The 72,089-nt window shown below is 37.0% G+C and overlaps 1 long non-coding RNA gene across 1 annotated transcript; it reads right to left on the bottom strand.

Annotated features, from left to right (window-relative positions):
* Positions 1-24,192: 24,192 nt before the first annotated feature.
* On the bottom strand, positions 24,193-58,876 carry LOC120504100. Its single transcript, XR_005627943.1, has 3 exons — positions 58,780-58,876; positions 29,672-29,761; positions 24,193-25,060 (listed from the first exon to the last, which is right to left on the bottom strand). It is a non-coding gene; the product is annotated as an uncharacterized LOC120504100 (long non-coding RNA).
* Between the last annotated feature and the right edge of the window lie 13,213 nt (positions 58,877-72,089).

The raw sequence follows: 72,089 nt of genomic DNA, 5'->3' as shown, positions 1-72,089 counted from the left end.
CAAAGTTGCATGCACATTGCAACCAACAAATATAAAGACCTCATTTTCTACAAATACATGCCAAAAATACTCCCCCAGAATCAGTCAATAGGTGCCAGAACACACTAACATTAAATTATGTCATATTACCAACGTGCTATAGAGTCTAAAAAGTTAATTAATATGGTATTAAAAAAAATCCCATGTTTTCATTTTCCCCTTTTCCTTGTTCTTATAAGATAGTATTCCACATGAAAGGCATAATTTAAGTTTAGATATAGTCAAAACATTTATGACAGTTTTAAAAAGCCAGTAGGGACTAAATGATTTTTCTGTGAGAAGAATCTGTACAGTGAACTGGAAAATCCACAAGCTTTTAACACAAGGTTTTTGCCATTTGGTTTGAGAAACATTTAACTATTTATGGCACCATGTGACTCTACCTAAGAGAGCAGAGTGCAATCACCTCAGCTTTCCCACTACTATTATCAAAGTAACAGCAGAAAGGATTTTGTATTTTTATGCTTCTTTCAGTTAGGGAAAACAACACGCCTAAACATTTTGTGAGGAATAGGACTTGATTATTCATGTGGACATACACTTTGCAGAACCTGGTGAAAAAAGATAAAACCACAGAAATACCATTTCTCTGCCTTGTTTCTCTGCCAGGAGTATGGCTTCTTGATATGCCTGGGAATGTTTACCAAACCAGAGCATCACATTCTAAAGGTTTCTAATAAATCATTGAACCTTAATGGTTTACAACCTGAACATGTAATTATTTAGGCAGAGGTGATTTATTCAGTACATTTTAAAGGATGTTCTGGTGGGTAGGGAACAGATTATGTTTGTGAGTGCAGGTAAATGATGGCAGTCAGTCATACGCTCTTCTGTTATTGCAGACAAGAAATTTAAGATTATATTCTCAGAAGTGTTTAGGAACCCAAACATGCAGTTAAGCACAGAGGTGAATTGTCTACATTTAATGGAATAGTGCTGAAGCAAGTCCCATGGATTTCAGCAGATGATGCAGAAAACATCATCTGAGAATAATTTCAGTGAATAGAAAGTTTAAACACTTTTGAAAAATCTTGAACTATGAACATGTCAAAATAGTAATCATTAATGATATTCATCAAATAGTTTGGGTTGGACTAAAAATCACTTTGTTCCAGGCACCCTGCCATGGATAGGAACATCTTCAATTAGATCTTATTGCTCAAAGCCCCATCCATCCAGGCCTTGACCACTTCCAGGGATGGAGCATCCACAACCTCTCTGGGCAGCCCATGCCAGTCTCTCACCACCATTGCAAAAAAGAATTCCCTCCTAATATCTAATCTAAATCTACCCTCTTTCTGTTTAAAGCCATTCACCTTGTTCTGTCCTTGCTTCACAACGTGCCATGGCCTTGTGAAAACTCCTCTCCAGCATTCTTGTAGGACCCCTTTAGGCACAGGAGAGCCAGTTTTTCAGGCTGAACACCCCAAGTCTCTTCACTCCCACATTTATGACAGCAGCCACTGCATTCTTTGGCAAATCCTGATGCCTTTGGAGGCTGTCGGGAGGGAGGGGAATGAAGGTGAGGTAAAGAATAGTTCTTCCTTTAATTAAAAAATTGCTTTGCTGCTTTTCTCAGCACCACTTAGGAGCCTCCTCTGGCCCTGCCACTTCCCAGTTCCACACTGAATAGAGCCAGGAGCAGGAGATGGTACACAGTCAATACGTCTCTCTGTCCTCTGAGTCCTTCTTTGCACTGATGGAAATTTGTTCAATGAAGAAAACTTTGAGGTTTTCATTTTTTTAAGAGGGAAAAATTAATAACTAGGATCTGATTACTGAACTGTAACTGCTTTTTTTGACTGACAGAGAAACAGCTAAATTATGATTTCTGGAGTTTATCTCTGCCACAGCATTATAAATTTGAAAACTTTACGGCTTTTCTTTTAGCCTAGTAGGATAAAAATGTGAACCTCTTCATGTGTTAAATGCTCTCTCGGAGTGCATTATTGCTTAATATATCCTCGTTCTTCATAAATTAAAGGAAAAAAAAGTTAAAGTTAACTTCTTTTTCCTGAAACAAAGCTATCAGTGGTCTTGATTAATACACAGATGCTGCACGCTGCTGGGACTACACTTCCATTTTCACAGAGTGCTATGTTCTGCTTATGCTCTTGCAGCCATGTAGATTTATAAATTTTGCATTTTAAGATAATATATGGAACTTAATATTGTTATGCAAAATGTGTGTTTAAAGTAAAGCGTAGCACTTCTATTCCAGACTGTGAAAGTTAAAATGCACTGAATTTGCATAACATTTAGCGAAGTTAAATTTCAGAGTATCTCTTCGTAGCGTAGGTATATGCGGGGAAAGAACATTCATCTCCAAGTACCATTTTAAGTATAAGTAGGTCACAAACCAGGAGCTGAAATTCTCCAAGTTATTCTGCACAGAATATGTTGGCTGTCCCTGGTTGTGCAGGCTGCTGGAACAGAAATCTCAGAGTCATTTGGCAGGAAATGCACACAAAGCCTGAAGAACATTTAAAGCAGGTTAGAGTCTCCCATGCCCAGTGTTTTGCTTTACATGCCTGCAAACAGATCCCATATTTACTGGGCTGACTACACAGCCTCCAGCACACCACGGGCACTCAGAAACCTTATTCATTACACAACAAATTATTGCTTAGACTTGCCAAAGGCAATGGAGGATATACTCAGAAAATTAAAAAAGTAAGGAGCAAGCCCCAAAATATGCAGGGAATCCCTGTAAATTCACTATTACCTTCTTCCTTTGTGCTCATCTTCACTTAATTGGCTCTGTATAGTTCTGGCCCTCATTAAGTAGATGCACTTTTCTCTTCATATACTGAAAATTGCCTTGCTACTTTGCCAGCAGTGCCATCCAAGTTGATGCCTGTTCATCTGTTTCTACTATTTCTTTTCCATTACTTCTGTAATTATCACCCGTGAAAGAAGAGGCCAGATATAGATATTGGTGAGATTATCATTAAGATTCTTGCAGATGCCTTTGCAAGAAGAGTGAAAAGGGAAAAGTCTGAGCTACTAACTTGTTTTTATTCTGCAGCAGCTCAAATTGAATCCCTAAATATCTTAAAGAAAAAAAAAAAAAACAAAAACAACTGATCTTAATTTTTAATATATACAAGTCCCTGATGCATTCAAAATGTTAATAAAAAATAATGAAAAAAAAAAAAAAACCAAAACCAACTGATCTTAATTTTTAATACTTACAAGTCCCTGATGCATTCAAAATGTTAATAAAAAATAATGAAAAAAAAAAAAAGTGAAATTCAGTAATTATTTTTAACAACCAAATTGGAACTATTGCTGGAATGAAGCCTGTCCATAAAGCCATAAAGTCAGGAAATACAATGTTACAAAACACACGGTAGCCTCCCCCAAGACCTGTGGGTTTTCTTCACAGCTAAAAACACACCACAATTTTAGAAGCACATCTGAGCAAGGGCTGCTCAGCAGGAGGGCTGCATGAGCAGAACACTTAACCCAGCACAACATTAAAATGTGCTTGACATTGGCAGAGACCCGACGAAACCCTGAAGCAACTGAGCATCTGCTTGAGAAGCCTGTTCTTGGGCTTAAACAATGAAAAGTGGATAATAAACAGCTTTTTGAGCACCTGAGTTCCTGATTCCTACAGGCCTATCCCCTAGCTCTTTGACTACTTATCTGAATTATCCTAAGGCTTTCTGTTACCTTTATATGTATATAAACTTCTCCCATGCAGCATTTTAGCAGCAATTTGCAGAAAACCATGCTTAAAAAAAATCAACCAAAAAGAATCCAAAGTGAATATTTAAAACTCACTTTCTTACCTTATTTATTTAAAGGGTGTGAAAATTGAGTTATCCTGTAGACATTTAATCTCCTGTCAAATCTTTTCAAGGTAGTAAAAAACATCATCTTTTGTGTTTTGTGGATAGGGGAGACAGAGGTTAGAGCAAGAAGCAGTGAAAAAGGGTCAAATTATAAATAACAATAACTTCTACAGGCTTGTATTCAGCACAGTAATTAACTTCTAAAGGGCATTTAAAAGCACTGAACAACCTAACTTCCTCCCTGGACAGGCTTTATCAAACCTAAACCAACATGTGATTTCTGTACAGACACAGCATCACAGGAGAACCTCTGGTTTATCTTCCTGAAAAACAGGCTCCTTACTTGTAGTTGGAACATACATATATATATATATATTTCTCCAGCTATTCTGCAATGAATTCTTCAGGAAATCATATTATCAGACTATTTAGGTGACAGGTTTTACAGTTGTCATATTCAAGGAGGAATGATTATTCCATTTATATTAGAGTAACCCCATGGGACAAAGGGATTTACAGCAGCAAAACTACCCAATATACACTCAAGTGGATAAATTGTGTTTTCCTACAGTGCCAGTATTTCAGTCTGATCAGTCAGGTTTTTTTGTACACCCATTAGAACCGAAGAAATGTGTGAATTAAGGTTTTGGTATCCGTATAACAAAGCCCACATATCAGTGTTCAAATGAACATTTATGAGCATGTACAAATGAAACTTCTATATAATTTTCTGTATGTAGCTCAGATAAATAGTAATCGTGCAATGAAAAACACAAAAGTAGGAGCAAAGAATTTAATAATTCTCATTCCTCAACTGATTCCTGAACTTGGGGATTGGGGTTCTTGTTTTCTGGAATGATTAATAAAAATCATCAGTTCATTGCTAAACAGAGTTAGAAAACTTATCACAACACTTCCAGATAATGCTAGGAAACTTTGAGAACACATGCAAAATTCTGCACCAAAATAAATTAAAGAGAAATTGATAGGTTATCTTGACTGAATTTATAAATTCTTCTTCATGAATTCAGATCTCTGAGTTTAAGACAATACCTTAAGTGCTGTCTTTGTTGTGACTGATCCTACTATCCCCTTTATAATTTTTTATTCATGAATGAGGGCTGAATTTAGACATAAGACTTTCTTCATAACCTCTGTCCAGGTAGTGGAATTTAGATATATGTTTGTCTGCTGAGCAAAGATACATGAGAAATGTGGTCTAAAATGAATTATGAATTAATTGAAGCATGGAGTTTAAAATGGAACAAAAAAATTACAAATCTTCCTAACTTATCCTGAGGACAAAAATTAAAAAGGAAAAAAAAAAAAAAAAAACAAACCCATGATAGTTTACAAAGAAATCTAAAACAATCCCCTGTCACAACCTTGGACTGAAAATTTACATTGCTCCAGTTATCAGTTCTATATCTCCAGCCCCAACATAGTATCTCCAAGTACAGCATGACTACTACAGCCATCTGACAGAGAAGGATTAGTGAGAAAAAGATTGGATAAGGCATGGTACATTCAGAGTTACAGGTCCTAGAGGGGGTTCAGGCATCCCCAGTGACCCAGGAATGGGAGGACGTCCCACTGCCACAGGAAAAATAGCTTGGGCTCACAGTCAGAGTGGGGAACAAATGTCATTACATCTCGGGAGCAGCAGGACAGTCCTGCCTGCCTCCTCTGAAAGCAAACAAACCAACCCAAACAACTTTAACACCTTAAAAAAGTTAATTTTAGAAAAAGGTATGGAAAAATCCAGATAGTTAATGTGTTGCTTGAACTGTTTCACCTTATTCTATGAAAATGTGGGACATTGCTGTGGGTTTAATGATAGGGAAAAGATAAAAAACAAAACCAAAAATCCCAAACTTTTTATATACAGAAGTTTTAACATCTAGCTACTCTTTTCCAATAAAATACCTATAAGATCTTCTATGTAGTTCATATTGCATATTCATGGTTGTAAAAATACTGAACAATAAGTCCATAAGTACTCATTAGTGTTTAGGAAGTCAAAGTCTGCTTTTGCAAAATATAAAATAATATTCAAATATAAATAATATAAAATAATATTCTCTAACTTATTATATTCATTTTACATTGATATTAGTTATGCAATCTGGATGTCTTCACTTACTATTTAATGGTTTAGCACCTGCCTGTGTTTGGGGTTTTTTAAAAAACATTAGCAAGTGACATAGAGAATAAACTCCAAGGGAATAGTTATGGTCTAGTAGCACAATGTAGAAGTGAAAACAGAGATTCTCTTTTTTTTTTCCTAGTAGAGTGAATTTAGTCCATTAAATAAAAAGCATCATTCTTTAAATGTTTAGTTTTTTGGAGGGTTTTTTAAATTATTTTTTGTTGCTGTTGTTGTTTTCTTTTTTTTTTTTCTTTTCTTTTAAATAAAGCACTGCAGGCTTAGCCGTATACTGGATTTTAGCCAAAGATTCTATTTGAGGGTAATGTTCCTTGCCTCATATCTTCTGAATTGTGACCATACCTCTCCTTTGTGCATGGCTGCTGCTAAGGAAAATACTCCTCAGTGGTGGCATAATGCAAGTGCAGATGAGTGAGTCAGAGAAAAACAGACCTAGATTATCACAAAATTGCAAAAAAATAAAACCCTCACGAATGAGCAGATTGCTTATGTAAGGACAGTCTGTATTATTAGCATTGAAAGTATTCTGAAGTGCAGTTAATCTTAGCTAAACCCAAAAATTTTACAGTAGGCAAAATTACCAATGCAATGCATATCATAAAATCAAGAATGACAGACAGAGGATGGGTTATTTGCACAGTTTTGCTTATTTTTAACTAGATAACTGAAGTAAAAAAGAAGAAGGTTGCTCCAGTTAAGAACAAAAGGGAAAGAAAGGGAGTTACACAATGAGAAACAATTGCTTTTAAACCTTGGCACAGTGCAAAGGACAATATTTGTTTGGTTTTTTTTCCAAAGATAAACCTTTAAGCATTTTTGCTATTTTCAGTGCATCATTTTATAAAGAAATTTTCTTTGACACACAGAGACAAACCCAATCAACCAAGCAAATTCACTTTTCCTTCTCCTCTCTAATTTGATGTTTAAATACAGCAGCACATACTTAAAATAATAAGTTGAATCCAGCAGAGTTAGGCTCCTGGACATTGTGCTGTAGATTTGAACACGGTACAGTGGCATAACTGTTTTGACATGGCCCACTGGGGCAACAGTCAAGAGGGAGAGAACTTGAAGCATTGAAAGTTTAAAACAGCAAGCCTTCAAAATATGTTGTTTCTACTCTTCATTTCAGCAAATGATACTGTTTAGGGGCTTTCAATCACATTCTGTTACCTTCTTTTTTAAAACTGATTAAAGACAAGAGCAGTCTCAAGCAGGAATCATGGCATCTCAAAGGTGAGCTCCATAGTCTCACCACCCTGCAATGAGCAGGGATATCTTCAGTAAAATCAGCTTGTTCAAAGCCCAGCCCAGCCTGCCTTTGAGTGCTTCGAGGGGTGAGGCATCCACAGCCTCTCTGTGCCAGTGTTTCACCACCCTCACAGTGAAGAATTTCTTTCTTCTAGTTTGAACTGCAATGTTATGGTACCATATGCTAATATGGTAACTTTGTGTTGAAAACAGCATAATGGAAAAATGAACTTGCTAAATTCATGCTTGATTACTGCGTGGTTTAGGCTGTGATTGGGAGACATTGCAATTTTAATTCTACTACACTACAGATGAACATTAATAATATACTTATGTAATTGGATGTGTTCCCTTAATCAGAGCTGGGAAAATGGATAGTTCAGTAAATCAGTTTTGGTTTTAGATCTTTTAGAATTGAGCATTTCTACACATCATTACTGAACTACCCTGACTTAGAAGGTGCTAAAATATAAAAGAAAATACATTCTACTAAAAATTTCACTCACTAGGAGACAGATTCTGACAACTCCAATTCAGATTCAATAGACTTAGAGCAATTAACTGGTATCCCATCAGAGTCACAACAACCATACTATCCATGTCCCTGGGGAAAGGCCAATGCAGTCTCTAAGTCAATTCCTATTTCCCTGTGTTCATGGATTCTGGAGAAACCACCAGACTTGGATCAGACAAGGGAGATCTCGGTCACCTGACAGATCCCAAGCTCTCAGAGGATGAAGTGACAAAAATCCTGAGGTTACCCAAATGTAGCAATTTGCTTGGACACTGGAAACATGGAGCAGCAAGATCTACCAGGCGAACAAAACTGCATCTCCCCACTGTTGATACCAAGCACTGTTGTTCAGGCAGAAGAGGAGCCAGCATTTATGTGAAACAATAAGAATTAAGCTCTAACAAAGATTCCGGAGTCATACAGTAAGGTTTGTTCTATGACTGTTTGGGGTTTTTTTTAACTGTGGAGACCCTTTCTCAAATAGAACAAAATTAGGTTATATCATTAAGATCTCCCAGCTGCCTTTTTTGATCAGCAGAATTGTATTTTCCCAGTATGACAATATAGGGTTTGGGATCTTTAGTTATTGTTATTAAACAAACATTATTGAACAGGCAGTATCTCCTTAAGCCTAGATAACATAGGCAAACCTTGGTATTTGTTGACAGATATCACTGGATGTAAAATTGGGTTATTTTCAAAATGTGTTTTAATTAATTTTTAATTTAAATATGTGTGAAATTTCTTTTTTATGTCAGCTATATTTCAGCTGACCACTAGAAAGATAATTATTGTTAATTACCCATGGCATACAAACTGGTACTTTTTAATAACGTTCTCACACATTTCACAATAAATATGTTTCAAAAACCCAGTTATATTTAATAAGCACAGAGTAGCTCTCTTTAGCCTGCATTTTAACGTGCTCTGCATTTCAATATGCAGAGCTATATCTCTACTCCCCTTAATGCTGCAAATGAAATAATGGCAACATGCCATAAATGTAAGTAATATGATGTTACCTTTGTCCTTGGCAATGCCTATCCTGCTTTTTAGTCACTTGATTTTGACACCCAGGGAAAATGTTATTGTGCACTAAAGCACTTTGCAGCTGCTACACTTAAAATATGTTTTAAAGGTGAACACACTTCACCTGGGGGCTAGGCTCACTATCGATTCCCTCAGTGGCTATCTGAACAAAGATTGGGAATGAAGCAATTACCTACCATGTGTGGAGATGAACTGAAAAGCCCCACAGTTCACCATCTACCCGAATTACTACAGCTCACTATATCTCCAGCTGCAACACATCCATCTAGCAGTTTATTTCAGTGCTCATTTTATCAAGATAACGTTGGTTGCCACATTCACCCATCTCAGGTATTACTGATCGTGGATCTTTCTTTCCTCCTCTGGAACTGGAGGATATTGCAGGCATTGCCAAGCTTGAAAGTGAATGCTGCCTTACCCAGAGCTGCAAGAACATTTTGTGCCAACTGGTAGGAAATAAAGGAACCCATCTGCTTAGCAACTCAGGTGGTGAGTACGCTGTCCTCGAGCTCGGCTCCCTGCAGGCACTGCCCACGGACAGCAGGGTTCAAGGCACGGCCTCCGGAGGTGTTAAGGATGGGAGCTGGGTGGGATTGCTCTGCTAAAGGGTGGCATATGCAAAGATGTGCTGAGGCCACACCTCTAAGGGAAAAATCTTTGAGGCATTCATCGTGAACCAAAGTTTCTTGCAGCTTTTGTGCTCCTCCGATTACTTCCCTAGCCTGAGGTCAGGGGTGAAATGATGAAGCTGCCCAGTAAAGGCACTAATATCTATTTTCTGCTGAACTTCTGCTCAGAGTTTTTAAAATGGTGATGATTAGTGGAAGCTGCCTAATGGAGAGCTCTGAATTCTCATGATGATCTACTAAGCATACTGGATTTTTCTCTCCTTCAAAATACCAGTTTTACTGGAAGCTGATTTCTCTCTGTTCATTTGCACCTGTTTTTTTCCAGTGGGAAAAGAGCCAACAACTTAGCATTTGCACCAAAATTAGAATGAAATTAAGTCCACTGGATATAGGGCATTAAAAACACTCTTTCCACACAATCTCTTTTTGATTAGTACTGAATGAAATCTGGCTATAAAGAGGTTTTACATTACAGCCCCATAATCTATTTGTAATGTCTGCTTTACGGAGACACCTTTCTTTTTCTCTGCACTGAAGTACAAAATAATTAAGTGGAACAAATCCCAGCAGAAGAAAAATGCTAGTTAGACTTTCTTATGGCCATAGCTATGTAACAGCACAAGTGTTAAATAAGTTGAATCAGACTGATAAAACTAGCATTATATACATGCAAATCCTCACAAATATACATTTACATACATATAAATCCTCACAAATTATTTTCTCTTATGTAGAAAATTATAATATTAGGAAAAAAACCCCCATGATGTCATGTAAAAATATTTATGGGAGACTAACACAGTCACTTGTCTTCTAAACATTCTTAAAATACTAAAGCTTTTGCTGTATCCAACTCCTAATGATATTAAATGCCTGGAATTTCTTAATTATTAACACAAATCTATGACTGGATTGGGATTTAGCCTTACTAAGTTAAAACATTTCTATACGTCAAATTTTAATATTTTGAGTTAAGGAAAGCATCTCACTTGCTTACATATGATAATGTGGTTTGCATAAGTAAAATGTAAAAATGATGTTTAATTAGGAAAAAATGTAGCAGCTTATTTCTCTGTTAAGTTAGAATCTCAAGTAAAGTTTAATTAACTTGTAGACTCTGGGTCTTTTTCATGTACATTTCTAAGAGGCTTGTTATAAAGCTGCTAGAAATCATATAACAAGACAAACCCTCATCCTGTTAATTTTAATTCTAGCTGTTACCAGGTTCTTAAAGTACATCCAATTTCTCTCTTTTTTTTTTTTTTTTTTTTTTTTTTAAACCAAAGGGCTCCTTTTAGCGAGAGCATTTGTTTCTTTTCACCTGAAATGTAGGGGATGCTGCTGGGTTTTGGGAGCCTCTTTTACCTCTGCTGTCTACGAATGGTGGGAATAGAGCTGTTGTCTCCAGCTTCTCCTGCCAGGGAGGCCACAATGGCTCTAAGACGCAAGAGCCCGATTTTTCTCTGCTGTTGTCCCAACCTTTGCAAGAAGAGTAATCACTTACCTCTTTTTCCAGAGAAAGATGATTTTTTTTTTCCTTTTCAACTTAGTCCATAGAGCTGTAAATATATTGTCTAAACAACTAAACCCCACCCCCCAAAACAGGAAGAAAAAAAATCAAAACCCCTACAATTAAATAAAATTATGTTTTAGCTATTACTTATATTTAATATCATTAAAGAAAATACTATGTTGAACATGAAGTACACAGAATATTTAAATGTATCTCTTTTAAAAACTACAGTGCTATTTCCTCTCATACAGAAATTGAGAAAATACTCTCATACAGAATGGAGAAAATAATCTTGCAGAAATAATCTGCCCCACCAGGAAAAGCCCAAAAATTAAAACTAGTGGTTTTGCAAGGCAAGAAAAAGGACACTTATAAATCATTTCATATTCAAAAGGGTTTAGCAAAAAAAGTATCTGGACTTCACAAAAGCCAATTCACAGAAAATACTTATGGAAAATGCATACAGTGTATTCCCAAAGCAGCTCAAATAATAACTGTTTTTGTGTGATAAAGGGGCAGTACTAAAGAAGCAAACACACACTAATCCCACTCTGTCTCTGGGCAATTCATGGTATTCCCACAAGTTTCTGCTCCGTGGATGTCCTGGGTAGATGTAGCTCTGAGGCTTCACCTCTTTCCAGCAAAACAAATTCATTACAGTTTAGTATTGCTCGGAGCTGCTCAACCACCTATGGAGTCAATTCCTGCTGTTCAAGCTATGCAAGAACAGATTGACTTTAATCTCCAGTTTTCACAGGCACTGGCTGGCTGTAAACTGAATGGTTATGATGGCCACGCATGTTTGCACAGGGCAGCTCTCCCTCAATACTTCTCAAAAGCTGGGCCACAAAACCAGCTAGAGCTGGCCAATCAAGAATTAAAAAATTGCATGAAGACTATTCCAAGATATTTGACAAGGAGAATCTTGAATAATTTGTATGATGAATTCCATTTAACTATCTTCAGAGCTCTTCAAGTAATGAAGAAAGCTACTGCAAACCTTTTAATTGAACTGTTTGCAGGTGTTATTGGTATGTACAATACAACTGGTTGTAGGGAGTTGCATTTTTAAAGTTAGGTCAGACTTCTAAATATGCAGTTAGGCACCAGGATTAAAACAGCCTTATATCTCCTCTAGTGCCTACTGCAACTCCAAGTTGAGACTAAGCAAGTGGTGTCTGCAGCCTGAGGGCAGCTAGCTGGGGTTCTCACTTTGTCCCATATTAACGTCTAAACTCAAGCCACACAGTTCTGTTAATGAGTGAAAATTATTTTTCTTTTTTTTTCTTTTAAGTTTATCTTCTATTTATCTGTGTCTTCTTAGCCCTCCTATTTCAAAGCAATAGAACCTTAGCAAGATTGTCCCAAAAAAGCTTTTGAAACTATACCCAAACTGCCTTTCCTTCTGGGCTGCTCAGGCACAGACGACTCAGTTTCTGGCTTCAACTGAGCTTTCATGGAGATCAAGAAGAAGGGCTGGGGCAGTGCTACATCAAACACTCCCCACCAGTCACAAGGACTTGCTTTAGAATCATCACAGTGCCTGTGGCCAGGTGTGTTGTGATGCCTCTCAGCAATTTTGGGCTTCCCAGTGTTCAGCAGAGGCCTCATCCCAGGCTCATTCCAGGATGCCTTGACATCACAAGCCACAAGCTACTGACATAGAATTGGCAGTGTGGACACCCAGCATAAATCATGTTTGAGCTTGCAGGTGCCTCAGGATCCAACAGCACATGCACAGCTGGATATTGCAGGTATTGCTCCCCTCGTGAGCATCACTTGGTAAGCTCCTATGCCCACACATACAAAATCCCTGCAGCAATGCTGTCTTCTCCCACTGAGCACTTCTTTCTAAGCCATCATAACCCAGCAGGGGAAGCAACAAAATGGGAGGCAGCAGCAGTGAGTGTAACAGGGCCCACACCTGATACTTGAAACTGAAAAGCACAGCTGAAGGAAAATGCCTTCAGCATTCCCACAGCTCAAGCAGATGTCAGAGAGCCCTTGGAGGAGCAGGACCATGTGATGGGGCTGCTAGAGTGTGCTAGTGACATGAGATGTGTGGCATTTGCCACCTTGAGGCCCTTGCAAGCTCAGCAGCATCTAATTAGCTCCCAGCTGGAAGCCCCATCCTAAAAACTCCTGCTGCTGGGTGAAAATTATTCAGATCAAGTTTCTGGACCAACAGATCCTCCTGGGTTTGGCTGGTAAAGATCTGCATCTCCTGCAGATTGCAGCATAATCCCTGTATATACATTTCTTCTTCAGAAAAAAAAAAAAAAAAAAAAAAGTATCTCACAAGTAATATACTGGCAACCCCTATAAAAGTGATTCTCCACACTGCTGCCACAGGACAAAATCATTACATGCTTAGATGTTGAATGAGAAACCCAATCTCACGTTCTCACTCTCAAATCTGACTAGCTTTCAGAATACAGTTTCCCATCTTTATATTCAAATTCTGCTTGACTCATATCACACTTTAGAGCAATATTAAATACCGAGAGAAGAGCAAGCAACCACTAGCCTGGTAAAAGCTGGGCTGCAGTATATAGTTAGTGACCACAGGTTAAAAATCATCTCACTGATTAAGTAAATGGATGTGGCCACACAGCTGGTTGAATAAACATGAAAATAAAATTAAATAAACAGTAATTCAATCCCCAGCATATCTTGCAGGTCAGATCATGTGCTCCTTACCAGGTGTGAATGTGTTACTCAGTTAACACAGGCAATGTTGGGTACTGATAGCAGGTGCTGCTAACAGGTAAAGCTGTGGGTTAACCACTCCTGGCTAAGAGTGGCGCAGAAATTTGTAGAAGTCAGGAATGCTGCCAGAATGACAAAGCAGTAAATCCTACAACGTTAACATTGTATCACAAACTGATATTCATAATTACTATTATTTCTATTTTTACTTTTTGACCTGAAATATAATTGTATACTGCAAGTATTTGCTAAAATTTGCTGCTGTTTCACCATGTAGGTGTCTCAGCAACTCTCCACCAGGATTACAAAACTGAAAATTCCAAATTTTTAGGCCCAAAGCACTTTATTTGCTAAAATTTGCTGCTGTTTCACCATGTAGGTGTCTCAGCAACTCTGAAAATTCCAAATTTTTAGGCTCAAAGCACTCTCCTAATGCTGGTAGGACTCTTGACCTGGAAACTGCAGCTTCTGCAGCTTTGCCCTCACAGACAAAGCTCCAAAAGTGTGTTGGTTTTTTTTTTTTTCCCTGACAAGAGAGAACCAAACAATCTTCAAAGAGACAAGACATCTCCAGAATGGAATATCTGTGCCTGCCAGCTGTGATGAGCAGCCCTACTTAGTCATGAACTGACTGCATTCCTTCAGTGCCTTGCAAAATGTCTTGTATTCACAGCCTGAGTTCAGTACAAAGGTATCCAGGAAAAGGAATGAAGCTCATATTCACATTCTATTTCATGCCTACTTTGACTTACCTCAAAAATGTTTAGTATGCAGAGTAAATTACTCTGTAGTCCAAAGCTTTGTTCATATTCCATTTATTAAAGAATAAAGAGCCTTATTTACACAGTAAAGGTAAACATAGCTGTTGTTGCTGTGTATACTTTTCTGGGGCACGAGGGGCATGTAGCAAACACTTTCCCCGGAGCTACAATGACAACATCAATGGAAATAAAAAAAAAAAAAGAAAAAACAAACTAAGGCTTTTAAACTAAAATGGTAATTTCTTTCAGAAATACCAGGTATCTGTCTGCTTAATAGCAGTGAATAAGAGGACCACCTAGAAAGAACATAGACTAGCAGGAAAAGAAGTTTATTTCTCTAGCACCTATTATAAATAATGGACAGCAGCAGCACCGGTGCAGAATTCTCACGGTGTCACTTAAAGCCCTCAAGAACAAGAAATTGGAAATAAAACTCAGAACTCAGCCTGGCAAGGAAGGGTTAACTTGCATCATTGAATGACATTAATTGAATCACATGCCACTGAGAAACATCTAAAATAGATGAGATAAAGGGAAGGAAAAGGCCTGCAGCTTTTATTGAAACGATAATCTTCCTGTTTTCTACACACATTAGAAATTAGAGGCTTACAGGTAAGCAGGCTTGGTATTCTTCCTGAATACCCTGAAGGACTTAAAATCTTCTTCCCTCACCTCCTGAAAAATTATTATACATTTGTTAAAAATGAAGTCCACGCTTCTCAAGTCTTTTCCCCTGCTCCAAGCAGTGAGGTACAAAGAAAATTTGTAGTATTTGTCCATTTTCCTGCAGAAGGCCAGACTCCAGAAAGAAGAAATAACTGCATTCCCTAGACTTATCTCCTATTACCCACTCTCACCCTGGCACATCCTTTGAACTGATTTTTTTTTTTTTTTTTTTTTTTTTTTTTTTAGCAGAGCAGTTATACAGTCTAAGGCTTGTTTCTCTGGAAGCAGTTTGTTATCCACTAATACCAATTTATACAGTCTTGTGCAAAGCAGCACTACTTTGGTTGTAAAACTTAACAAAACATACAAAGCCATATTTTTTTTTAGCAAGTTCGAACAACAACAATTTTTTTTATTAACCAGAATTTACTGTTTTCCTGAACTTTAAATGAAATGCAGAGATGATATTTCAACTTTGCCATGCTGCTAAGGGAGTTTGCTGGACAGCAAACTACTCCCTGAGAATTTCACCAAATGGCTGCTAAGACAGAGTAGATGTTCCTGAGGCTTCACTAAATCAGGGCTCCGGGGAAAAGCATCAGGTGGGCTCCTTCTGTGCTGGAGACAGAGTGCTCCCAGAGTCCACATTTCTCTTTCATTTCACAGAGAATTAAAATGACATATTTTACACCAAATAAAGAAAGAATGCCAAAAAGCAGAATATTGAAATGCTCTGCAAAATTAAACAATCACCTTTCTGATTTCAATTCTCGTCTCTCTCACCTTCTCACTTATTTCTATTTACACAGTAAGAAATAAAACTTTTCATTTTTAAGAATAAACAAAATCCTTACTTCACTGCTTTTTTAAAGACTCATTTTCATAGTTCTGTCCTCAGAAAAGGGTTGTTGGGAAAACTATAAGGGAATGGAATAATAGAATGCTTTACAGATACTTCTGTATGCAAATAAACAGACCATTTCTCTGAGTGGATTCTGCCATCAGCATTCACCTGCATACAGACCTCCCCTGGGCCCTGGGTAATGCAATGTAGAGCATGGATGGCTGGGTTTATGGACAGCAGTCATTTCTCTCTGAAGCTTATCATCATGCAGGGCTGTGTCCTGAAAGGCAGAAACCAAGGTGAGCAGAGGAGCTCCCTACAGATATATGGTGGGCAGACAGTAAATCACTGAGAGGGAGGGAAACAGAAGATAGATGAGTACTGGAAGTTACATCCTAGCGAGTGGCATCCTATCCAATTCTTGGTCAGGCTGTTGCAGCAGTCAGTAGCCACATATTCTACCTCACTTTTGCTGAAGCTTGAATCTTTTGTGGGTTATTACAAGAAGAAATGGAAATAGCAAGGTGCAGGCAGGGATTTTCAAGCCTTCCCCCTTCCCCATCCAACATTTGGAAATGCACTGAGCCCTGACTGTAGCACAGGAGGAGAGGAGAGGTTCTGCAAATGCCACCAGCACTTTAACAAACAAGAGTGATCAGGAGAGAGTCAGTCAGGTGGGGCTGGCTCTGCCCCTTGCTTTTGCCTTGACACATTCTGTGACTGCATAATAAACCTATTTTCCTTCACTTTTCTCCCAATAACTTGTGGGTATTAACACTTCTTTTGTAAAAAAAGTTGTTTTGGAATCTGCAAGCAGGAACTCCCTAGTGTGAAGTACTATTATAAATTATTTCTAGCAGGGTGATGCCTGGAACTTCTGATAAGTCCTGCCACACTGTATTATGAGGAAATACAGAGTAAAACCAGTACAAGTCCCAAAGCTCTTATTAAACAAAATATATAAGGAGATAAGATTGCATGAAGTAACTGAGATATTGTAGTTTTCCAGGCTATTCCTTGTGACAACTGTTGATGGACCCTGAGTACCATCAAACAGCTCTCTTTTACTGCATGAAACCAGGTCAGTGACAGCAATGCTCACCAGGAATCAGCCTGGGGCTGGAGAAGTAGGAAACACAGATTCCTCTGGAAATGGAATTCACAGGAATGAATTTAGAAGACGTTTTTAACCAACCTGCAGACTCTTAACTGGGCATGTTGGTCTAGAATTAGCAGCATCTCTGGACAGTGGCAGACCATTCCTTCTACCTCTCACTGCAAGAAGGAAGGAAGGAAGGAAGGGACTACACATCACCTGCAAAATACAAATGGAAAGCAATGCATTTTTATTCCATCCATCCTTACTTTACTAGCAGACTTTTCTGCTCTGACAAATGATTGCCAGACTTTGTTATTCGTGTTTTCATAACTTCTCCTGCAGTGTAGGTAGCCATTAAGTATCAGTCTTTAAATTGTCAAAAAAATCCCAGTTTATTTCAATACTTCTCATCAGAAAAAAATCTTTTGACTTCCCCTTGACAATTTTTAATCCATGTCAAGAGATAAGTCTATAAATTTAAGGCATGTATAGGGCTAAAGATACCTAAACTAAATACAACAGAGTATGTGTTATATATAGTATCTTCTAGTAGAAGTTGATAACACCCCTTAAGGACAGGCCTTATTATCTCCAACATCAGTGCCTGTGTATATATATGTGCATATCTATATATACATATGCATATATGCCTGACGTTTATATTGTTTAATAGGTATACTTTTAAGCTGTCTTCAGACCTGTATACAGCAATACTTACATTTCACCAAATCACAGAATCAGTTGAGTTCCTTCAGCTCTGGAAGCCCTAAAGAAATTCCAGGATTTCGGGCAAGATTAAACTCTGCCGCTCTTCACCTTCTACAGCCATGCTGTAGCTTTGCTAAAAAATCAGCCATCAGTATTATGCAGAATTCTTCTGTCTGTCTTTGAAGTACTGTTTGGGGATTTTCTTGGCTTGAGAGTGTATCTTTTAACAGAGCCAATCCTTCTTTGAAGCCTATTTTAGCCAAGTGTCTTCACATCAGACAAAACAGACAACTAAAATATAAACACTTGCATCTGATCAAATGGCAAGAAGAAGGAACAAGAGGAATGCCAGGAACCAAGTGCAGCTTCTAGGAGAGAGAAACACTTTCATACAAAGGCAAAAGTCTTCAGCAAAGACTCGAGGAGAAACACTCATTAGTAAATGTCTGATAGAGCTTGGCTACGAATAAAGCATACAAGTTACTTAATAAGGTTGTAGTTTCAATCTAACAGATCTGGCTATGGCCTGATGGGGACCTGAACCTGCCTTGTCTCTCTTCTCATGGCATGCCTTTTAAAGAAAGGACTAGAAGGCCACAGGACTTCTAGAATAAAAATTACAGCAATATTTTTGATTTTATCAAGCTCAAATCAAGTAGGTTAACACACTAGAAATGAAATTTTCCCCATTGCTTGGTTTCTAGAGTTAAAAAGGTTGATGACTTTCTGAGCAGAGTCACTTTGCACAGCTTTTGCCATTTCTCTAATCCTCACTGCAGACTCAAGGAGTCTCAAGAAGGTGCATCTGGCTGCACTCTGCAGCCCCCCAAGCCACCCATTTCTGAGCAGCTACAGCAGATCTCCAGCAAAAGGAACAATTTCTCTGTCTTTCTGGAGGCTTCACCTTGCCCAGGCTTCTTAAAGGCACACAAAGCAAGGGCAGGGATAACAGATGCCCTCTGTCATTACTGATTTGGGCACAATATGGTCTTTTTTTTTTGTTTTTTCTTTAAAAACGTACTTTCAATTAATGGAATTAAGTGATCCAGTTTCCTGCTCAGCCCACCACAGGACAGACTTTGTGCAGCTGAGGAGATAGGTGGGAGGAAAAAACTGAAGCACAATGGCAATAAAAAAAAATTACCAGAGAAAGAACATGGGAACTACTAATACTGGCATTAGCTGTAGAACCACAATTTCTGACTGCAGGGAGAGTGTGAAACTCTCAGAACAATAAACCTGCTTACTGGAGTTCATGGGAAAACTTTCTAAGGCATTTCTTCAACTCTCTTCAGATTTACAATACCATCACCTGAAAGATCCCTTGCTCTAACTCCCATGCTTTGTCATGGAAGGGCAGTCTTTAATTTCTGTGAAATGTCCCAAGTCTTCTGTAGCTGGCATGGACACAGCAGCAGATCCAAGAAACATTAATATCTACATTACCAAAGAACCAATGCAATGCCCTTTTGGGCTGTTCTGACACTGCTACATGGTATTCACCCAATACATATTGTAGGTGTCCCCAAAATTGCCCACAGGAAATGTGAATCATAAATGCCAGGTCTCCATGCTTCAGGTCACCAGAAATTTTTACATTTTAACTCAGATGTCACTTAGTGGTTCTAGCAGCAGGAGGAGCAGCAAGTTTGTCTCAGTTATCATGACCATAACAAGCAGACACTAGAGAGCTCCACACAAGCAGCCTTGGAAGGTAAGGGCTGTATCACATTTACAGGATTGATGCCCTGTGAAGGCTGACCTAGAACAGAGTCTGGACAGAGATAAAGAATAAAGTAGGGATTTATTAGAAGACCTCAATGGATACACCTTGAGCAGCACAAGAGCCCAGCCAGGCCTACACCCAAGATGAACCCAAAATGGTCAAAAAATGGACAACTGGTCATGGGGTCTCACACATTTATAAGTTTTCATCCATTGGCATATTGGAGTTAATTGTCCAATTACAGCTTTAGGTTATGAAGTCCCATCCTTATTTTCTCTCTTCAGCCTACATTGTTTCTGCTCTTGAGACTGAAATTTGGGTGGTTGTCCTTGGTCCCAAGCTAAGAAAGGAATTTTTTTGTCTGCCTACTCTGTGAGGAGAGCTTACCAACACTTAATATGAAGCTCTGAACTACACAATAAAGCAGCACAGAATCTGAAAAATACAAAAGCTAAAACCTAATGCATCAGGATAATACATAAAACATGCTTTTTGGATCTATTTTAGAGGTAAAATTCAAAGGTGCCTCAATTTCAAGTTAGGAGCTTTACAGAAACTGCTGGTCTTGCGTTGTTAGACTGATATCACAGCAGGGGCTTTGGTAAGGTTAATGGTCACTTTGTGGGGTCAGTGTCAGGGTTTGGACTTTTCCAAGTTATTGGATCACTAACTTTATCCTCCATCTGAGATCATACTCTGTGAAGGTAACAGATCAGAGCCTCTGGTTCACTAAGATAACAATCACTTATTTGAGCAGCAACTTCACTGAACTTATTTCAGATACAGGAATCTGCCAGGCCTGTGTGGGCTATGCTGATAAAATGGAGAGCAGGGCTCTCCAGCTGCTCTTTCTTCCCTGCTGCCACGTCAGAGTCCTCATGCACCTCTTTGACACAGCCCCTCTGTGAGGCTGTGGGCTTTAAAAGGCCCTGGCTCAGCTCCTCTTGATCCCAGTGAGCTCAGGGTGACATTCTTGCCATAAAGCATTAGGGAAAATGAAGTCTCAGCTGAACACAGAGAAAAGGGGACATCTCTGCTTTGATAAATGCCTTTCTGTTCAGAGGGATATAGATTGAGTAAACAGCAGTCCTCTAACATGGCAGGGGCAACGCTCTTTGAATACTGCATTTGAGGAAAATAAAGCAAGACAGAGGCAACTTCAGCACTGCTTCAAGCACTTGCAGTCCTACTGGACATAAGAGTCAGCAGTAGAACTCTTTTTTGGGCATAGATTTTGAACACAGAGGTTGATTATATGATTAATGGCAGTGGAGTTGAAATAATAATGAACTAAACAAAATCCAGTTTTTCACTAGGTCAGGCAGGAGAAAATGAAAGGCAGAAGAAAAAAAGTTGATATTTTTGTCTGCCAATGTAAGAATTGATATATTAGAAGAAATAGTGTGTTTTAGTCTTTCTTTAGAAGCAGCAAATAGCTTCTTTTCACACAGCATTAAGAATCAGTGGCTAAAGTGATTTCACCAAATGGGGAATGTATCCCATTCAAAGACAGCATAATGTGCATTGTTATGGCTTTTTCATTTCTCCTGAATAGCAGCAGGTAGCTATTGTTCTTCTCACTTCATAATCTTCAGAGGTTTTCAAATTTTCCATTGTAGATAATACCATCCCAAAGGAGATTGCATTATTATTGGCTTCTCTGACATTATTTCAAATCTGTCTTTCTTTGGTCATGTTTTGAGGTGAAATAAGTACCATCATATCTGCCTGATTCTTGATATAGAGTTTTATTTTCAGGAGTTGTGGACCTGTTCAGGTGGATTTCCTTTTTCACTAATTATTTGCTTCCTAGTTAATGGGGTGAAGGGACCCCACTCTCACCTTATTAAAAAAAATAATAATAATTCAGCAGCCTACATAATTCTTCTGTGATTTCAGTTAAATACTTGTGTGGGTTCTCCCGCTCCTTCACCTGCATTTAGTTGTGGAGATCTAAAAAAACCCAAAACCACTGTACCAGGAGACCAGAGAAACCCTAAGCCTCTGCATTGTCTATGTGTGATAAGGCCCTTTACTATCTCTAAGGAGCAAGAATTAGTGCTGCAGCTTTTCAGTCTTCATTCCTTTTTCAAGTTCCTTAAAGTTCATAACAGCAGAAGAGGTTTTGATATACGGGGGAAAAAACAACTTTGATAATTATCAGCCTTCAGATTAAACAGCTGCATTTTTCTAATGAAAAAATCAGAGTTTTGGGGTACATATTCCAGTTCCCAAGGATCACTAACATCCCATATATTAACTTTCTTCACTCCTAAGATACAAAAAAAAATGCATACTGATGTTTATCTATATTCTATCCCTAGACCTGAGGAAATCCTTATTTCAATCACTAGCAAAACAACAAAACAAAACACAAACACACCCCCCCAAAAAACTAAACAAAAAACCACAAAACAAAAAAAAATGAAAAACAAAGAAGAAAAAACCCCAAAACAACAAAAAAAAACTTTGCATGGTCATACAGAGGTACACGGTCCAGATTATTTTACTTGATTTTCTTTTGGTAAAATTCCCAACAAAAAACAAAACAAATAAAACACAAACAACTTTACAATTATATATATATATATAATATATATATCCTCAAGATATTTTTAATAGTAACAAAAAAAAAAAACCCAAAACCACAATCAAAGTTGCAAAGCAGAAGCTTTCCAAAACCTAAAATTAATTAGGATACTATTAGATTATTACTCTCTTAATCCTTCAATTTGCCTTTAGTTCACTAAGGAGTAAGTTGTAAGATTTGGTTTTCTTTCCCACAGCTAAGTTATGCTTCCCACGGCTCTAACTTGAATCAGAAAAGAAAAAAAATATATATATATACCTAGAAGTTAGATAGGTGACAGAAGAGAGATGCTCAATTCCAGGAGTATCCAAACCAAAGTAAAAACCTTGATAAGATCACTTGATTGTCACTTCTAGCTAGTTCAGTTGATGCCAAACCAAACCTGCTTGAATTTGCTGACCCCTCACTCATTGCCTACCAGGCTGATTTTCATATCAAAGACATTCATAAGGACAAACTCATCCTTACTTTCCAGGGCCTATATCAATCAAAATGCTTCAATAACGTCTATGGATCGATTCAGTCTCCTATTTGCAGGACTGAAGTGTGAGCAGGTTAGCACCCTTAGCTGAATAGTGTGATGTCAAAGCAAAAAACCTATACAAAACAATTTGCTCAGCAGTCAGCTCATCAAGCTTGCTTGGGTAATGCCAAAACATAGGCTCTGTAGCAAAATTATATGCCTGAAGCATACCTAACTTCCTAAAGTTTTGCAAGGTTTAGTTTTGAAGGTTATTTTACTGATATTTTTAGCTTTTGGAGCCAAGTCTCACTCATCTGAAGAAAAACCGTAATTTTTGTTCGTTTTCTTGCCCTAAGGTGTAAGCTTCCAAAGTCTTAAAAATGCTGGATCATTTTAGTCCAAGGTAAACGAGGTACTTCTTACGTCCAAGTGGTCTGACAATATTTTGAGTGGAAGAGGAGAACCTAAGGAAGACTGTCAGAGCTATTAAAAATAAAATAAAAAAAATTTAAAGGAGCAAAAGGAGGCTATTCCTGGTTATTAACTCTATATAATCACAATGTTTCTTATTCCTGTGCAGATATAAAATAGGATTTAATCCCATCAAAATCCCACCAGGAAGTCTTCCTGCAGACACCAAGAAGGCCTCTGTGCCCAGGCTCTTCTCACAGCATTTAAAATGCTTACGGATCAAAGATCCAAGAATTACCCTCAGGACCCATGAGGGCTGCACATGTGAGAGCATTGAAGGGGGAAACACATCAGAAAAAAAACCCCAACAAAACACAAAAAAAACCAACCAAAAAACCCCAAAACAACCAAACAAAAAAAACTCAAAAAAAAACAACAACCAAAAAAAACCACCCAGTGATTTATGTTATCCTTGGCACTCCTAACAACCACACCTAAACTTCTGACCCACAGATATGGGCATAATGGAAAAGAGATACTTTAGCCATGGGACAGATATGTAGAAGTCCTTCACAAGGCACAAATGTCACATACACACAAATGTCAGTGCCAATTCAATGATAAATTACATCCATCTTGACAGAGTCTCAGGTCTCACCGCGTGGCTGACCCCATGACCTGAAGTATAATATCTTCCTACAGACCCTGAGGCATTTCCTCCGTGCATTCAGAAATCCCCTCTTGACTGTTCACATGTGCCTCACAGGAATCACTGTCATGTCAGGTAAGATTGTGTCAAATTCTGGTGTTTAACCTCAGAATCCCCCTGCTCCCCCACACCAGGGGATCATGCACATTGCTTCCTCTCCAGTCTGTTACAGGGATGTGCATTTCCCTCGTGGATAGCTACTGCTTCCAGCCACTTCATGCTCCAGCTGTTCTGTAAAACTGATATTTTGTCTGCAAGTTGCTACCCCTGGCAGTGGGACTACACCCAGGGATTACTTCCCTGCTGATGATAGAGGGACAGATGCAGAAGAAAAAATCCTTGAATAGGTGCCTTACAGCTGAATTTCCAAATTTTCTGCTACTGATTTTAATTTATCAGTGCTACCAAGAGTAGTTGGAGACAAAATCAACTTTCTATTAATCTATGTAGGAACACAGTGTTTCTGGCCTTCTTTACTAACCACTATCTTACCTTGATTACCTCTAAACAACCTACCTCAGAATTTTCTACCTAAGCAAACAAAAAACAAAATTTGAATTATTTTTGAGTGCTTTCATGAATAAAAGCAGTTATTTCAGCTACTTTAATTCACAACTTGATCTTTTTTCCCCAGTCACAAAAACCATTATATATACCTGAAGGCATCTGCCAAATCCTGCCTGGATTGCATGTTCAGCAGAGCAGTTACTTGTTTTATAACTCACACTGGTTTCTACACTGAAGCCTCACCTAAAGGGGTTGTTCCACACTACCTGAGCCAAAGAGCAAGTCCAGTGACAACAACCAGGCTCAGCAACTGAGTACAAATCTGTTGGCAAATCCTCTGCATTTCCTCTGCTAGCATTTAGGAGCTTTGGAAAGATCTGTCTTTTTTTTTTTTTTAATCAGAAACCTGACAGAAAGCTTTCAGATCCATCACAACATTCTGCTTCTCCATTGGGCTCATGATGTTGTGAGATATTTCCCACATGGGAAAGAGCCACAGGTGGAGGGTAGGAATGTGGCTGAAGCACAGGGCACTGTCACCTGCAGGCAGGATGTCCCATGGCTATGTCAGAAGATCGTGGCATGTAAACAAAGTGATGAAGACTGAAGGTTGCAGGGCATCACTGAAGTCAGTGCAAAGTTATTCAACTCTGCAATTAGTTTCTGGGAATGTAATGATAATGTTTCAGTAGTTGTTGCCTTCTATTTGCAGCCTCTCTTGGAGAAGAATTTGTTGCATTTACAAAGGTTGTGGCCAGATGACAAACTCTGATAGTTTTCTTCCATTTCTGACTTCTTTGATTCCTAAATACACACAAAATAGCAACCTGATTTGGATCCCCAAAGTATTCAGTATGCCGCAATTCTTTTTCTTCCAAATGGATATAAGTGCTTGCTCAGAAAGCTGTAAGGACAGAAATTGATTTTGTATTCTCCTTTCCTTGGTCCCTTGGGAACAGAATGGTAAACAAAGAGAAGACTAGGTGAATTCCAATGTTTGCAGCAGGGTAATTAAAAACTGTTCAGTGTATAAGGGGAGTTTCTCAAGGTTACCATAACCATAGAATCACGGAAAGATTTGTGTTGGAAGGGATCTTAAACATAATCTCATTCCAACTCTCTGCCATCGGCAGGGACCCCTTCCACCAGAGCAGGTTATTCAGAGCTCCATCCAATCTGGCCTTGGACACTGCCAGGAATGGGGCAGCCACAGCTTCTCTGGGCAACCTCTAGCAAAGAATTTCCTTTTAACATTTAACTAAAATCAACAATAACAACAGAAGGTTTTACATAGTAATACTACTTTGTTTTGTGGCAATGCTGAGTATGACCTGTCACTTTTAAAATATTTATCTTTCTTTCCGATATGTTAGAATGTTTCTGGTTTTGTTTTGTCTCTAGTTTTTATATAGGAAGTCACAGAAGATTACATGCAAATGATTTGCAAGTAAAAGAGAAACTTTTAGTTTTTAGTAGTGATTAAGGAAGAAGCATAGAAAGAGCAACATAGAAATACAAAAACTTCAGAAACCTACAGTGCAGCAAGACACAAGGGAAAAAAGTGGGGAGGGGGGCAAAAAGAATTCTGAGATAAATTTGTTATATCAAGGCTCAAAAAAACTACAATGTAAGCATAAAAAAATCCCCAAATAATTGCAGATTTATCCATGTTCTCTTGTTGTCTGGGTTCCATTCCTAGATCCTGCAGATTAGGGTTAATAACCCTGTTTTTGAAGCAGAAGCAAGAATTACATAAACCACGAATAGCAAATAACCCAATGAAGGGACTCGGTGTGTGCTTCTGCTGAATATAATACAGATAGTGATGTCTTACAGTGGGAAGTCTTAACTTACTCTGAAGCTCTCTAATAAAGTTTTCTCTTCTTTTTTGTAGGTAAACAGTGACAAGGTCAAGTCTACAATCTGTCTGAAATTTTATGTGAATTTCTCAGCAAACATACTTGAGGTCTAAAATTCCATTAACTTCCTACCTCTGGAAAATGCAAACTGCAACTTTGTCAGAATTTCTTTAAATTTGCATTTATATTCAAAATAAAGGTTTATTAATAAAGAACAATATTTTCATACAACAGAACTATGTTCAAGCATCTCATAAAGCAACTAATATTTTTTCTTACTTCTTATGGTTTTGGTTGATTTAACTGAACCCTTTTGAAAAAAAACTACCTAGGTAGTGACATGCAACAATACAATCTGACATTGTAGTAGGTTTTCTGCTTTAGGGGACTTTGAAGTGATCTTGCACTGAATTCAGTTCACAGCACGTTAAACACAGAGGAAGAACACGCTTGTATACAGGACCTCACAATCAAGGTTTTTGCATATCTTTACCTGAATATTGGATGTCAGGCTCCAAAGCTAAATTCAACCTTTGTCATCCCTTCTCATGGAGAGGAGTTGACCTAGAACACTACGGAAACCCAGACTGTTGCAAAGAGCATAAGAGAAAACATGCTGGGAAAGAGGAGGGTTCCTGAGACACTGAAGGACAGCAGCATGTTGACTTAATTGGGGAGGAAGTTGTTCTCCGGTTGTATTGTCGCTGCCACCATATTTTTCTTCATATTAGTTCTGCTTTCATGTCTGAAATGTCACTTTGGGGACTGCTGCCAGATGTTGTTTGGATGAAGGTGACAGAAAGTGTTATAATACTAGATGAGTCTGGCATATGTGCATCATCTATAATAAAGTTCTACCTGCAAGAGCAATGATAATTTGCAGAAACTGATGAGCTTTTACTGAAGAGGAGAAGCTATGGCCAGCACTGCATAAGTAGCATGAAATTCTGTCTCCCACTGAGAGTTCACTGCGAGTGTGTCTCTAATAGCAAGTTTATGAGTAATGGTATAAATGTATGCTAAAAATATTAAAAATTTTTAGCCCTGAGAAAATTCAATTCAGTGTTTCTAATGCTCAGTCCTGAGCACTGAAAGTATTTGGTAGTTCTGGTCATAAACCAAAGATGGCTGTATGGATGCCTTATAGTCTTTTCAATAGAATATTTTTCTGCAGAGAAATATTTAGTTTTATCCAATTTTTTTTCTTTTTTTTTTTTTCTCTACAGCAGATCATGACATTAGTTTTCTTTTTATTACCTGCATTTTTAATTTTGCTCTTCTTTTTTCTCTTTCCTCTGTACTCATTACTCTATTTTACTCTTATATTTGCCACTGGAAAGGGAATAGAAAATAATGTTTTGTCAGATGTTTTAAAAAAATATGTTAAGAATAATTAAAGAATAAAATCATCATTATGCCCTTTGGTTTCATAATTATCTGTATGATTATATATTATTTTTAAAAAAAGTAAATACATATTGATATAAAGATAGTTGTAGACACATGCAGATATGTTCATAGAGAGCACACATAGCTCATCTTTGTACCCTATGTCAAAGGTGTAAAGAGTCTCAGAAGACATTTAAATTACAAATATTCCTATTTTAAGTCCCTGGAGTAATTTCCCTTTAAGTGAGATTAAGATCCAGTATAAGTATTATGAATGGGACCATTATTCAAGTCAGATGACAGTTCCCATTATAAAGCTCTGATTTTGGTGGCCTATAATTTTGCTGAACTTTAATCTTTTAGGCTGACATGTTCCTCACTGGCAGGATGGGACTGGAGGCTATATGGTTGAGAAGGATGGTCCATCTGTCAGAAATACAGCCTGTCTCCTAAAATTAAAACTTCATTTTCTCTCCTCACAGCATATTCTTACTCCCTGTCTCTACTTTCAAGAGATACTCCAGTGTCCTTGGGGTCAGTCTCTGCTTGCCACCTACCTACAGCAAGATGAGGATCTGGGCAGTACAGAGAAGAGGAAAAGAGAGGAAACTGGAGGGAAGTTAGTCCTGCTCCTGTTGGAAACACTGTTGTCAGGTTCTGCTTTTCTCCCTCTTCCCATTTTATTTTAGACCCCATTTTTTTAATATCCCAGCAGGAGGCCAAAGAAGGAATAATCCTGAACTGCCTTGCCATCCCTCTGTTAAAGAGAATACATCTAAATATATATTTATTTCAGCCAGTAGTGAGAAGCTTGCTAGTGAAACTGTGATGTGACAAAAGTAACTTACTAAACCAATTTCTATTTATTCCTGAGTCCCTGATTTGCAGAACATCTGAGTATTCACAGCATCATCTGCCAGCAGGAGAATCTATACATTCAACTAACCTAAAAATTAACTAATCATAAAACAGCCTGAAAAGATAAATTGACTGTCTCAGTGGGAAAGAAAATTGAAAGTTAATTTTGACCGGTGTTATGAAAATAAATTTCAAAAAAACTCAGATCTGCACATCATCAGTTCTTGTGTATCTCTACTGTAGCGATTGAACTTTAGGGCATGTAAAAGATATTGTAGGTTAAAAGGCAACAAGTGTTAGTTTGTGGGAATTGTGCTGGCAGCATGGATTCATAGCAAGAATACTTGAGAAAATTTGCTCCTAAATGAAACAGAGGGAAAGCTATTTCATATAACAGAGAACAAGATGGATCTGCTTACACAGTACAGAGTTAGAAAATGTGCAACTCCAATGTAACTCATTCAATTGCAAAAAAATTAATTGTAATATCTCAGGATTGAGCTTGGACTATTACGCTACTGATCCACACACAGACATTTACATTTTAGAAACTCAGGTTGGCAGGGTATAAAATTCAAAAAAGTGGTGGAAATAAAACTGAATTAGAATATCCTGCAAATCTGAGTAATGCACATATAATTTCTTTTTCCCTGTTCCTCAGTAGCTACCAAATAAAAAACAATCCATACGTGCGAAAACATTATATTAGTGGCTCCTCAGTAGTCATACAGAACTATTACAGCAGCTACCTAAATCAGCCTGCAATCTGGGTCTTAAAAGAACTGGGAAATTAGCAGCAGCAAATTATCAGTGATGGCTGGAAATTTTTTACTCTAAAGCCCATCTCATAAATGCAGGTCAGCTGTTTGGGCATGTTTAATATTATATTTAGAAACCCATTTTATCTCAAACAGGTTTCCTTGGGACTTGTGTACAGAGGACTGGAGAAAATCATCATTCAGAAGTGAAAGGCAAGAAGTTATCCCAGAGCATCTAAAGTGTTAACGTGGGTGGTGTGGTTTTACCCAGTAGTTCTCAGCATAGACTAGAGATTTCTCTCTTTACTAATATTTGGTTGTCCCATTCTGAGATAGGCTTGGGTGATGCTCCTCAGGGGGAAAATCACCTTTGGACCTTGGTGCTCTCAGAAAAAATACCTGATGTTAAAATATTTATGTGAAAGACATTAGATTTTTCTTTCATTTTTCATTTACTCTCAGGCAGCCTTGGGTATCATTCAGTTTCTGGTATGCTTCACAGGATCAGTGCTGAAACAAGCTGAAACCTACACATGACCAGACTATACATGTTCTGGGCTAGAAAGACACACCAACACACAAACAAATGTACAAATACATAAAAAGTAAAAAAAACCCAACCCCACAACCAATTAAAAAAATAATTAATACCTCCATATATGCACACACATTAGTCAGCCATAAGGAAGAGCTTCAGCAACTCAGAGAAGAGGGTGAGCTTCTCATCTATTTCAGGCTAACCTATAAGCAAAACAGATAAATGTGTTAACTACTTTCCCAAGTGTAGTCTCAGGGGATGTTGAGAAGAAACATATGCCAATAATTGTAAAGAGGGACTGCTGCTCACTTTTAATTGCAAAACATACGAGAAGGTATGTGGGTTTGAAATACTGTTTCAATACTTGAAAAATAAGAACATAAAAGCAAGTAATTGAACACTGCAACAACTGAAACTATTGTAAATATTAAAAGGCTGTATTTTTCAGTACTTTTTTCAGAAAGTACAGTATTACTGTATTTTCAAAGATAAATACATAGCATTTATCTTAGAAAGCTCAGACAGTTTACCTAGTTGTATCATTATCATGCCATTCATCAGCCACTGGTTATTTGTCACTTTTAGCATTAATTGACTGGTGATCCTCTTATTCTCTGTCTCTGTCCTTAATATCTTCTATGTTAAATTTCCTAATGAATTTTTTGTTTTCTGTGATAGTTTGTAAGAAAATTCTTGCTGTTTGTACTTTTAGCTAGATAGGGCTGAGCAAGGTTGACATAGAAAATTAATAAACAAAAAAAAACCCTGTGAATTTAACTGGGAAGTTACAATAAACCTTAAAAATATTAAAATATTTATAGCCATAAACTCAAAAGAATTTCATAACACACAAAACTCAATGCTCTCTAGTTCAATTAGTCCACTCTTTTCCCAGGCTACAGCACTGCATGGGACTGCTGTGGCCAGAAGTAGGACTTGGCACTTGGTCTTGTTTAACCAATGGTCTTGGCCTATCTATCTGGCCTGTCTGTATGTTCCAAAAAAAAAAAAGAAGTCAATATATGTGAAAAATTAGTAGCATCCAATATTGTTATCCTGCATCCTATTATTTCTCTATTAAATTTTGAATAACTGTTTAAAAATTGTGGCTGCATTTGAAAGAAAATTAGGACTATTAAAGCCATTAAGTATTTACAATGTTCTTGGGAAATGGGCAAATACTGAATTAGTTTCATTACTTTGAAAAAGGATGCAGCATCAGCTCAACCATTATGAGACACTTCAGTACATCTATAGGATAGCAACACTGTAAATACCTAAAGTATGTGGAAAGATTAGACCTAAAGACTCCCACTAGGAGACACAATGGAGAGAAAATTAGACTTTATTAATTCCGCTCTCCAAGGAACAAAGCGTTTTTTCTCGTTCAGTTGCATCAGGCTTTGTATTGCTGCTTTAAAATTAGCTATGTCCAAGTCAAATTCATTTAGCTGAAAACTCCTTGAGGTACTTTTGATCTTCCATAAATCAAAAGCTCTTGTGAAGAAACTTAGCTTCAACAACATTCCTGCCACATATTAAACTAAAAGCCCGTGAGATGTTCTTAGCAGAATACAGGAATTATGTTACTGTAGATTAGAACAAATACATTCTTGGGGTTTTCCTTACAATTTTCAAAGCAATGCAGAAACTGTTTTCTTACTTTTTTCTCATGGCTTTCTCCAGTGGAAGAAGAGTTGGTGCAAGTATTCCTGGAATTCACCATCCAGAAAACCACAGTACAGCACTGACAAACTCCATTTGTCACTCTGTTTAGGAGACAAGTGCTTTGCACAGGGATTCTTGCCTTGTTCTGGACACTTAGAACATCAAAAAGCCCATGACATTCAAAAAGATCCAGTGCTCTTCCATAGGTCATCTCACAAAATACTTTGTCTGGTCTAGCAGGCTTGGTTTGATTTGCTTTTGGGATTATTAGTCCATTGGTTAAGCTTCAGTTATTTTATTCAGTTTTCATTCATAATCAGGGGATTTGAAAGAACAGTAACAATCAAATACTCCACTGTCAACTGAAGAAAAGTGCCAATGTTAAATTCCAACTCACAAGGATAGCATCTTAATAAAGGTTGTAATCTGGATGGTGATGTAAACCATTGAAAGAAATATATCACATTTATAATGTAAGGTGGCTCATCAACTGCAAGAATAACTACAAGAATCCCTTACTTTTTTTTTTATTTCAACTTTGATAAGTGGCCTTCAGTGCTGCTTCTATACTTACATCATGCTTGTACACTCTAATATCACATAAACAGAAAAATCACCCACTTGCTTCTATTCTCTAAAAGCTTTTCCAAGTCTTGATCATTACTGTGCAATAATTTGGACATTCTGATTTTAAAATACACCATTAATAAATTATTTAGACAACTTTGGTCATACCTGTACACTCATTTTCCTGCCTGTCCTTGCTTCTTATGCAGTAAACTCTTTTTTCCAAGGGAGGTGTTTTACTGACTCTAAACTTTGCACCCTACAGCACCACATCTAACTGGACTATCAGAAAAATATTCTCATCAAAGTGAGTTCTGGAAAAAGCAGAAGACTGGGTATCAAACTCAGTACTGCTCTTAATTCTCAGTGAATTTACTAAGCTAAACTATGTGCCTGTGCAATTCTAGTTTAGGAGCCAGTTTTGATCTAGGTTCATTCACTGCCTGGCAGTCCATCAAGCATTTCTATATTTGTGTCTAGTTTAAAATCATAAAAAGAAATCTGGTTCTTGAAAAGAGCCATTTCTTGGGCTGCACTGAAGATGGCTGTTGGCAAACGCCTGTTACCGACAGAAGCATTAAACATTCTGCTTCAATGTGCGGCTGTGTTGGTCTTTTAATTGATTGGGAAATTCCCAAGAATCTGTTTCAAACTTAACAAGCACATTGGAGAATTCAAGATTCAGCAGCTCAAAGACACTTTTCAGTGGTTTCTTGTGCTGCAACCTGCATGTGGGGGTTGTGTGTAACTAGACTAGACCATGCACCTAAGATTTTGTGACAGCACTGTCCAAGAGTTAGAGCATCAGTCTTGTGCTAGTTTTTGAATATGTAATCAAAAATCTCCAATAAATTAAATGAAAAACAAACAAAACAAAAACCCTCTAACTGCAGAGAGAAATACTTCCCAAGAAAAATCTCAAACCAAAGTATGATAAAACAAGTACAGATTTTCCAAGTTAGTGTAAAACAGAGGGAAAAAGGGAAATTTGAATAGGAAAACACCATAATAATAATAATAACCACCATCATATCAACAGGGACAGACAAAACAAGTAAACAAAACTGCAAGAAAAGTGGAATTCCTTCACCTCTTCTTGAAAAAATTAAATTTTTATGCAGCTCAAAGTGGTCTGGATTTATTTTACCTTAATTTTACGTTAGGTTTCTACCATGTGAGCAATGTAGGTCAGTTTTAAAGGAAAAAAAAAGTGACATTTTGAATCAAAAAGTCAAAGTTTCATTTTACAAATGTCAAAATGAAATGGTTTGGCATTTCCAAAATGAAACATTTCATTTCAGAAAGGTCAAAATGATATGTTTTGACATTTTTTAAATTTCTCCTTGCATTTGTTCTGACCAGAACTATTAGTCAAATTCAACCTTGATTAGTTTCAGGCCCCTTTAAGCTCAATTTTCTATCCTAATTACCAGTCATGAAAAAGGATTTGCCCAGTGTCATTACAACAAAGAAAACAATACGATCTTTAAAACTGTGCTGGCACTGCTGCTGTAGCACACTCTCTGTCCCTCTCCTGCTTTGCCTCAGCCTCCAGCATCCAAGTACCTACCCACGTATTTTCACAGCTGGGAGAGTTAGCTTTGCCCTACTGCATGCCTTAAATTAAAAACAATAGCACAGCCAAAGGCACAATGCCTCAATTAAACCAGAAGCTGGACAGAGAATTAATTGTCCTAATGGACAGTTTTCAGCATTTTTATGGTGCACATATATTGCCCAGGTGTTACAATTACAGTCACTATAAAAATGCTTATAGGTGAATAAATGCACCATGTGAATGCGAGGCAGAGTAATCTGCCCATTGCCCTTAGCAATAACATGTCAGCATTTCTTTTCAGTGTCTCATGGGCAGTCCACACTAAACTCAATATTGTTAGTTTAGCATCTTATGAATAAATAAATCATATTAAGCACGGCAACCGGGATTGAGGTCAAAACACTGAATAAGAATAAATAAGAGAAGTTATAATGCCTGCTTGCTGTGTTGTTGGGACGTGTGTGTAGCAGAGTGAGAGATCAGCTTTCCCACTATTCTGCCAGTGCTCTGGGATCAGTGAAGGGTGGGCAGGGGACAAGAGCAACACCATTGTGCTGACTGCACACACACCACACCAGATTTACAGCAACATCGCACAGAAATACCTCACCATGGAGCCAGGGGTTCTTCCATGAGCATTGCTGGAATGGCAGAATGCAAAAGGGATTTATTCCTTTGGCATGCATTAAGGACAAACCCAAGGAAAACAGGCAAAGGGATGTAAAGAGAACCTATGACCCTTTTTCCCCAAGCATATCAGATCCTGATGAATGTCATGGATCATATCATTCTGTCTGTGGTACATTCTGTCTACAGCCAGAGTAGAAAAAACATAGGTCCAGGAATCCTGCCGTCATTAATGCTTTTTGCAAGATTTTTGGTTTGCTTGTTTGGCTATCAGCTCTTTTAATGAATATTTAGAAACTTGTGGCATAAAGATATTCTGTAGAGAATCTCGGGAAGTACATAAATATATTTAGTAATGTTTCCCTTACTAGATCTTGCCTGCACAGAATATCTGTACAGAAATTTTCTCTTTCAGTCCAGTTGATGTCTGCCCTGTTTGTTCCCTCCTCATGACACTATCCATCTCCTTTCCACAAAAATCAAGTAAAACTACGGTGCTTGTGTCCTCCTCATGCCCTCAAAACTGGCAGGTTGTCAATATGTGCTATCCTGCACTGTGTCTCCTGGAATCCTTCTTAGACTGATGACTTTCAAGCCCTAAAACATGGCTATGCAATACTTTGTACATAATGTTATCTGCTGACAGAATCAAATAGCATGTTATTAAAGTTTGAAAGGCTTTATCTATTTTTCATAAGCATTTTAATAGGCACTGCATTCCCTTTTGCCTCCCATATGTTCATCAGCCAAACTGATCTCAGAATGGACATCGTATACTTAGATTTTATTACAATAGATCTCCCAGAGGCAGTAGGAAGAAGAAACAAGTGCTTCGCTCTACTTTACCTAGGCTTCAAGGATTGCTAAAGGACTGCAGCACAAAGGCTTTAGGTTTTGTTTGGTTTGGATTTTTTTTTTTCTTTTTCACTTTTGTGACTGATGCTCCAACACCAGATTTTGAACTATAGCTGTACTCACCCCTCATGGCTATTTTTACAGCTATTTTCCATTTCTCTATTTTCTGCTTGGGAACACCACTGTTTTAAGTATTGTGAAGGAGCAAGTTCCAACTCCAATGCTGATGGAGCATAGAAACTTTGTGTTGGTGTCCAGACTTCTCTCCCATAATTTCACCTATCATAATTCATAAGGCATCATGTTGTAGTATCAACCAAAAGCAGTGCTTCACAAACTGCACCACCTGAGACAATCCTTAGATTTTCACTTGGCAACCCCCCAAAAAATTTACACCTGGCAATTCCATTAGTTTTAATTATATAAATTTTCAGAAATACACATTTTCAGGATACAAAAAACAATTTTTTCATTCAAAAGAAAGTTTTCAACAAGCTCTCAGCAATGGATTATGAAGCTAGTAAAACAAAGAGCATCTTACTAGAGGATCGATTGCCTACTTTTAGAAAATATTGGATTCTTTATCCTTCTAAATGAAAGGGCTTCAGGGATAGATCAGTAATCCAAGGATGAGCAATCCATAGCAAGTCTACCTGATATTCAAAAAAGAACAAACATTGTATCTTTTAGGGCATATTGGCCACATCTACACCATACAGCATTTGGCCTTGCTTCCACATGGGTGATGTGGCAATAACAGCAAACATTTGGTTTCCATTCATGTAGGAATCAGGATAAGCCCGGCTGGAGTCATTAAGAGAGTGCTTTTAAAACATGAAGTTATGTGGACAGAACTGAGGGCCAGGACCTCTGGGTCAGCACTGGAGGACTGTGAGGGAGGAAGGGGAAAAATACTGGAGCAGTTCTACTCACCCTGTCTAGGATAGCAGTTCAGTCCTCATCAGAATCTATTCCCGGGAGCACAATTGGGTTTTTTTTCAGGAAAGGCTGGTGGGGGCACTTGGACACAGAGCCAGGGAGCTGGCTGACAGGTTAGTGGTGTTTTGTTTGTCAGTATGGCTGCACTTGTAGAGACATCAGCCCTGTTATGTGTGTGACATGTACATTTCATGTATGCTGCAACACAGTAATTTCACATATTGCCAGGGGGAAATTATACTAAAGACAAAAAAAAAAAAAATTAAAAGAAGGAAGGAAAAAGGCAGTGATCAAAATGATGCAGCAAAGCAGAGAGGTTTCTTTCAGAGCCAGAGCAATCATTGTTTTCCTTAAGGCATGTAAATGCTTTCACCTTACACTGAGGATTTAGGAATAATATAAATATTTCAGGGGCTCAGTGCAGTACATTTCTGCAGTAACTTGCCTGCCCTCTACCAGCATTTCTTTCTCTCCCAATGGTTCACAATTTTGGTTTTTCCCCACATCTTTACATAAAGATCTTTATATTATGTAAATGACACAGAGCATATATATACCTTTTGCTTTGTGTACTATATTTCCTTTACAGGAAACCATGATTTTAAAAAATAATAATTAAAAAAAAAACCACCAAAAAAAACCATTTTACAAAAAGAACAAACCATTCATAACAGTAATGTTTCCATGTCAGATTACTAATTCAAACTTAAGCAATATGAACTGAATTGTGAAACAGATGCAAAGGCTGTTTAACTATATTTTGAATCACATGGTATTTTTTCTGATTCTCAGATGAATGGTTTTCCATTCATTATCCTAGTCTGGGTGGGTTTGGTAGAGCGTTCTTTGCTTACACCTGAGCCAGTCTGCTATTGATTAAGGAGAGGCAAGAAAGCACTGATTTGGTTTCCCCTCCATGCATTTGAGGCTATATTATGATTTCATCAAAACTCACTCCTAATTGCATCTCTATAAAATATCTTCACACATCTGTATTATGTGAACAAGATAATTTTTTTTATTTATTAAAAAATCAAAGCTGACTTTGGTGGAGATTGTTTAGTATAAAAACAAGCACAGCTTCATCCTACTACCAAATGAATGATAACAGGAAATGGGCCAAAAAAGTCTCAAAGAATTTCAGAGCCCTGTTCCACATGGAACTGAAGTATGTGCATAAATTCTCTGTGGAATAAGAACATGAAATAACATCAGATTTATTTAATTTCTTTAGTTAGTAATCACGATTATCTTGTATACCCCAGATGCAAAGAAAAGTATTCCAACTTCATACTGAGAATAGTTTCCTCTTTTCATTAAGTATCTAAAACAAAAAATTAATTCAGTACCTACAGGAACTCATAGGAACACTTTTATATAGGCAACAAGGAAAATTTACCAATCCTGACACATTCACCAGCTATATGAAATAATCTAAGATTTGGTGCCAGTTATGTTCTGAGATGTAGCAACTCAGCAGAAAATATGCTCCTCAATTCCACAACTAACTTGAGTGGATCAAGATAGGCAAGAAAACTGGTACTTCCAGGTGAAAAGTTCTTAAATTTTTAATATATAATGAAAGAAAAACACCCTAACCAAGAAAATCATAAGCTGCCTTGTCCTTATTTCAGCTTTGTAACAAGTAACCTTACATGGTTGTTTAGCTCATCTGAAGGCAAAAGAATATGTAAATATTGAAAGATATAATGGGTCAGAAAGACAAAAATATTAATATTATTTCAAAATACAAAAAAAAAATAGAAAATGACAGAGAAATAAGCACCTTCATCTCTTAAAGGTTGTGTCACCCAATAGAATCTTATACAGGATGAAAGCTGTAAGGTGATAATTGCATGATGATGTCAGTTTGTAATGTGCAGTAAATGCAGGACACAAAAGAGCTTCATTAGAAGATGGGTCTTCATTTTCTTGCCCCTCTTCACTCGCTGGAAACTAAGAATTCAAAAGGCATCTTGAAGGAGGTCAGCATGTGGTACCTCTGGAGGGGATTATGACAGTAACTAGGATGGACTCAATCAGAAGGTACTGGTGAAATGGAGGGTGTGCCCTTAGAAAATCTGTTCCTGTTGCTATGTTATAAGAAGAGAAGAAAGAAGACTTTTTTTTTCTTTGTTTAAATCTAGAAGCCAGAAATCCCAGTTTGCTATCTAAGGTTAAAACTAACAGCTGGAAATACCTTGGGAAAATTTCTATCTATAATTAAACAAAAAGGGAAAGGATGCATATCTGGAAATGTATCCACTGAATATAAAATTGCCCTAAAGAGGTAATTTTAAATTTTTATCTCATTAGTGCAATTCCTTTTAAATACAATTGAAAAGAAAACCTGGTTACCTTTTGGTTTTATTTACCACATGCACACAAAACATGCAATCAAATTGCACAGGACATGGAATAAGAGCTGATGTGTGAAGATCAGGGCTGGCTTTGTTGCCTGCTGAGCACTTTAGTGCAGATCTATGTAGGACAAATTCCACTGGAGAGTGTCTTTTATCATTAGCTGATCCCAGGGTCTCATGGAGATTTCACTTCATTGACCAGCTGTGTCTTTCCTTGTTCTACTGAAAAGCACAGTCTGGTGGGATTATTTAACTTTTTTTTTTCCTTTTTATTTTTCTCCTCTCTCAAGACAGATGTTAGCTATGCGAGTTAACCACTGGTTTTACAGGCCTCAGAGGATTTGTGTATGATCACAGAGGAACAGGAAGAAAAGAAGGAATAAGGTCTGCAAAGAACAGCTTTCTGAAGCTCTGACCAATAGGCCTGCATGCTCAGAATCGTAGTTTGGTTTTTTTGTCCCCACTGATGCCAGGTAGAATTTTTTCACTTATTTAAATCCTGTTGTACTTTAAGAATTTTTAGGGAAAGAAATAAATAATGATTAAAACTTTAAAAAAAAAAAAAGGTACTTTTAATAACAAAAATTTCACGTGGGAAGAAAAGGGAAGGAAAGGGAAAAAAAAGGAAAGTCAAATTGCTAGTATCACATAAGCTGAAGAAGGGAGGAAGGGCACATCGCAGGTTAACATCACAAACTGTTTAGCAGTTCAGAAGACATGTAGATTCCTATTAAATAATTCAGTCTGAACATCAACACCTTTTCAGGCTAGAGAGTTCTTTTTCCACAGGAAAAAACAAGTGCCAGTTACTGACCAAAATGTCTGGCCTCTTCTTGCTCATAGACTATATTCAATTTTCACTGCTTATTTATAGAGGAGAATTAAGGTTAACATCATATAGGACAGGAATAATCTTTAGATTTTCCACTGTGCTATTTCAGCTTTCTTACTGCAGTTCTCCATAAGATGTTATTTGTTTTGTTTGTTTAAGATTTACTAACAGCCAGTTTGCAAGCTGAATTATGCAAAAGGCTTATTGAAGGCAAGATCACAATTTCCTCTCTCCATGGACATGTTTGAACTGCACTGTGAAGGAATGAATCTCACCCTGAATCTTTCCTCATTCCCAGACTCTAAAAGGAGGAGTGTCAAGGAACTGCAGAGGATGTCTCCCTCTTGAGTATTACAGTTTGCACAATGATCTGATTTGTGAAATGCTAGAACATTAAATATCTGGAACTCTTTGCCAGGGAAAAACAGAAACCTGAATGTGCTCTGGGTCAGATGTGTCCAACATCATCACTAAAACACGTGTCTCATGTAAAGCTGCATTTTAAGCTCAGGCTTGGTACCATATCTGGGGCAGGACTGAGAGGTAGAAGGGTCCATTTTTTTAGCCCTTCAGAGAAGAATGCATTCCACTTTGAGCTGCCTCTCCAAAACTTGTGGATTAAGAGCAACTGAACTGCTCTTGCCCTATCTCAAAATAGTGCCATGGATTAGGGAGCTTGTGTGTGAACAAGAGCCGCATGCAGCACCAGAGCTCTGCAGTGCTGGCTTTCCTGCTACAGAGAAACCTCTTCAGCACAATCTTTATCTGTTTATTTTAGTATCAGATAGTAAAATTAATTAGCTTTATTAAAGAGCAAGGAACTTGATACTCAAGAAAACAAGCACAGTAGCAGGATTCCAAAAATATGCCTGCCACCTGGCATTGCCTGATATATGTGCTTGCTTACAAAACATAGCTGCAGCTGTAAATTTTATTTTTTCCTATAGGCAAAATTGATGCAACACTTTTCTCTGTTTATCTAAAAGTATTTGCAGTTCTTGACTCATTAACATATTGACTGGAATATCCATACACTGACTTAAGACTCAATTAAAAACTTTTTTTTCTTTCAGATAGTTTTCTCCAATTCCTACCTATCAAGAAATTTAGATATCTACTGTGCTTCCATGGGAAGTTATTTTCATCATTCACATTAGAAAAAAAAATACATCAACAAAAAAACCTCCAACAAAATAACAACAAAAAAACCCCAAAACTCAACAACAAAAAACAAACCCCCCCAAAAAACAAAAAAAAACCCACCAAAAAACCCAAAACAAACAAACAAAAAACAACAAAGAAACACCCCAAAACAAAACAAAAAAAACCCAAACAAAACACCTCAAGACAATCTAAAAAACACCAAACCCCCACACATTTCCTATGTGTTTTCATATTGGCTAAAACCCTAGTCAAAGACTATGCTTAAGATAGATAAAATCTCAGCATTAAGGGACTGGTTACAATGAAGAGCTTCACAAATATGAGGTTTTTTTGCCCAGACAAACAGTATAGCAATGGAGCAGTTAGGAAAGCTCACTTCTGGGCCAATAAGCTCATATTAAATGTGTTACTGTGTCATTGATGAAAAATGTATAGCATACTCTATACAACTGCTCCTTTCAAACCCTTTATTTAACACAGCCTTTAATTAAAACACTTAAAGAAACACTTCCAACTTTTAGATGTGCAGGCCAGCTAACTCAGCTTAATGATGTGCCTTTTCAATATTTCAACTTATTAATAATTCCATTAACTGGATCACCAATATTCCACAAACAAATATCCTGAGATATATGCATTTCCTAATTTACACACAACATCAAAAATATTTATGTCCCATCTGCATAAAAATGTGGATACCTGTTATCATTGCTGTGGAACATGTCTCAACATGCAAGCATATCTAGAACTTTCAAAAACTTTTTCCCTTGGAAATGAAGGACTTCATTTACCAGGGATGAAGTACTAAGTTGAATTAAAGCCTTCACACTCATTTGGGTAAATGTATTTCTGCCCCGTCATGCCTTTTTTTTTTTTTTAATGCATTTCTTTGTCCATTATTATCTCAATGATGAGGAAAACACGACACCTAGATGATTCAATAACTGCTGCACTGTGTATCCATATTGTAAAGCTAGGCTTCAGAAAGCAGGACCCCAAGAGCTTGCTAAAATACAAACCTTTAATTCTTTGCCAGAAAGGCAAGGGATTCTGCTAGTACCACCAAATCATAAGCTCACCCTAATTTTGTCCTTCACTTCTTCCAGGATGCTTCCCTTTGATATGTCCTTTGTTCAGCAAACTAACTAATGGGTGCAACCAAGAGACAGAAACATGCTTAGGACTTTTGGCTCAAAAAAAGACTATAAAAAGATTAGGCCAGTACTCAAATTTTACGGCAAAAATATTTGTTGTACACTCATACAAAGCTATCTTATTTTAATGTTGACTTATGCTGCAAAAATATCCTTTTTCTTCAAATTATTTAGTCACAAACAAATATTACACAGGTAAGTAATAAAACCTTGGATTATAGTAGCTAAAACTGAGCGTGATCTGAAACAAACTAAACTATGATCATGAAATAATAATAGCAATTTTGAGATTCAAATTAGTCTATTACTGACTGAAGCAAATTCTCTTGTTGGACAATAAAATTGAAATATATTGTTAAATACCTTCTAGCACTCCACCATTCTTCTACTTCTCTTCTCCAACTATTTTCACATTCTCTTTTTTTTAAATTACCTATATATTGGGGATGTGTTCTACTCTGTAACCTTGGCAACAAGTTATTCCCTTTCAGAACATACTGTACATTCATATTTTTTTACATAATAATAATGCATAGCTATTATCATCTGAAAGCAGCAAGTAAAGTGGTGTATTTGACCCTGAAGTTTTCAGGTCATTATCAGGACTGGATGATAGCTCTCAAAGAGTGCTACTTCTTTTTTGAAATTATTATTTTGTTGCTTTATTTAGAAAGTTCCTAAAGACACTTAAACATAAATTTGGATTCCAAACAGGAAATAAAAGCCTACTACGAAATTTAAGTGACATTTAGGTGCTTAAAGCCCAAACTGTGATCTCACCAGTGATGACATCAAAACATTTCTCTCTACTTATAAGGTGTGGATTTTAGTTTGAAAAAAAAAATATTATCTATACAGATAACAGTAATAAGGAACTTTGCTTGTTAGGGACATAAAACCCCCACAAGATTCTTACACTGCAACACAGACCCTCAGACTCTCAGTGCTTTACTTCACTGAAGAAATTTTACTATTAGCACATGAATGAAAACTTGGTCTTCTTTTACAAAAATTAGAGCTCTCTCTCAAGCCAGTCATGCTGGGTCACCTGCTTCTGTTTTTCAGATAAGACTGATCTTGAGGGACACCTGTGGGTCCCATCTTCTGCTTGAAATCTAGAAAATGCTACTCCTAATAAGCCTGTAATGGGGATGCAAGAGTGGAAAAGATGGGGGAAATGGCACATTAAAAAAAAAAAAAGAACGAAAAGAGAAAAGGGGAAACAAGCAAAAATAAAATTTCGCAATTCACTTTATGCTGATTCTCTCTTTCCCACCTTTCATCAAGTTATTTTATTGCATCACAAATAAATTGTTAAATAAATAAATATTTCTAACAAAAAATCAGCTCCCCTGTTTGAAACAACTAACCTATCTAATATAAAATGCACTTAAAACAGAGTTAGCACTCCATGTAACAAGATCATAGAGATTATAAAGTTGCCTCATTTTATTCATATTACAAAACTGCCACATGTAATTTGGTAATTTTAGCTGTCTTTGATCATCAGACGATGAAGATTTATCTATCATAAAGGCTAATTACTGCTATCATCTTCCATAGACAGTGGTCTCTATAGGCCCTGCTTGTACTTTTTGATGGAGAGAAGAGGGCCAGACTTTGATGATTTCAGACCTGTCTCATCAAAGAGCCAGTGGGGCACTACCCTTAATGTATTCACTTCTGAAGAGACAGTAGGAGCACTGCCATCTGCTTTGCACCACAAAAATCCTCCAAGAAAGATCCGTTCAAATGAAGACGTCTTACCCTTCATCCGCGATACGGGCACAGACTTGTGAGCATTTCAGAGGGAAAAAAGTTAGAGAGGAACAAAAAAAGGAGGTCATGAATATTGCAATTGCCCCACCTTATCAGAATCTGTCTCTCACCAACCTTTGTGACCTCTCTGCAAGTAATTAGCATGCTCTGTGATTCTGCTATTAGCAACATCCTCAGCTTAGCAGTCTAATGCTATTAACGTGCTGCTTAAAAATAGGGTGGAATGGAGAGAGATTTGGAAAGTATGGAACATTTAACTGCAAAATAAAATAAGCATTTTCTCTCATTAAATATAGCCAGAATTCAGGGCATCGTTGATTGGTTTTAAATCTCGCCGATAAAAAGAAATGAGTGAACAAACAGGCTGAACTAAGCTGTTATAAACAAAACATTCAAACACTCCAAAAAATAGTTCCTTAAATCTAAATTACCTCTAATTCCTAAAGAAATTAAGTAACTAATTTCATCTTGTTTGGGTTATTTAATTATCTGATAGAAATAAAAAAGCAGGGAGCAAGGCTGAATCAAAGAAAAGAAAGATTGGCTTTTTGTCTCACAGTGAGACACACAGCTTAGTTGTTAATAACAAAATGCTATAAGCCATATGTTTCTTGTGGTTTTCTTTTAAGCTTGAAATTAGAATGTGCTAATTAGAGTGTGGGCCACATACAAAAATACAGCACTCCACTGGAATTGTGCCTGTATGAGGACTACATTGTTGATGAGTAGAAGACTGGTGCTATAATTATCTTACAATCCAAGAAGTAATTCACCTTAGTAATTTTTGAATATATCTAGAGCCTGGTTCACAAATCATTTAATTGCTTTTATGCACCCTTGTGCTGCAATTTACTATATATGAGAAAAGTGACTTGTATACCAATATCATATAATTTGCCTCGCATTTACCAACCTTCCACATCATAGTATGGCAACTAACAATACTCTGTTTCAGCTTCATTTCCCAGGATTTAAAGACCTCAGGAGATGTGAAGTTGACAGTGTTTCCAGCTGAGAGCAAATAGCATATATTCAAAAAAGGAACCATGAAAAGCTTCCCATAAAGCTAGTAGGTAAAATAGTCTTGTCAGTTTGAGCAGCATTCCCACAAACTGCATTTTACTGCATTTGTTCATTATTGGAGCATAACCTGCGTTTACCCTTCAGGAAAAAAAAAATTAAAATAATCAGGGAAGCCAAGATGTGAATTGGACAAGAAAGAAAATGCATTCAAGTACAAAACGCTTTCTGATATTTCTTTTTGTATGTTCCCAGGGATGACATTATCCTCATTATGGAATATGTATCAGACTATTACTTCCAGACAGACAGATGCCGTTGTGTGAAACATACTGGTCAACAGATTCATCTGGGAACTTTTCTCCAGAATGTTGATGAAAAACAGGTTTCTGTGAAAAAGGGTGTTTTTTAAAGGGGGAAGAGAAGGATGGGAGGGTGGGGGTGTCAATTTTTTAGGCATTGATATTGCTCCAAATTGACTAGATCTCAGATATTTATGTTCCGATCCAGTGAGAAATCTTTTCTAGCTCTGTTTGAATGTAGCTGTATGAGAACAAAAGTTCTCTGGTCTTTTGTGGCAATTGATATTAAAAAAAGCACATAATGATTAGCAAACACCACAATAATGACAGCAGTTTTTGTTCCATTTGGGTTGGTACAACTAAAACCTAATGGCTGACAAAATCCCACCTTTGCCCTGTGCAATTTCTCCCTTTTGCCTCATTTGTTTTTTCATGGCATTGAACACAAGATCATGTCTTCACTAACCATGTTTATGTTGAGAAGAACTTCCTCAAATACAATTTCACAGAATTGCAGAACAGTTTGAGATGGAAGGGACCTGTGGAGATCATCCAGTCCAGCTCCTCTGCCAAAGCAGGGTCACCCAGAGCAGGTTACACAGGAACATGTCCAGGTGGGTTTGAAAGTCTCCAGAGAGGGAGAATCCATAGCTTCCCTGGGCAGCTATTCCAATGCTCTACCACCCTCGATGCAAAGTTGTTCTTCCTCTTGTTGATTTGGGACCTTTTGCATTTTATTTCAGGGTCATTGTCCTCATCCTGGAAACCACTGAAGATTCTGGCACCTACCGCTTGGCCCCCAAATTTGAGATATTTATGTACATTGATGAGATCCCCTCTCAGGCCTCTCTTCTCCAGACTAATCAGGCCCAGATCCCACAGTCCCTCCTCATAAGACATGTTCCTGTTCCTTAACCTTTTTTTTGGCCTCTGCCGGATTCTCTCCGGTAGTTCTTTATCTGCAAACTGGATACAGCACTCCAGATGTGGCCTCACCAGGGACAAGTAAAGGGGCAGGATCACTTCCCTTGACCTTCTGGCCACCCTGATGCCCTCCAGGATCACACTGGTTCTCCTGTCCACAAGGGACATGCTGTCAGCTCAATTTCTAATCCACTATTTAGATGTTTACTTTAGACTACATTTGGTTTTATAATCAGACTGTTATTTCTTCATAGCTGTTTCCAAGGTTAAAAAAAGTCCTAAAGGTATAGCATTCTCTCCTGTCAAATTCCTTATCTGCTTTAGTGCCTTCAATTGGATCAAAGAAATGAAAAATTAAACTAAAATCTTGCCCAATACCTATGTTTTCACCAGTCTAGATGCATTTCTCATAGACTAACAAAATAAATGCTGTAATTTTCTGTTAATACTTTACTAATTCACTACTATCAATGATAGAATGGTTCACCAAAATGTAACTGGAACATCAAATTTTATTTCATCTAAAATCTTTTGAAGATCACAAATTTCCAATCACTTAAATTTTTGAGAAAGCCATAGTTTGTAAAATAATTTCCTTTGCAGTCACTAGGTACTTGGACTTAAGTTGCACACATAGCAATTTCAAGAGGATTTTTCTGTATTTTAGTCGAATATATTGACTGATGAAGATGATGATAATAAACATGTGATTTAAACAGAGATTTAAATAGCAAGCAAATGTAAAAGCTGCTTGTGATAGTAAATGCCCTAAGCAATTAGCATAAGTTGTCATATTAAACTAAAAAAGGAAATGTAATATTGTAAAAGATGATAAATAATTAATGGCTTTACACTGAAAGTTAAGGGAAATTCACATTTTTATCCATATGTTTTATTCAAATTGCTGTTGCATTAGAGAGAACCTGAGTAGAATAAGACATATTTTTGCAAAGTTCAACCATTTCTGATGGCAATGAGATTTGTGTCATATTTGAGGTGAATCTACCTTATATCAGTTTTGGGCTGAACCACTTTTCTAATTATATGCTGTACCATCAAGAAGTTGAGTTTGTGAAAGATAAAGATATGTAGCTATCTCCAACCTGGCAAATCCTCCAATGTCAACAAATACACACAACTTCAACACAGGGCTTGTCCTCCTGCTGCAAACCACCAGTAATCCCATCTCAGTGTGCTTTCAACTGTTATTTGTCATTTGAAGCTTTCACTACATGTGAATATCATCTATAGGATGAGGTTTTCCACTGCCATGAAATGGAGATTTAATATTGATAATTACACAGGCAGTTCACTATTCAAACTTTGGCTGGTCAACAGCAGCCTGTCATCCTTAATTTCTGAGTCAGCTCCAAGCACATTAATTTTCCCTGTACATAGTGGAAAATCCATCATTTTAACAGATTCTGGGATAAATTCTTGGGTTTTATGCTTGTTTCCCAGAACTCACTCTCATGCTTGCCAGCATGTCTATTTTTTTCACTACTTATCAATACATAGACTTGAATTAGAAAACACAATAGGTTTGTCCACATTCAAATGCCGGTGTATGTGAGACTCCTGTCAATTTTAATTATTTATCTTTAATTCTTCTGTCTTGCAGATAAAGATTTAATCACTGTACAGACTTAGAGACTAAGGAGTGGTAAGGAGGTTTGGGGTATTTTTGGTCTGATATAGCTGGTTTCTATTGCCAGAAAACTTCCCAAGCTGGCTTAATTCTATCCTTTCCCCTTTCTTATACACCATACTTATGTATTTACAAAAATATAAATATCATTAGATACATCCTGCTAACATTTTTTGGGGAACACCCACATATGATCACAATGGGATCTGATTATAGTACTCAAGATTACTTCATAAACTAACTTGCATACAGCCCTGGTGGTAGCTTTACATTTCTTCCAACACTACTTTTATTCTTTCCTTGTTAAATGACCTAAAATATCTACACTTTATTTTTATAGTCTTATTTTATTTTGTAGGCATATTTTTATTCTTTCAGGACCTTGCTTTTCTTCAGTAAGACAGATTTGAAATAGCTCTTGTCCATCTGTGGGCTTTAAAGAAATTATTTATACATATTGTAGTAATAGTTTCCATATGTGTCAAATAGTGATAAGCAAAAAGAAGAAAAACTCTTAGGAAAAAAATAATACAACTGAAAATAAAACAACTGCATATGTGATCCCCTTTAGTTTAACAGGGCAAGGAGACCTCTGCTAGACAGCTGAGAAGAGAAACTGTCTAAAAGGACAATAATCCTTATGTTATTTAATGCTGCAGATATAGTAGGTTTTTTTGCAGAATACCACGAGGACAACAGGCTTCAACTTCACCTTTGAGTGGCAACACTTGACACACCTAAAAAGATATGATTATGCTCTCTATCTCCACTATAAGCCCCTGAGGTCTTCTGATAGTACTTAAATAAATCCCTTTCTCCCTTTATAGCCTATAGGCAACATCCGTATAGCTAGCATTACCTTCACTTTTCATCCACACAGAAGAACAAAAAAATTCATTCTTTATTAGTGTTATCTATAAACTTCCTTGCCTATCAGGTTAGAGCAAATGCATGTTTTGTATTTTGCTAATTCATAATAGATACAAGTTATCACATATCCTTCTTGAGTGGAACAGTGAAATAACACAACTTGCATCCTCAGAAGAAAACAGTGGATAGAATTAGGATTTTCTTTAATTCAGTGTTGCTCATGTACAAAAATATATATATCTGTTTAAAGGCCTACTTCTGTTGATGTATATGACAAAGTGTAAGAAATATTTTATAGACTCACAGCTCTAAATGTCTTTCCCTCATTTTCTTTGAGATTTTTCAGGCCTGCACTCCTGCAGTCTGCTCTGCTTTAGCTGTTGGGTTGGTTTTGCTTGATCAAAAGCAGGAAAAAAAGCATTAAGTACTCCCTCTCTTCCTCACCGACACAGATGCTGCTCTCAATCAAATAAAATCCAACTCATGCACACATTTTTGAAACCTGATTCTGTGAAACAGGTTGGGTTGTATCCCTCAGAGAGTACTTAGGCTGTCATGCCACCTATTCTTGGAAGCTACCACAACATAGCCCTAACAGAGCAGTCACCAGCTCTTTGCATTTTCCTCACTCTGAAGCAGAAGCTGGACATTAAACAGAACAATTTCAGTGAGACGACACAAAGCTTCCCCTTAATATCTCTGACAAAGGTAACACCAGTAACAGTTCTGTGCCCCAGAACTTGTGCAGAGCATAGGAAGCAGAGCAATGCAGTATTAATCATCACTCTGCAATGTTGGCACCAAATTCAGACCAAAAACAAGTCTCCACACAGTTCTACAGGCTGCAGTGTGTAGTGCAGCCCTTTTATACACGCAGAGAGATATTTTCTTTCCTTGCCTGATTTTTGTGAGAACTCAAAGGTGAATTTTGTCACTGTGTATTTGTGATCACCTTTATGTTTGTTTCAACATAATTCCACTATTTATTTTATGCTGGTTAGCACATAAACTTAGTCTTAATAATTAGCATTTCAAAGAATAAGTTTACTGAGGCTACTGAATAATGATGTATTCTTCATTATCTTCATGTCTTTCTCTGAATGAGTCAAAACTGCACAGACATTTACAAACATAATGCTCTGATAGCGTTCCTGACACTATCCTTGATGTGTGTGGATGAATTAGATGAGATTCTCTGCCTTTGTAGGATACCTTTTGCTCTCTCTGACTATGAGTTGCCTCATGTAACCTCACTAGAGGGTCACAGCAATGAATATGGCTTGACCCTGCTTTGCAGCATTTGAAGTGCTGGAAGGGAAAGGTAGACACAGCCTATTCTGTCTGCTCATGGCAGAGTTGATAGATGATGTTGGCCTTCTTATTTGAACTTTTACATATCCTCGAGAACTTCCCAGGACCACAAAGGCCAGGTACAACAATTTTGTCAAAATGATAGAGTTAACATAAGCATCTCTATTTTTCTTCCTAGATATTTTCTGCTATTCTCAAAGAGTAAAGATCATGTCAATAGCTCTATGCCACAATCAAAATTCCACTGTGTTTCCAGGAATGTGGTGTCTATTAAGTTGTACAATAGACAGCTGAGAAGAGCTCCAGTCAATATTTAGCAGACAACTGTCATCTGAGGAAAATCTTTATAATTACAACACCTCTTTTTTATTTTTTTCCCTTTTGAGCCATTTTGTTTGCAAAAGGGGCACAACTTGGAATTTTGTAACTCTTAATTGGAAGACAGGCAGTCCAAGGTAATAAGGCCATGTTGCTCCATCAACATTTCACCTTTGCCTGTGCAGGTTTTTAAAGCACTCTGATGTAAAGCTATTATTCAATTCTTTCTCCCTGCCCCACCTTCTATTTGCAAATAAAAGCTATAAAGAGGTTATTTCTAATTGGCTTCAATTCTACAGGGGTCAGGACATCTTGCATCACATGATTTATGACTGAAGGCAGCTATTGCTCAAACTATCAGTAAGGGATAATTCTTTCCTAAGCAACTTATTGCCTTCTGCTGTATCTAACATTATCTGCCTTGTATAAAAGACAGTCCCCAATACTTTACAGAAAATTTGTATTTAAAGTCTAAACCTAGTTTTAATTCAACAAGTCATGCCTACAAGAATTTTATGTAAGTTCTAAGTGGTTAGGATTTGGTTTGTTTTTTTATCATCACATAAAAATCTGCTTTTGATCTAGAGATCATGAGTCAGTAAGTATTTTTTTAAAATAACATTTTTGGTTGTGAAATTGCAATACTTTACAGAAAATTTGTATTTAAAGTCTAAACCTAGTTTTAATTCAACAAGTCATGCCTACAAGAATTTTATGTAAGTTCTAAGTGGTTAAGATTTGGTTTGGTTTTTTATCATCACATAAAAATCTGCTTTTGATCTAGAGATCATGCGTCAGTATTTTTTTTTAAATAACATTTTTGGTTGTGAAATTACCTAAATGAGAAATGAGTAAACACTAATGTAAACACCTAATATAGAATTTTAGCCATAAATTTTCAAATCCGTATGATTTCTTAATTTCAGCTCTCTTTGTTGGAAACCTAAGTATCACTGCTTCATCCAAGGGTAAGCATAAACCTGGAGACTTTAAGCTATTTCTAGTTGGATAAACCACTGCTACTGTGTATACTGCCAGCCCAATACTTCCATTACCATTAACATGCAGGAAAGAAAAACTGGCACAGAAAACCCAAGTGCAGCCAAGAACTTATCAGTAGAATGGTATTAATAGCAGGCATGACCTGAAAAGGTTAAGCTAATTTTTAAACTAATTAAAAATGGTATAGACAAAGAGAAAAATGTGTACTGGCTCAATATTAACTGGTCATGTCGAAGATGAAACGGGAAACAAGTTATTATTATTTTAAACTGTCTTTGTGTCAACAAATTGTCTTTACATGCATCCAAAGCAAAGTATCTCATAGAGATTATCTGTAGAGATTTGATTTTCTTCTTGGTAGTGTGACTTTATATAGAGAGAGGTCTGAAGCAAGGCAAAATTAACAAAAACTTCTGCTTTAAAGGTACATATATGGCGTGGGCATATATGTGCATGTAAATAAATATACATATGACTTTTCCAGTAATAATTATCTTTTTACTCTTACAAAAAAAAAGGCACAGCAAGAAAAACCAAAGCAGACTCTGAAAGTATAACTACACCACAGAAAATAATACTTTATGATTGTCCTAGATTTACTCTATCGTGAACCAAATAAGATCTCTGAAAGAAATGCCACAACTTTCTGTGTATGCTAAACCACAATAGCTCTAGATTTTTAGGGAAAAAAAAAACCAAAAACAAAACAACAACTATAATTAAATACAGGTAGCTTATTTTTTAGAGGTCTTGCAAAACAGATGGTAAACTGTACCTGTTGTATTGCATGACTACTTGAAAACAGCAAAAATCTTAAAATGCAATAGAGAATCAGAATGCCCCACATCAGCTAAAAAAACATATAATGCTAGTGGAGACACAGGATAAAAGCACACAACATAGGCTATTTTATTTCATTTCAACTTTACTGCTACCTCAAAAACCTACAATTTACTATTGCCAGCCCTCCCAACAAAGAAATCAACAATAACACAATAAAACCCAAAACCAACTAATAAGCCTTAACAAAGTATAGTAAGTCAAATAACAGGAGACTTTGGTTAAAAGATTAGTTTTCTGTATGAAGACATAAACACAAAGAAGGGAATGGCCAACTAGGCCCTAATTTAAATTACTGTCTTATATACAAAATAGCTGCATAGATAAAATTCTCTTCAGTGACTCATATCAAATGTACCTTACAATTCTGCCAGGAATTTATTATTATTGTACTTTTGAAATACATTGTGTTGACAATGATCCTAAAATGTTTCCATGAACTGCCATATTTCTTTCCAACAGAAAAAGCATAAGCTGTCAATCATCAACATCCAAATGGTTGAGAACATCATTACTGTGTGCTGGAAGTAAAAATAGCAAGTACACAAGGTAAGAAGAAAAGCAGTGGACAACAGCAGACACAGAAGGTCAGAGATCTGAACGCTGTGTGGGATGACTCAAGAACCTAGTGACATTTTAGTGTCTCTTTGAGCCACAAAGAAAGAAAAAGGAGTGATCAGGTTTTGTTATGTCCAAGGTGATCTTAAGCAAAATCTGGAATAGTTACATCTCACAGTCAGTTGGAAAGATTGTTCTCTCCGAAGGGAATGTGTAGGTTTCTATTTTAACATACTTGCAGGATAAGAACAATAATCCTATTTCAGACAGCAGATAAATATTATAAAATTCTAGTTAATTTCAATTTAAAAAGTAATGGATTTTACAGTTCCCCACAGAAACATGTCTTCTGTACTCCACTGTCATTAAGACAATTCTAGTGTTGATTTCCTTGCAAGCTATGCACACTTTGATCCCAATAAAATGAGGACAGCATGCCTCAAAGCTGGAATTCCCGAAGCCTTCTGCTTCCTGTCAGCCCTTTGGGATGCCGGCTGGCAGCAAGGCAGGGCTTATGCAAGATGCCCAGCTTCCTTTTGGAAATTTACCCAAAGCAATGTGTTCCTCTAGAACCTGGGGCTGACAATTCCTGACTGTTCCAGCAGAGAGGTTTGGGGACTGCTTGTCAAGCAAAGGATAAATCTGAGTAGCTTCTGCGATAGGACTTGTCAATTTATTAAATAAATAAACCCATAATGTGTCTGCTTGTGCTAAGGATCAGCTGCATCTAGGTACATCTCCTGACCCTACTGTGCAGTTTGGGCTTCACAGCTTGTCCTTTACAGGACTTACTTGAACCTTGCTACTGACACAGCACACGAGAAGTCACACACTTATGACACATTCAGAGATACCCAGCCTTAGAGGTACACAAAGAATGGAAATGAGCAGATAAGAAACTGTTGCTTTGATTTTTTAAAGATTTTGTAAGCTTTCTGATGTTTGCATTCTTGTAGCAAACTTTCTCACACACTTTCTGTAAACAACTTATTGTTTTGCATTCTTTTATGAAGGAGGAGAAATTTAATAGACTGTTGGTTTGTCTAGTGTCATCGGAGAGGTGGAACTTTCACCCTCCAACCCACTGTCACCTTTAGAAATCCATAAATGTTGGAATCAGAAAATAAACTTCCTTTTTCTACCTTGAGAACAGCAGCGTGTTTGTGTCATGTTGTTTCGTGTCCTGTAGTGACATCAAACTTAAACTGCAATTTGTGTGAGACAGTTCGAAGAACGGCAACATGTGGCTACTCAAACAATTCCATCTGAGTGAGGGCAAAATAATTGATGAAAATTCTAGTTCCATTTCAGGCGGTTTCTGTCTGCAATGTGAATGAAACATTCCCTCACATTTTAAGGACTGTCCCTCTCAGAGTTTAGTAATCTGAAGTTAAGGAAGTAGCCACACCTAGACTGCTCCCTTTATCATCCATTTCTATTGATCAAGGTAGAGAATACCTTACTAATCAGAAAAAATATCTCTACTTCTATTCCTTGCAAAGGGCAGCATGCAACAAAAATGGGCCCTGCTAGGACTGGGGTACCAGTGAGTTCCTTTCAATCACCTGGAGTTTTAACATCAGATTAAACAGAGTAAGAGTTTTGCTCTGCATTTACTGAACCATATTTCTTTCTTTGTACCAGCACAATTTTTTAGTATTGCTTCTACCAAAATGTTAAAAAAAACCCCAAAACCAAAAAAAACAAAAAAAAAAAAAATCCCCACAAAAACCTAAAAGAAAGAAAACATCCCCCTACCCTAACACCATTAAATTTACCTGGTGATGGGTATTTGGATAATAATGCAGCAAACTGAGTATATAAAAGATTTCCAAAAAGTACTGATTTAAGTCCCACATCCCATATGCGTGTAGCTGAACATAGCTTATTTGAGTATGCAGTGATCCAGGCATGAAATAAATATACTTATGCACAAAATGTATTTGAATCTCACACTGAATCTTAAGCATATTTAATTTGAATATACAATTAATTATGAATTATTGATTGAATCCTGGTTTTGCTGTCTCTACTTCATAAATATCAATAGCAATTCAACCCAACAATAGTTTCATACCCCAGCTTATCAAATTTGAAAGTATTTACCACCATAATATTGCTATAATGGCATAAACATGCAGAAGTATATAGAAGCATAAAACTAAACTGTAAATATAATTCTGTAATAAAATAGTACATATGTGAAGAGGATTGACTTGGCTTCTATGTGAAACATTTCTCAACTTTAAAAATTCTTATACATATTAATGTAGAGTGGGTTTTTTTTCCTTTTTGCATTGAATTGTAAAGTAGTTTATAATGAGAAAATGACTCAGTTATCCCCACTTGTGCTACATTATCTGCTGTGGGATGGAAAAGCAGTTGATAATGAATATATATATATATATAAAAATGTGAAGGATTTGGTGTGGGATTTAGACAGAACACAGGCCTAGTACTGATCACCTGCCTAAGGCAGATTTTCACCCATAGCACAGAAGGCAGCATTAAGTGTGTGAAAGCAGCAATTCCTTTGAATTATTGATGGATTATTTGAGTTTTTGTTATTGAATCTATCTATTGGCAGGTAGGAAGATCCTAAATTTTTCTTCCCTCACTATGGATGACTTGAGACAGGTGCTTTGAAAAGATACATTATTTTATCTGCAGATAAAAACTATGAAGCTAGGCAACTGAAAGAAACAAGGGTTCTCAGAAACTTTTTTTTACATTTTCATTCTCTCCACACTGAGACCTCCCAAGAACAGCAGTCAAACACAAAGGAAACCACTTAAACAATTATTTTAGTCACACCCAGTTATTTTAAAAAATAGAGAGACAATTATAAAGTTCTTATTTTGAACACTATAAAACGTGAAAAAAAAAAAGTATTTCACAAATGGCATTTTGGTTCATCTTATGCCTAATAACACATTCTTAGAGTTCAAAATAACTTGAAAATATGTGGGGATTTTTTTTATTTTTTCAAGGATAAAACATTTTGGTTTTGCAAAAAAAACCAAAAAATTACCTTTCATAGAAAATGGGAAGATAAAATTACTTCCCAATTGATCCCAAGTAATTTTCCTGACTCTCTGCTATTGTGCAACAATTAAGGAACAGAACACCAGAACACACAAAGGCAATAGGTTGTGTTAGGAGCAGATATAAGTATTAAAAGCCTAAAGAAAAAAATCCTATTAAAAACACAGGACCTGTAAAGGAACTCTACTTTAGCTGCAATGCACACAGCTCTTATGTCAGATACTTTGTGCATAATGAACTCCAGAACTTAAAAAGGAAGGGGTGTTGTGCTCCAAGGCTCAAAAGCAATGGCAGAACCATGATGATCAATATTTCTCTGCGGGAGCTCCAACAGTGTTAAGGTTACCTCAAGCAATCCTGGTAATATCTCTGAGTCTTTAAACAGAGTCCCTCAAGCACTGGTATTTTGGGAAGCCTTGTGCAAGCTCACAGAAGTTTTCTCCAAAGTTCCGTTTTCCCTTGTTGACGCACATAATTTCTCTATATGTTGTAATGTCAGGCAAGAGTAATTTAGGAGCTCTGTTTTCTTTATTCTGGCTCTAGTGCCCAAAATGGTCAGCAAGACACTTCACCAAAGCCCCAAGGAAGGTGCAAACATTCACAGAGAACAAATCACGAGCACGCAGCTCTAGCACCTCTGATTATGGGCTGAGTCTTTGCCAGCTGTAACTATTCTGTCTTTGTGAAAATAGTCAGACCTTTTTATCACTGTTTCTCAATGCATTGGTAAACGTGGCTGCATGGAAAGGTTTGAACAAGAGTGTGTGGACAAGTTCTTGCACTGTGCTGAGCAAAAGTCCCATTGCTACTGTGCTATCATGAATTTGGGTGGCATTAGGAAACTTGACTAGCCCATTAAATTTGATTAAAGCATATAGACTTCTCAGTAGCTGGCCCTACATAAGGCTATGGTTTACATCTCCATTCTCTCAAACAGGCATCCCTTTGCCACAAGAAGATTCTTGTATTTTAGCTCCACATATCCTCCAGTGACAATTAACAAATTTGTTGAATTTTTCTAATTCACCTACAACAGAGTTGCAATGAATAAGATGGAAAAAAAAAGGTGCTTTCTATATATTACAAACCACAATATTTGGGTACATATTAAAGCCTTTTGCATTCTACATGCTTTATTTTCAGCTGGCCATGGGTGACTGACGGCAGGGAAATACAGCAGGCAGTTTCAGGACTTGTTTCTGCATTTGCTCTGCAGTGTGAATAGTGGTTCTTTGGCTACTCTTTCAAAATGGATCAGATAATAAGAACCCGTGAGGAGTTTGTACTGCTGTTTTTTTCTGCTCTTGCAGCCCCAGTTCTTTCGGGAGGTCATACATTTGATTCAGTGAACAGCTTACAGATCAACTGAATGTGCACAGCTAAGTCCTTCCATCCAGACTTGTTTGGAACTTTCCTATACACTTCAATGCTCCCTTTAGCTCTCAGATTTTGTTTATTTTAAAACAGCATCACTTATTCTAAGTGCCAAAGCACATGGACTGCTGCTTCTGAAATTAGAGATGGATGGAGGCTACCAGAAGGATGTTGAACTCAGTCTCAGTGCTACTATTACATTGTACTACAGAGTAATTGGGCTTTACTTTTTTTTTTAGGAATCCAGGTTGTAATCCATTCCTTTTCAAAGGTCTTTTCCAAGGTCTATCTATGCATCATTACAGTTTAACAACGTATGAAAAGTACAGGAGGTACTCGAGCAAAGCATCCAAAGCTAATAATGTAGTCTTACAAAGTAAACATATATTTGCTTTTGGTTTAGAATTTGAGTTTCATTTAGCCTTCAACTCCACACATTTCTGTAATTTTTAAAGTTAATTTTTAAGATAACTATCTGCCTCTTTAAGTGTTTTTGCTATCTTTTCTCATTCCAGAAAGGCATCAATTATCATTTTGCAAACTCCAATTCCAGCTGAGCTTTCAGTTAGCCCAACAGAACTTTCTTACACTTCTCATGATGATAAATCCTTTTCTTGCTTGAGGTGAGTGGAACACCCCATGGTAAATGCCCAACAGCATCCTTGAGCGATAAGATTTACAGAGATACTAGTTCTGCAAAATTTCACATCAATACACTCCACAAATTACCTCTTGAGCTGGGCTAAAGAGATATAATAGTGTTTAAATATATATTATTCCCAGAGGAAAAGGAAATTTGATATAACAATGGCTGGAGGGGGAAAGCTACTGGTGCTGGAGACTTGCTGTACAGAGTTATAAGAGTAATTCAGATATTGAGAGCCCACATCTTGAATGCCTTCAGGAAAACAAGGCAAGTACTATCCTCTACTCCTCAGTTTGTGTTATTTCTTAAGTGCTCCCAAAATGTCAGCTCAATGGGTCTGATGAGGAATATTTCAAGAAAAAATTGTTTTCCTAACATAGAAAAATTATTTTTTTTTTTAATCATATATTTCAGAAGGAGTCCTGTAAGCAGGGATTCTGGAATCACTAATGATTTTGGAATTCATTGTCCATCTAGTTTGGAGCAGATGCAGAACCTAGATCTTCTGCAATGGTGCAAGTGGGTACTCCTGAATCAATAGATGTTCACGATTAGCTGCTGCTTTTTTTTTTTTTTTCACTGTTCTGCCTTCCCATACACTCCTAATGATACTTTTTTTTCTCCAAAGCAGAACAAAAATTTTTGAAAATTAAATACTTTCTAGCCACTACTCCTATCCATCCAGCATCTCATGCCCCTGTGTTGGTAAAATATTCTCCTTATAAATTCTGACTATGCCAGTCTAAGCACAGTGAATTTTAACTTGGAGCAGTGCTTCCCTGGTTTTTTGTGGGTTTTTTTGTTTTTTTTTTTTTTTTTTTCCCCCTAGCAAATATAAAGAAGCAACTCTATAGTGGTCATGAAAAATAACCTTTTACATAATTTTACTCTTGCCTTCCATTAACCCTGGCACAAGCAACCTCTCAGCTTCATTATTTAATTACTTCAATCACATCTACGACATTGCTTACCATAGCACATATATATTAACACCATCATATATTTTTGAGAGATAATGTTCATATGAGTTTTGAACGAAGCCAATTAAAAACCATCACCAGAAAATCCTAAACTGCAGTAAACCATCATTTTTACCAAATATTTAGACCAAAGCAAACTAACAAAACAAAACATACAAAAAAGCAACAGCAACAACAGAACTCTAAAATCCAAGGCCAAGAGTAAGCAGAATTTTTGGGAGTTGACTATCTTTGGAGAAGAAATAGACGTGGCACTTGTAAATTATGAATGTTTCTATGAGTCATTATGCAGCATCAGATGTTCAGATGGGAAATAAAGTTTCCTATTAAGATACAACATCTAATGTTTTTACTTATGGAGACCACAAGCCATGCTGCTCACACAAGCTTTTCCAGAAATAATTAATAACAAACCCAGAAAAACAGGGCATCTCTGCTCCGACTTTAGATCTTCAAAACACCTAATTCCTAAGTTGATATAACACTAATTTTTAAATAATTTAACAATAACACAGGTTATTTTCAATACTTGAAACAACAGAGTAATCTCCTTAGTGTCCTCAGAAGCAGTCACCACTTGACTGAGCTGAGCTCAGTGGATTTCTCACGTCTAAGTTCAACTAATGTGCATTAATGAAACACATCTTTAACTTCTTTTCCTGTCTGCCACACAGCCTGTGCTCCAAGTCCTCTTTCAAGTATTTCAATATGTTACACAGTGATTCCTTAATGCAGAACAAACAAATAGTGCTCTGAGCACAGCTGAAACACAGGATTTCCATCCTCAAGCTGGATGACCCTACAAACTCAGTCTGCAATTTTTTTATGTCTCTCTGGCTCACTGGATTACATGGAAAATAAACAGCTTCCAACATACCTGTAGATTACTAGAATTGACAAGTTGTCCATTTGCCGAGAGGACACTGAACTCAGACCTTTGACTTGCTCTCACCACTGCTGTATCAGCAAAAGTGGGGAAAATGGGCAGGATATTCTCTCTAAGCTCCTCCTTCTGAAGTCAGATTTAATTAATTAATGAAGGAGCAGCTGTTTCCTTTTAGACAGACCCACTTGAAAAAGGAAGAGCTCCTGCCTAATAGCAGTAATGTGGCACCAACATCCCTGATTTAAATATGACCATGTTCTCAGTGAATTCTTTTGCTTATCTCAGAAAACTCTCCATTCTGAGACACCTAACATCTTTTGAATATCCCCTGAGGGGAGCACAGTTCTCATATTCAGCTCAAATACCAATGCCATTTTGGTTTTAAAATCCCTTTTCCTAAGTCCAGAATAAAGCCTAAATTACTTCAAAATACAAATTGATTCTAATGCAGACTGTGCTCCTAAATCAAAGAAGCAAAATACCCACAAAAGATATATATAAATTTGTCTCACATCCCAAACTGTCAGCGTGGACTAGAGACATTTAAAAATCCATTTCTAATTCAAAGACCTTAATAGGTGATATATTTCTCAGAAGTACTGACTGCCAGTCACTTAATGCAAAAAATCTTTACTGCCTAGAAGAATCATTTTAGAATTCTTTTTAAAGGGAACCTTGAGCCTTATGCAACTATTTCCATGAATGCACAGATTCTACAGAAATTCTGGGTTGGATTAGGCTCAAAATAAGCAATTTCTTGTGAAACAGAGACAGAAAGTGGCTAATTACAGTTCAAATAATTTGTACTTTCTCATTGAAAATATAGAAAATCCATTTAGTCCATACATAGAGAGCTTACATGAGTGTTTACAAAGCTTATAAAAACTAGATTGACTGGTGGTGATTATTTTAATAATAAAAATGTTTTTATCTCACTGCTGTTCTTTTAGAATGATACAAATTTAAGTGTTTACTGTATATTTTCCATTTTCTTTAAAGTAACTCAATTGTTTTCTCAGGTCTGTATCAAAGGAATTCATCTAAATCAAATATAAAGTCAGCATTTAGTTTGACAAGTGTCAGTTTTATTTTCTTATCCCTATCCCAGTTTCAATGCCTCTTTAAGCATATAAGTAAATCCTTTCTTCTTCACACACAATAGTTTGAATTTCCGGTACTATTCTGTGTTACTATTAACATTCTTTAAAATTCCCATTTTTGGAATTTTAATTTTTTTTAAAATCCATTTTAGCATTCAATGGCATTAAATGTATCTTTCAAAATTCACATTTTATAATTATATTTAATTATTAATATATTTACATAGTAATGTTAAATATTGACATAATAATGTTTTAAAATCCTACTTTTCCTTCACCTTAAACATGGTAACACTGAATAAAACCTATTTACACCGCATTGCTGACACTCTATACACATAATGCACAATATTGGTTACAGTATACTGTACTCATTTTTATACTAATAAAAGATTTACACTAAAATCAAACAGATACAATAAATCTGAAAAAATGGAACATTTTTCTAAAGGGGAATGTAACACTGTATCTAAAATCAGATTACATATGGAGCTGCCTTTAAAGTGAAATTTTGCAAATTGTCATTGGATTGACAGATATTTCAAAAACCCAAACTTTGCACTTCTGCCCAAATTGTGGCTCTGAACTGAGATTGACTGAGGTTTGGGCTGAGAAATGACTGCAGGTTTGTTGCATTTAGCCTGTTGATAGACATTTTAGTTTGTGGTTAAGACTACCACAGCATTAATGAAAAGAATCAGATATATCACAGTCTGCCCCTGAGTTTTGTTCCAACTTTTCCCCCTTATTTGCCTGAGCGTGCCATCTGCGCAGTCTATAGAAAGATTTCACTGTTATTTAAAAAAAATTTTAAAAAGTAGGTAAATTCTGTGGGAAGGTTTTCTTGGTGGTTAGGAAAATAAATAAACTGCTTGTGATTCTACCCTGGAGACAGATGAGTCTTATTACAGTCATAATAATGCTGAATTTTTTTACTAATTCTTGATTTTTCAATGGTGTACTTCATCTTGGAAGTACTATTTACTACAAAGTGTTTCTGCCAGCTTCTCTTTTTCTTGTTTCTTTCAACATGAATGATTAAAGATACATTATTAATTTGGTCTTCTGCTCAGTGAGGACTTTTAAGGTCCTTATTGTCAAGCAATAGAAGATAAGGTACCCAGTCACACCATGTACACAGTTATTTTGACCAATATTTTGTCCAAAGATCAATACCATTGACATGATTTTTTTGTGGTTTCACATTCTAAAATAAAATAACTTAGCTTTGCTAAGTAAACAGATCTGTCCCAATTAATTAAAATTAATAAATAAATTAATTAGTTCCGGAAAAGGAAAAAAGGATTTTCTGTGGGTTCTTTCCCAAAAAAAATCCCAAGGTTTAAATGAGAAGCAAAGCAAACATTTGGTTAGTTTGGTATTTGCTTAACTGGAATCTCCAATGTTGAAAAAAAGCTGAATAAGTTAAGAACTCTAATCACCTTTCATTGGGATTTATGCTGCTAGGTGAGCAAGATGCTTTGGAGATTGTTATGATCTGCAGAGAAAAAAATGTCAATTTTCAAAATGAACAAATAATTGGCAAAATTGTTCCTGGTTTCATAAAAGATTGTTCTGTGGGAAAAAGCTTAATGGCTTTATCTCTTCTATCTCTGCTAGCATAGAAGACAGGCTTCTCTCCTGAGAGCACACATTTCTGTTCTGGGGGAAGATTGCTGAGTGAAAGGTCTATTATCTAACCTTTTCACACCTGCTTGCAGAGTGGGACCAACAAAAGAAGAGGAGACAAGTACTTTCCAGAAAAAGGGCTGTCTGTGGACAGAACCTTGAGTAGCAGCCTAGAAGATAAGGGGCTAATGCTGATATCTCAAACACCAATGGCTGAACAGCCATGGAGCCAACCAAGGGCTGCTGGTAATGAAGTGCTCTGAGAAAGGGCAGGATGTGGCTGGGGAAGGGGGACATGTGGAGGTAGGGCAGCGATTTTTCTGTGGCAATTATCCTTTTTCTGGCTCCTGGAGATAAGCACAGCACAGCAAGAGCACAGGTAGAGGAATGAGGTTGAGAAGTGGGTATGGACTGCTAACCAAAGGATGACCCAGGAGGGGGGAGCAAGACCACTCCTTAAGACCCATTTCCAGAAAGGTCTAGAAGAATGGACTGTACATACAAACTGAATTGAAAAAAAAAAAACAAAACCAAAAATTATCTCCAGGATGATGGACTAACATACCAGTTTCCTTGCTGCATATAATTTACAAATCAAACTTTTTGTGGACCCTCTGGCTTTTGTGGTTTGACAACAATGTCTATGAACCTTGGGTGCTCCCTTCCCTTAAAGGATGGGGATGCATCACCTGTAGCTACATGGAAAAAGTATTTTCTACTGGTGTATCTTCCACTGCTAGGCAATGCAGGTTTGCATCTTCTGTCATAGTTTACTCTGGTAAAATAAAATAATTGATTCCAGAACAAATCAATAGGGTTGATTTTGTTAGTTTTTGGTTGGTTTTATTCTGTTGTGGGCTTTTTTAGTTCTTGTTGTTGTTTTTGTTGTCTTTGTTTGTTTTTTGTTTTTTTTTCTGATGCCAAGTAAAGTGAAATTAAAGTGAAACGACTTTGCCCTTAGATACATAAGGACACAGGAAACAACATGAAATCTAGATAGTAGAATGCCCATGCACACTTGCTGATTTCTTCTAATCTGGATACAAAAATCCCTTATAAAAGTCCCTTATCAGTGTTAGGCTGTGATCTTAGAAACAGAAGTAATTGTCTCAGTGCTGACAAGTTGCCTTTCTTGTTTACCTTTCCTGTGCTTTCAAGGGGAAAGGGTGATAAGCAGATTCTATCTTGTTCTTTTCAGACTACCCTAGAAACAGCCTGAGATTAAGACCCTTCGAGAGAAATTCCATTAGAAATTCAGTGTACAGTCTTGAGATAATGCAGGAGTTTGGACTGTACCTCTCATTTCTTCCTGAATCCTTCATAACCTGGAGATAACATAATACCATCTAAATCAAAAGTTAAAAAATATATAGCATACTGAAAAGTATGAATATGGGCACTAGGGCTGTTCATCAGAAATATTTATTTGTTTCAGATTCAAATTTGTTTCAGAAAATGTTTAAGCACATTAATTATTTAGGAAGAAATCTAAAGCAATAATACTTCTTCAAACTGTAATTTGGATTAGTTATCTGCTTGAAGACAGAATAAACTCAAAAAATAAGTTATTTCGGATCCAACTGACTGTCAAAGTCTGACTTGTGTAAAAGGTTTTTTTCACCATTTTCATACTGATATTGGCATCTCTTTGTCACAGAATTACAGAATTACAGAATGGACAAGATTGGAAGGGACCACAGCAGTCCTTGATCCAACCTCCACACTCAAGCAAGGTCATCCCAGACTCAAGATTGTCCAGACAGATCCTGAATATCTTCAGTGAGGAAGACCCCATCACCTCTCTGGGCAATCTATTTCAGTGCAGTCACAGCATAGTGAAGTTCTTCCTCATATTTAGGGGGAACTTCTTGAACACAGGAGTCTGGGCTCTTTCGGAAGATCTGGGCATGCCAGTACAATCCATCAATGTTCCCTGGGCTGAAAGCTGCTGTTGCGGCCCAGGCCTTTCCAGGGTCTTCTTGGCCACGTAGCAGACCAGCACAAAGCTGAAATATTTGAGGGCAACCGGCGCATTTGGCTTCTAGCTGCACATGACTGTCAACCACAACATCCACAGAATTTTCCCCCTCTTTCCTGTCTGCTGAGCCTCCATCCTGCATCCTGCAGCTCTTCAGAGCCCCAGGGCAGGCCAGCATGGCACCATCCTCTGCCAGAGCAGCAGGGGCAGCAGTGCAGGGTGCAGCCCTGCAGCAGGGCTGCTTGGGTGGTGTATCAGGACAGGGAGCTGCAGCACCCCTGCACCATGCCTGGCCCAGCACATCTTGAGCCCTGACTGCAGGGATTCCAAGAGGGTCTGTGGCCAGGAGAGCCATGCTTCAAGCACCATAACAAAGAAGATTCTGCCTCTTCCATCACTGACACTCAATTCCCTGTCACACTTTGTGCAGAACGGGCCAGAGGCTGTTCTGGTATAGGCAGAAAATCCCAGACATTTCTGAAATGTTTCCTCTGTTCTGGACTGGTTTTGGCTTCCCTCCCCACCTTTTCCCTCCCGTCTGGCACTGACAAGGAGTGATGGGTATGGTTTGTCCTCCCCCAGGCAGACACAAGCTGTGCTCCCCAGTACACTTCCCGCGTCAGTCACAGCAGGACTCACTCAGAGCTGGAATGGGAATGTCCCCTGGCAGTGCCACCCCTGACCTCCATGGGGCTTGTCTCTTGACTCTCAGATGACACCCCTAAGGATGACAGCTCTGCCGTCAGAGGCCATCCATGGGTGTTCTGTGGCTCAGGACCCCAGGGAAAAGCTGTGGCAAGCCCCAGGGGCTGTGCACAGCCTGTGGAGGTGCTGGAGGTCACCTGCCCTCGGAGGCAGCGCTGCAGGTGAAGGGCTCAGGGAGGGCTGATCCCACAGTGGGCTGAAAAGCCATCTCATACTAATGATTCAGCCAGAAATCAAAAGTTTGTCTGCCTTCTTTCATCTATTCACTGTACAGTCTGCATACAAATTCCTATTCAAATATCATTAAAGCTCAAATATTGAATTATTCAGTGTAAGCAGCTTTGTGAAACACAAACTTCATGGCTGATTACACTTTGACTACCCCTGACTCATAGAAATAATTTAACTCCGTGAGTATGTGTACCAAACCAACATGAAACTGAGTTTCATACACCACATCATAAAAACAGTGTTAAAATTAAAGATTTTTCCTTCACTTTTCACACACAGCAAGGTGAGAAAATAAATGAAAGTTTATTGCTATATAAAAAAGTTTTAAAAAATAGTGGGAAGAAAAAACATTTAGAAGCAGTTACAAGACAGTGCTGAAAATCATGTAGAGACTATTTTGTGTCCAAAAACAACTAAGGAATATAAATAGTGCTTTTAGGGAGAAAAAATGTGGGTTTTTAGGGAGGAAAAGCACTCAAGTTTTCTGAATTTTGAAACAATAGTCGTGCACACACAGTGAATAAAGTACTTCCCTAATAAATATCTATAACACAGTGTAAGAAAGAAAAGACTAACACCCATTTCTGTTGCAGAAGTGTATGTTTAAAAATATTTAAGTTAAATCAACTGTAGTGACTCACATTAATATGGTATGCAAAGCTAAAGGCTTGTGTTCATGCTATCGCTGTGTCCTTAACTTGATTACAGTGGATTAAATATTTATGTGGGGCAGCCAACTTGGTTTTACATCTTTTACATTGAGCTCAGTGCACACCTAGATGAAGCAGAACTTTGTGCATTTACAGAGTTATAAATCAAAGATCAGTGTGCACAGCACCTTTCCTCGAGATTATGCAGTCAGTCTTGCATGAACCAACATAACAGCAAATCACTGTTTCACTCTACTTGGATTTCTATTGTCAACCAAAAAATTCTGTGGCAGTACTGTTAGATCGCAGATACTATATCTAAAGGGAGAAAATATTCCATTTTATTATGCTCCTTGCTTTTTTTTTTCTACAACTTTTTACTAACAAGTTTACATTCTACAGGTGTAATTGAGTCTTGCAGCAGCACCAGAGCATTTTCAAATGCAGGCCCTAGACCACAACAACTTCCTGAGCCCTGGATAATTTCATTAGAGTCAACAGAAAACTCCATAGTGAAAAAAAAATTTAAACTATATAAAAATTAAAAATACATTTTGATGTATTATAGTAAATGTTGAGAGGTATAGGAATGAGTTTACAATATTCTGAGAAAAAAAAATATTTACAAGGAAGAGCTATCACTAGAGTATTTCTCTAAGAATTAACCAAGAAATTGGCAGACCCACTTGCTCATTTTGCCAAAGTTTCACCTTTCCAAAGGTCTAAGTGATGAGGGATAACACAGACTGTAGTTCCTTATCCTCTGTAAAGACATAGAACTGCTCTTAGGGTGAAAATCTTGTATCAGATATAAGGATGTGGAAGAGCAAGCAATACATCAGAGGAAAAGGAAAGGTATCCATTTAATGCAATCAAATTGTGGCAATTTTGGGCTTGAGGGAAGTAAAGGGCAACTTTGTTATTGATTATAATGGAACAATAAATTTTTGACCTGTTACCTACCATAATTATGATTTAAAAGCAAATTCTATTTGAAAAGCTCTCTACTTTTGCAAGACAATCTGCAAACTGGACTTCAGAAAATCAGACAAAAAGTTTCCAGGAGACATCTCAGACAGCTAAACAGTGTTCCTTTATGTGGATGATGCTCCTTTTTAATGTGGGACTTGATTAATTTCAAGTTTGGAGGGGTGAATTGTTCACTGAGGTGAATATGGAAATTAATATGAAGAAGATCTATTTACCTGGGCATTTTATAATCACAGTTTATTTTCTGTACTCTTGTTTTAACTAAAGAAAGAAGGCTAAATGCCATGCCACTGGTGGAGCTTGAGAAAGTAACCTGTTCTCCAGAACTGCTCCTGAAAAAGGCTAAGTACTTTAAAGTCAGCAAGGATAAAGAATTTTTACTGGTGTACTGGACTCACTCACACCCTGGTTGCTGAGAGAATTAATTTCAGCTCTTTCAATGCCTTTGGCCATTTTGTGGATATTTTATATAGTATTTTGATTAGGTTTTTTTTATTGACTAGTCCTCTGTGTAGCTGGCTGGTGCAAGAAGCTGTTACCAAGATACAGTACCACTGTAAAAGAAGTTCAAAGAAGTATGTTGACAGGACTGCTAAGTAGGTCTAGAATATCAGAGGTGTACAACCCCCAGGGGTTTTGATCCAGGTGTGATGCAGTGAAATAAAATTGACAGTAAGCACTGACTGATTTGCCCTGTTATCTAATAGGTCATATATGCAATTCCAAGTATGTATTGCCATCCTCTGAGCTAAAAATAAATTATGATGCTGCATCAGTAATGCAAAAACACACTCTAGAATGAAGAATTTTCCACATACAAGATTTTTTCTTTTGAACTCTTCTGTTTGGATATATATTTTTGTAGAGCATTTTCTGTCTGCCTTATAGAGGATGTAAAACCTGAAGTTCAAATTTTAGCAACATTCTTCTCATGCCAGTAGCTTATGTGACTCCCCATGGGCTAGTTATGTAAATACAGCACATGGAGTCAGGCCTGGAGCACACAATACCCAAAACTGCTTTGATTCACTGTATAAGAGCAGGTTCACTGACAGTGAAGTACACAGGGGTACTTAAGGGGTGAAAACAGCAGGTGTTTTGTCTTACAGAACTCCTTTATGGTTCCTTTCCCAGGTAAGAACTTGATCAGGGTTTACTCATGGTAGCAGGATTCCATTTGATCAATTTACTTAATTATGAACCAAGCAGTCATGGATATGGGCTTGCCATTGCTTTAACTAAAAGTCACCCACGCCACACAAAAAAATCCCCTATTCAATTAGGAGAAAAGAAAAAGTTAAGAAATGAAGGTATTTGTATTTTCAAGCAAGGCTGCATGAGCCAGACCATTTGTCTGCCCTGTGTGGAGGAAGTCTACCTGAATAGCTAGAATAAGGTGAAGCATAATAAAAGGCATGTGGGTAGAAAGGGAATATGATGAGGCAGCAGTGGGGTACAGAAATTGACAATCAGATGCATAATTGTTGCCTGAATGAGGAAAAGAAATGTTCTCATGTGTTTCTGTCTGTTCATTTCATCTGTATTCATCTGGGAAGACAGCAAAGGGTAGGCAATAAAAAAACCCCAACAAAGTAAATCTATTTCCCATACATCTTGTTAAATGTGTTCCTGTATTTCCATACTGATAGAAATTCAAAGCTTTCTGAAACTCATTATCTCAATGAGAAATTACAAATTATTCAAGAGCAGCTTCATTTTAATTCATATTTAAATAATTTCCTACTAATTTGAAAATTCAAGTAAACCCATACTATGGGAAAATATAGAAGGTATCCTACTACCAGAGAAAAAGCTTTGTTTCAAAGCCAATGCAGTTATAATGTCAAATTATACATGACTTGATAATTTTGAGTTTGAACAACTTAAATTTTCACCTATAATTTTTTTCTTTTGAATAGCAGAATTATAATTAATAAATTAACTTAGAAATTTTGGAAAATATCCCTGGCAAATATTGGGCCTTCCACTTGTTTTTTGATGAATTTTATTGCTCTTCTCTGTCCAGGATGTTTAACTGAATAAGAAGACAAACAAGTTCAATTATCTCATCAAAATATGTTACAGTTTAGACTTTAGGAGAACTATTAAGTAGCAAGTGTATTTAAGCAACCAGGAGGTAGATTATTAATTCAGTAGGAGGGTCAATTATCTTAATAAGGACTGGAGGTGACATAGCATTTTGTGATTTTAATCTGCAATAGGTTATTGTGAAATTGCCAGAGGGTGAACATAATCAATTTGGAGCATCTAAGCAGCATTTACTTTGTACTAAACCTGACAAACAACCTGAGGAAATTCAGCCATGCAGTCAAACAGAACAGGAACACACAGAAGAATAAAGATATTATTCTTCAGAGCTCGGTGAAAAAATGACACTTGGTGTAAGATATTTACAGAAATTTTTACATGTGTTATCTTCTGCTATCCTAAAATGCATTTAGTTCCATAACAGACTTGAATTTACCACCACCTAACCCACAAAGTCTCCAAAGTTTTAGGAAAAGATGGAAAAATGATACTCACAAAATACAGAACTCAAAATACAATATCACCCTGCACATTAAGAGCAGATATTACCATGTACTATGAAAGTATTCAGGCATGTTATTTATTAAACCTGTGTTGAGTGACTACAAGTCCATATTTTTACAGCTAAATTATGTATTACTCAGCACCACTTAAAGAAGCTGCTGAGAGGCCACTTTTCGGAATTTCTTATGTCTGACAGAAAGAAATTCACATCATTAAATTGCAAGAAAGTGTTCACACTACAAAGCTGCCTCTTTGGTCATTTTGTGTAAATGCATAATTGACAAAAGTATCTGGATTGCATTTGAAAGCTCAAACTTTTCAAACACAGAGGAAAATTTATCTTTATATATTGAACCTAGCTAGAAAGAATTAATATTTTAATTTGACCTTTATGTCTACATTGTGCAAATAGATTCTAAGTTGTTCTGAATATTGACTCACAGAAACCAAGATCTCAGATTGTGTAATTAGCTTGGCTTATAGCAGCCAAATCACATTGGAGTTTCTCATCATTAAAAGTACCATTGAAGAAAGGCATGCCACAGATCCAGTAAGAAAAGAAAAGTGAGAGGGTTTTTTTTTTAATGTTGTTCTTTGATTTTCATCATGAAAAGCAGATAGATTGGCCTTTCTTCCCCCTTCAGCACAGAATCAATAAATTGAGCACAGTTGTGAACATTGGCTGAATGACTAATATCAGTGTATCTCCTGTGGTGACCCAAGCCAGTCTCATTCCCAAAAATGCGTCTCTGTGGTTATTTTATAGCTATTAGTGCAGCATGTCTTTAAGAAGAAATATTTCATAAATTCTGCCTGTGTTCCCAGAGAGATGGTACATTGTTTATCCCAATAATGAAACAATTAGAACGCTTAGCAGGTATAAGAAAGATAACACTCTACGTATCTTCCAAAATCTATTACCTTCTGTTGGACTCCTGCAGACTTTCCAACCTGCAGCAAAGAATTAAAAAAAAAAAAACAAGCCCTTTTGGTTTATTTGCTCCAAATTCAAATGCTTATCTGCTTAATCAGAGAATGACAGAATTATTTGAGTTGGAAGAAGCCTTCAAGGTCATCCAATCCCCCTACTATGGGCAGGGTACGCCACCAGAAAAGGTTGCTCAGAACCCCATCCAACCTGGCCTTGAACACCTCCAGGGATGGGACAGCCACAGCTTCTCTAGGAAACATGTGCCAGGGCCTCACCACCTTCATGGTAAAGAATATTTTCCTAATGTCTAATCTAAAGATATCCGCCTTCAGCCTAAAGTCATCCTGCCTAGCTGATGTAGAAGATAATTCCATTATACAGCACTTTTTGGAGCAATTGAATAAAATGTCATGCTGTCCATCAGCCAGCAACAAAATGGATTCTAGGGCTTGAAGAAGTCTACATCTACCATGAATAGAAACAAATTTCAAGAAAAATCTTCTTTCCTCCTGACCCTTACTCACTCAGTCTTAATGCAAACATTCACCAGCAAACCTGTAGCCACATTAACATGACCTTGCTGTTTGTGAACTGACGAGTTTTATTTGGGTGCTTTCTGTAGAAAGTCTCTAGAACTACTGCCTGTACATCAAAGAGGATGCATCCACCCTACAGCATTTGTGCAATTAGGAAAAATTAAGGATTTGTGTGGATTTTTCTGCAAATTTAGTGCCTTCTAAAGAAACCTTTTAAAGTTATTTCATCATTCTTTCCTTCCCTATTTGAACAAGCAAATGTTTAGGATCAAAACAAAGGAAAAAAACCCCAAACTGCTGTCTATGCAAAATCACATACATGGGTGTGTCAAAAATCTTATACTGGATTACAGAGCTAGATTACAGTAGACAGTCCTTGAGAAGCTCTGTAAGAATCAATCATTATAAGATAAATCAGTACATAACCACCACAAAGCACTAAGAAGAAAGAGAAATTAATGGGGGAAATACCTGAAAAATTTAATAACAAAACTTTTTAGCTAGGACACCAAGCTGTAGAACAAAAGAGGCACATCACGTGAATGCCCAATACATAAGAACTGTACTTGTGCTCTAAGAATAAGTAAACAGAAAGACTGCATTATGCAAAGAATTCTATAAGGATTTTGAGACAAGTTCACTAAGAATCAAGCTGAACATACTCTTTAAATTCACCCCAACATCTGTAAAAACAGATGTGAATTTTGGCATTAGGAAAAACCTGACTTGCTGACACTAAACTGGTCTTGCAGGACATGTAGAGTTTAAAATCTGATGTCTCAGGTGTACCACAACAGCTAAAGCTGATTTAAAAAACAATGGGAATGTGTCAAGGTAGTCAAAATTAGCAGTCACAGTCATTAAGCTTCAGACTGAAAGAGAAGGAAATTAAGATCCTACTCTGAGTAAACAAAGAAAAAAAGAACAATTTCTGTTAAGCAAGAACTTAGAATAAATCTGCAAGTAAAACTTTATTTATTGTCAAAATACAGTCAGATAAAGGCTTTTCAGATTCCTTTTCTGTTTTAAATATTGGTAATTTATCTTTCACTTTGTAATCTTTCACTGCCTTCTTCTCCTATTGTTTCTGAATGGGTTTCCATATAATCTCCCACCCAAGAAATATCTTCATTACTCAGAATAGGCAGGGTTCTGCTTTTATCAAAATACAGTGGACTAGATTCTTATTTTTATGCAATAGTAGCAAATAAGCCAAATACCATGCCATAAATATTTAAGCAGTTTATATTCATGTCATCCAATTGTTCTTTAACAACACAATGAAGACATCATAGCAACCAGAACTCAAGTATGAAGAAAATACCATGTCTGAAGAAAGTTAGTAAATTTAGACTTTAGTGAATTCACATTGGCAGTTTGAAGCTAATGGTTTCATTTTCATTGGGTTAAAATTTACGTAATATTGAAGAAAAATTGCCAATTTAAATAATTTCTGCCTGAAAACAGTTTGCTTGCAACTGCTGCAAAGACTAACTGAAACTATACTAACTACAAGAGATAAACCAATAATTCTTGACTATTTTTTCCCATTTGTTTGACATTTTTACATTTGGCAGTACACTTTGTATTGACAAAGTAACTGTTTCCAATATACACTCAGTTTGTTAGTCAATTCATGTGTTGCTGGCACAGATTTTCCACACAGCAACAGAGGAGCAAAATATGAAAATCCTCAGGAACATGTAACTAGAAGAAAAATTGGCAGAATTATAAAAGCCTAGTGTATAAAATAAGTTTGATTTTGTAGGCAAATAGATTTCACTTTTGGTTTGTAATTTGGTTTTTTTGTTTCAGCTTTGCTTTTCCTTATAAACTTCTTTTAGAAGATTTGCATCCAAAGCTTAAAGCATTAAATACACACTTGCTTGTGTGTTTTCCAAGTATAAGCAGATTTTAACTGAAAAATATAAAATTGTGAAAATCATGAAAGCAGGCTTAACAAACTTGTGGCAGGAGGCAAGCAAGACACGTACCAGC

Source organism: Passer montanus, unplaced genomic scaffold (genome assembly GCF_014805655.1).
Source record: "Passer montanus isolate IOZ18808 unplaced genomic scaffold, ASM1480565v1 scaffold28, whole genome shotgun sequence".
In the NCBI taxonomy this organism is placed as follows: Eukaryota; Metazoa; Chordata; class Aves; order Passeriformes; family Passeridae; genus Passer; species Passer montanus.
This window is presented reverse-complemented; position numbering and strand designations above follow the sequence as displayed.